The sequence below is a fragment of the Narcine bancroftii genome, chromosome 12 (assembly GCF_036971445.1).
Source record: "Narcine bancroftii isolate sNarBan1 chromosome 12, sNarBan1.hap1, whole genome shotgun sequence".
Taxonomy (NCBI): Eukaryota; Metazoa; Chordata; class Chondrichthyes; order Torpediniformes; family Narcinidae; genus Narcine; species Narcine bancroftii.
This window is the reverse complement of record NC_091480.1, coordinates 27,929,138-28,001,226: the sequence shown is the minus strand read 5'-3', so window position 1 is coordinate 28,001,226 and position 72,089 is coordinate 27,929,138. Positions and strand designations below refer to the sequence as shown.

The following is a 72,089-nucleotide window of genomic DNA, read 5'->3' as shown; positions in this document are numbered from 1 at the left end:
CCCATTTTTGTTTAGTTTTATCATTTGTTTCCTCATTCTCCTTTTCTTGCAGTTTAATATACATATTTGTTATAAATCTTTTGATTAACATTGTATCTGTAATCACATATTCAAGGTTACTTGCCTCTGGTAAACTCAGACTGCTTCCTAATTTGTCCTTCAAGTAGGATCTCAATTGGTAATATGCGAGCACTGTATCTTGAGTTATATTGTATTTATCTTTCATTTGTTCAAAGGATAAGAATCTATTTCCTGAAAAACAATTTTCTATTTTTTTGATCCCTTTTTTCTCCCATTCTCTAAAGGAAAGGTTATCTATTGTAAAAGGGAGTAACTTGTTTTGCGTCAATATTAGTTTTGGTAATTGATAATTTGTTTTATTTCTTTCTACATGAATCTTCTTCCAAATATTGAGTAGATGATGTAATACAGGAGAACTTCTATGTTGTACCAATTTTTCATCCCATTTATATAATATGTGTTCAGGTATCTTTTCCCCTATTTTATCTAATTCTAATCTAGTCCAATCTGGCTTTTCCCTTGTTTGCTCTAAATCGTCCTGTAATTTTTTCATTAGTGGATAATAATTGAGTTTATATAGTTGGCTGAGATTTTTATTTATTTGTATACCTAGGTATCTTATTGCTTGCATTTGCCATCTGAATGGTGATTCCTTCTTAAATATTGAGAAATTCGCATTATTCATAGGCATTGCTTCACTTTTATTTACGTTAATCTTGTAACCCGACACTTCTCCATATTCCTTCAATTTCTTATATAATTCTTTTATTGATAGTTCTGGTTCTGTTAAGTATACTATAACATCATCCGCAAATAAACTGATTTTATATTCCTTGTCTTTTATTTTTATCCCTTTTATATTATTTTCTGTTCTTATCAATTCTGCTAGTGGTTCTATAGCTAACGTGAACAATAAAGGTGATAGTGGGCATCCCTGCTTAAGTTAAATTGTTTTGATACATATCCATTTACTGTCACTTTCGCCAATGGTCCCTTTTATAATGCTTTAATCCAATTAATATACTTCTCTGGTAAACTGAATTTTTGCAATACTTTGAATAAATAATTCCATTCTACTCTGCCAAAGGCCTTCTCTGCGTCTAAAGCAACTGCTACTGTTGGCGCTTTACTCCCTTCTACTGCATGAATTAAGTTAATAAATTTACAAATATTGTCTGTTGTGCGTCTTTTTTTAATAAATCCAGTTTGGTCTAGATTTACCATTTTCGGTACATACTCTGCTAATCTGTTTGCTAATAGTTTAACTATTATCTTATAATCTGTGTTAAGTAAAGATATTGGTCTATATGACGCTGGTGTGAGTGGATCTTTCCCTTGCTTTAGTATTACTGTAATTATTGCTGTTTTACATGAATCTGGTAAGCTTTGTGTTTTATCAATCTGGTTGATTACTTCCAGGAGGGGAGGAATTAATAAATCTTTAAATGTTTTATAGAATTCTATTGGGAATCCATCCTCTCCTGGTGTCTTATTATTTGGTAATTTTTTTTATTATCTCTTGTATTTCTACTATTCCAAATGGTTCTGTTAATTTATTTTGTTCCTCTATTTGTAGTTTTGGTCGTTCAATTTTAGTTAGAAATTCATCTATTTTCCCTTCGTTTTCAGTTCGGTATAATTGTTCATAGAATTCTCTGAAGTTTTCATTAATCTCCGTTGGATTATATGTGATTTGTTTGTCTTTTTTCCTTGATGCCAATACCATTTTCTTAGCTTGTTCTGTCTTAAGCTGCCATGCTAGAATTTTGTGCGTTTTTTCCCCTAGTTCATAATATTTCTGTTTTGTCTTCATTATATTCTTCTCCACCTTATATGTTTGTAGTGTTTCATATTTAATTTTTTTTATCCGCCAATTCTCTTCTTTTAGTTGTATCTTCCTTCATTGCTAATTCTTTTTCTATATTTACTATTTCTCTATGTACTCTTAAGAATAAATTTGAACTTGAACTTCAAAAATGTCCTTTTCAAGAATCAGTCATTAACTAAGTCTTTAGTTACTGAGTGGCACAGTTAACTATATTACAGTGCCCAGTAACCTGGTTTTCAATCCATCACTGTCTGGAAAGAGTTTGGACACTCTATCACATTTGGTTTCCTCCCCTTTTGCAATGACGTATGAGGTTAGTAGGTTATTGGTCACGTAAGTGTATTTGAGTGGTGTGGGCTTATGGACTGGAAGCACATCTAATTTTTTTTAAATCATGGCTCTGAAAAAGCCAAGTTCACCAGAGCCTGAAGGGCAATATTCTGCCAAGCTCCAAAGCAATCACCCTAAAGGAAGAAAGGTGCCTAAAAGTGTGAGTAAAGGAGTATTCCAAGAACATCCTACAGTGTTAAACAAGCACTGTTGTGTGGGAGGTATTATTTCTCTGCTTGAAATATGGCCCCCTCAACCCCATCAGGACAAGGGAGAAGATCCCACTGCATTATTTTAATGAAGAGTTGCCAGTTCGCCCCATTGTTATTTCTGCTGTTTGGCCATCAATCCTTTTCATGTGTGCTTGCTGTATGCATTTTTGGTTGCCTTTTCTTCTGACATTGCAAGAATGACTTCATGTCAAACATTTTAATTGGCTGAAAACTGCTTTGTGGTGCAGAAGTTGATAAATGCATTCTGGAAATATAAGTGCCTTTCATTTATCATGGCAAAACACAAAGATGTCTTTGACTAATTGTAGCACTCACAGTCTCTTCTTAGCAAAAAATCAATATTCGTGAAGACAAATATTTGAGAATGATAGCTTATAAATTCATTGAAAATTGAAGAGGGCAATTTTCAGAACATGACATTCATACACACCTGACATAATTTCTGCCAGATTTGCCCAATGGACAATATGACTTTCATTGAGAGGGAAATTAGATCAAGTTACCTTGTGAGTCGCCATTGTTGGGCATGACTAAGTTTTAGAACCAGAGGACAAGATTGGGGCCTCTCAGAAGTAAGCCTCATACTTAACTTTAATCTTTAACCCTTACCCACCTATCACTATGGACTACTGTTTGTAACTCCTCAAGATGCAGGCCACAATTCTCTGAGACCTCAACCCAACAATTGTCTTATTCCATCAAGTACCTAAGGAATAACACTCCAAAAAAGCCTCAGCCATGATTCCTCATGAAAGATACCCTTCCTTGCTCCCTTCGAAGTATCTACTTGCTGACCCCCCCACCCGCCTCTATCAGATCGTCATTCTTGGCCTTCAGCTACCTATCATTTCCTCCCTTAATCTCCTTCCACTTCACTTCCTCTTCCCCTTCCTCTGGGGAGCCCCTGAATCCAGTCTCTATCCTGGACAACACAGTTCCAACATTGCAGAGTGTAATGTAGCCCTTAGGCCTACATATTTTCAGCAGGAGGGCCATAATTGGAGTACATAAGGGCTCATTTTCAAACTCTATCGCCGAAACATTCACTGCAGCTTCTGCTTTCGGGAAAGAACCCTCTGTGGTTTACTCCTCCTTGCATCCTCCACGTAGAACAGTGAGAAATATGGAAATGTAATGCTAACATTTTTGCCCAATACCTCAAGCATTCACAGTGAAGGTTAGACAGAAATTTGCAGGTTTGATTGCTTGTCTCTAGCTGCCCTAGTGCACAAGAAAGTCTGCAAAGGCTGGAGTGAAACAAGGCACAACTGGGCTAGAGAAACTCCACAGGCCATGCAGCATCCAGAAGAAGTGAAGAGCGACCAATATTTCAGGCCTGGGCCCTTTGCCCAGGTCCAACGTGTTGGTTATTCTTTGTCCAACGTGTTGGTTATTCTTTATTTCCTATGTATGTTGCATGACTTGCGGAGTTTCTTTTGAGCATGTTTATGTATTGCACAATGTCTATCCCTATATGAATTGTATAAGCTGAGTATGCACCACTCATTCTGAACCAGCAACAGACTTATCAGGATACTGTATAACTCAGAAGAAACTTGCTTCATTATTGTCTTCTTAGTGGGAGATTTTGTAGAAATGGGATGAGCCACAAAAATCAACCTGAAAAACATGCTTCAGTGCAGTTTACAGTCACACTGTACTGATAGTGAGTAGAATAGCAAATCCACTGACAAAGAATCTCTTCCAATGAATATCCCTTGGAACGTGTCAAACCTCTTGAATGTGTAATAACTATATCATTTATTGAAATAATGCATATTCTATTACAGACAATAAAGCCAATAAAAGATGGCCAGGCTGAAGGGTTAGAAAATGAGCTATTTATTAGAATATCTGTGTGTCTTAGATTTTTTGAGCCACATAGCACAGAAATCCACTGAGTTCAAGTTCGTTCATTATTTGAATTTGTATTCAGCAAGATACCAGGCTCTTTTAGCCTATGAGCCTGTACTGCCCAATTATACAATTATAATCATGCAATATATCATTATATGATATATAATATATCATACAATTATAAATGTAGAACTGGACGAAACAGCGTTCTCAGTCCTCGGTGTAAAAACAGTCCTCCCTGACCAACACCCATTTTAACTCATCCAACATTATCCCCATTTGTATTTTCCCCCATATTCCCATCAACTTCCCCCAGATTCTACGGTTCACCTGATACACGAGGGACAACTTGGAGCAGCCAATTAACCTACCAAACTGCACATCTTTGGGAGGAAGGAGGAAAGAAGCATGCCAAAGGAACCCCGTGTTGTCACAGAGAGACAAACTCCGCAAAGATGGCATCAGAGCATTCGGGAGTTGTCCTGCGATTCAGCCACGCTTGTCAATAGTTGCTGATTCAATAAAGCTTCATCATGGTAATCCCCAAAATTCTGATGTTGTGAATGGGGTTTAAGGAGAAAACTTCAGTATTTCCTTTTTGGAGATAATGATATGGCCTTGTGCATTCTGACCATTTTTTAATATTTGCTCATCTAACCTTGAAGGCACAATTATATTGGACAACAATTTTTTTCAAAATGTTTACTTTCTGAAAAGAAATTGGGAATTATGGTAGACAACTTCAAGCTGAACACAAAAATAATTTCAGATTTGCTTTGTCACAGAGGAAGTTGGAGGAACATGACAGTAACTTTTATTGAATTTAACATGTTAATCACATAATGATGCTGAGCCAAGCTCTCAGGTTTACTGGACATGTTGCACAATAAATGTGAGGAGCCCAAGATTTGTCTTGGTTACCAATTTTACAACGAAGTAGAGATTATAGGCTTTCTTAATAAATGCAACTTTGAGCCTTAAATGTATGTATCATTGCTGTTGCGGTATTGACGAGACATATCTGCTATATTGAATCTTCCTGAAGACAATAAATGCTATTGTTAAGTCCACTCACCATGCTGCTATTGCCTGAAGAACACGTGCATCAACATGCATTCAATCTATACATATGAGCTGTTTTTATAGCCGTCTGCATCTATCCTGGCCAAGCATAACTCCTGCTCTGAGTGCATTCCCAGGCATTCTTGGACTGACCAAAGCAGCTTATTTTGTAGACAATATATCAGTAGACTTAAAATATGATAGGAAATCACAAAAATAGATTATATCTAAAACAGTATGTGTTAAGAAAAATTTAAAGTGATTTTCATAATCAGTGGCCCAAAATCCATATAATACACCCAAATGTGTTCAGGAAACAAAACCTTAACTGTCCAGTGTTAGTGTGAATGGATATTGTAACGTCCCAATAGTAATCTTCCAGTGACTAATGTCCTACTATAATTATTGGATTCCAACAACCAATGTTTTGCTTCAGTTAAGTATCGAGCCATCACTGGCTCTTTGAAACCTTGGTATTCAAGGGTCTTGGATGTCATTCTGAGTTGAATACTGAGGACGTAGTCTCAATTTTGATATTCTTTTGCATTGATGTCTAGATTAATCCAGTGGCAAGATTTGAAGCTGGAGTGAATTTTTAAAATCTGAACGATTCCCCTTTGAGAAGTGGGAAGTAAGTGCTATTGCATTATTGATGACTTCATTCCTTGCTTGAAAGAGGTTAATGGGGAAGGATACTCAGCTTGATTTAATATATTCAAAGTGAGTGTTGCATTACAGTTTATATTGTGTTTAAGATAAGACCCTCCCTGCTGACTCAGTGGACAAGGAGATCTCAGAAACTACTTGAAGGTACAGTTTTTTGCTCCCAGTGTTTTGCATCAATGTTCATAGATCTTTTAATTGTAAAAGAAACCTAGTTAATTGTCAAAGATCCTTTATTGTTTTGGGTGTTTGTGTGATCTTGATATGCAACCATGTATCACATTTTGCCTGTAAAGCATTAGTTTCACATAAATAATAAACTGACTGTAGAGAACATCGAGCTCCCCTATGGTTGTGAAATGACACTATATAACAACTAAGTTTGTCCTTCAATCGCGCTCAAAAGCGTATTAATCAACTGAGCCATTGGAGGATTAGTGAAGCAAATGAGTGTGAAATGGGATGAATTTCCTGGCATTTCCATGCTCATTTTCCAGAACAGAGGTTCAGGCATAAATTAATCTGCATATTTGCACATGCTTCCACCAAAGTGATGTGGACAGCTTTAAAGAATGATAAACATGCAAGTTGTTCCTGAACTTTACAGGAGAGCTATCAGGTAATTCCCCCTCAAAAATTCAAGAGAACATGTTTTCCCAACTTATACAAGTATACCTGTACACCTTGCTTTAAGCAGGTGCCTATCGTTTGAATTTCAGCCAGATCCCTAAAGCCCCTTTCACATTTGCAAGGGATCCCAGGAATCAAACGCCAATCGGCCTTAGTGGGAAAGCAAATTCTGCTCAATGCTGGCATCAGATAATCTCATCGCACTCCGGGGATTGATGGCCTCAACCCCTAGGACATTCCCAGCGTCTTCAGACACCATGTGATCAAGCAAGTGTGAAATGGGCAATTATGGGATTGAAATGACATCATTGTTTGTGCAAGCACGTCAGGGTCTGGGTGGAAGTGAGCTACAGACATGCTGGAGTGAAGGCAATCCAGACACTCCTCCCTCTCTCCTCTGAAGTTAGTAGGCACATTTCCTGAGCTTGCTAAGTGCTGTGATTCACAAGATCAGAATTTATTTGGGTTAACTTTAAAGAAGTTCAAATCAGTGAAAAAGGTTAAAATAGAACAAAAATAATGGCTTCTGCAAACTGGGGTGATAGAGGGAGGTGCAGCAGCTCCTAAAACTAGATTGGAAGAGGGATCAGGTTATGAGTTAATGGGCACATTAAGGATGCCGATTTTATGAGGGCATTGTAGCAAAGTTCAGGGAATTGGGGTATCACAGGGACAAGAGACAGATTATCAATGAATTAAAAGCACTCAAGAGGAGGCTGCACCAGGTCATGGACCATAATGGGAGGAGGGGCGCAGACCGCTGGGACTGGCCTTATTTTAATCTTGCTTATGACAACTGGAGTTCAAGCAGACAGGAGACTCTATTCGCCCTTGTGGGCAATCTTCCGGCTAGGAGGGGGGGCTGATGCGCAATCCCCTCAACCCAGTTCGCAACCTGAGGCGGAGGAGGAGGGTGAGGTGCACAAACAGGATGCCCCTTGTGCCTCATCTTCAACAGACCCATCAACCACCCCAGGTCCCTCATCTGCTCCTGGTGCCGTCCCCTCTACTGTTGCTTCATCTGTCACAACCTTGGATGGCAACTGACCTGACATCAACTAGCGATAATACAGGGATACCACCTCCTGCTGTTCTGGGAGCTGTTAAGACTCATAATTAATCTATTCAAAGAAAAATCTTGTTTGAATTAAAGGTGAGGGCGTGGCATTTAATTCACCTACTTGTCTCACTGATATGTAGGTGTGAGAAGGAGGCTGAGACATAAAAAGTCCATGAAGCGGCAGGAGGCAGCAAATGATATGTGTGTGCTCTTAGCCAAAATAGACCAGATGGACCATGAAAGAGAACGAGTCAGAAGGGAGAGGCAGGCTGAGACATTGCAGAGGCTAATGCAAGACCAATGGATGGCACTGCAACAGGCGCACCAGGCTGAAAATGAAGGATTGGCACGCCTGATAATGGTGATTCGACAGGTGGTGCAGACACAGACAGCAGTTATAAGCAGACTGGCTAATAACGGAAAGATCAACCTTACCAGCAGTTGGGGTCAACAACAGCTTGCAGAACGATGGAGAGCCATCCATGTGGTAGGATGCTGGATGGGAACATATGTGTCATCTATGGCACCAGCACACATTGGATAATCACTTCTTTCAAATGCCTCCATAGTCTCTTGAAGACGCTCCCCAGTCGGCAGCCCTCTGAAACGTGGCATGAGGTACTTTTTCACTGCTGCAGTTACCTGCCTCACCACCGTGAATACAGTGGAGATACCCACACCAAAAAGCACACTGATGAAACAATACTCTACGGGAGTGGCAGGCCACCACAATGCTGTGCAAGTCTGACCCGAGGTTCCAGAAGTCTTCGGCATTTTGTGTTCTTATGCCTCAGGTGTGACCCCAGTATCCCAACAGTGAAATCAAATGTGGCACAAGACATTCATAGATTCTCATGCCACTGGATATCATTGTATTTTTCAAAAACTTGATCCAAGAATCTAGGACCCTGAGGTCTCTCCCTCTTCCACATCCTTCTGCTATTATGCACTGTTCAGGATACTTCTCTCCTCCTTAAACACTTCACAGGTTCTAGGCAAGAGATTATTGAAATTATGCCAAAAGATCAGGAGTTCCCTGGCCTGTAAGACTAGTTTATCTTGGCACTATCTTGCAGATAAGGAGGCTGATAAGACCTGATAACGTGGTGATGGATGATTCAAATATCTTCAGTAAGTCCGAGGCTTTTATCTTCACATATAACAAAGCTCACCCTCTTAATTCTCCCCCTTTACTTCATTTCTTCCATTTTCTTCCCCTTCTTAGTTCTTACTTATACATTATTGTTCTTCTTTATATGAAGTTTGTCGTCATTCTTGTTCTTGTTACATCTCTTCATCTCTCTGTCTGTTTTACAGGCGTTCTGCAAATTCTCGTGCTTTCTCCGGGTCTGAGAACAGTCTGCTTTGCTGCCCCGGGATAACTATTTTAAGCACCGCTGGATATCTTAACATAAATTTATAGCCTTTCTTCCATAGGATCAATTTTGCTGCGTTAAACTCCTTCCTCTTCTTCAGGAGCTCAAAACTTATGTCTGGGTAGAAAAATTTTTTTTCACCTTTGTATTCCAGTGGCTTTTTGTCTTCTCTCATTTTTTCATTGCCTTCTCCAATATATTTTCTCTTGTCGTATATCTCAGGAATTTTACTAGAATGGATCTTGGTTTTTGTTGTGGCTGTGGTTTTGGGGCTAATATTCTGTGTGCCCTTTCTATTTCCATTTCTTCCTGTATTTCTGGCATTCTCAGGACCCTGGGGATCCATTCTTTTATAAATTTTTTCATATCTTTGCCTTCTTCATCTTCCTTAAGGCCCACTATCTTTATATTGTTTCTCCTATTATAGTTTTCCATTATATCCTTCTTCTGAACTAACAACTCCTGTGTTTCTTTAACTTTTTTATCAGTTTCTTCCAATTTTCTTTTTAAGTCATCCACTTCCATTTCTACGACTGTTTCTCGTTCTTCCACCTTCTCTACTCTTTTCCCTATTTCTGTCATGACCAGCTCTAATCTACTCACTTTTTCTTCTGTACCTTTTATTCTTCTTTTTATTTCACTAAATTCTCGTGTCAGCCATTCTTTTAATGCTTCCAGAAATTCTTGAAAAAAAAATTTCATCCATGTACTGTCCATTCCCTTCATCTTCCATTTCTCTGTGCAGAGCTTGATGTTCTCCCTCCTCTTCCCCTGTGTCCGCTCCAGGGCCTGTGTCCTCTACCTCTCTTCCCCGTATCTGTGTCTCCCCTGACCTTCCTATTGGGCTGTTTGTCTCAATTTGCTGGGTATTTTTTTTTATGTGGTGTCTTGATATTGGTCCTCTTCTTCTGGCTGGTCATCTGCTGTGTGGGAACCCTGCTGTCAGGTCTTTCTCAGCTGTTCAAGCTGTGGAGTTCCACTCCACAACTGGTTCCCCCTCCCGAAAATGTTGTCTTTGTCGTGCGCGGTTGCGCACCTCTGTTTGGCTCCGTGAGCCATCTTTGTAGTCTTGCGTTTGGTGGGTCGCGACCCTGCAGGGTTTCCACTGACTTCAGGGAGTGGGCTCCTCTTTCCACGGCAGGTCCCTGCTTCTTTGTACAGGTAAGGCCTTCACCTTTCTCTTCCGGCGTCTTTCCTTCTTTTCTTCCTGTTGTTTTTGGCTTTTCTTTCTTTGGTGCCATTTCCTCCACACCTTTATTTTTAATTTGTTGTGGTTTGTGTGTCTGGCGCTTTGCTTTTTCTTTACTTTTTTCCTTCTTTTCTGGAGGGGGTTGGGTGGGAGAGAATAACAGTCACTGTGAAATCAGTTAACGCTTGCGAGCGGGTTCGCAATCCAAATGGAGAGCGGAGTTGTGGTTGCCCGGCAAGGGACAAGGGCAATTCAGAGAGGGGGGGGGACATTTGGGGTTAAGGGAATTTTAGATGTGGGAATAGTTGAAATATTTTATGTTTTAGAAGTGTTGTCTGACAGTGCCTTCAAAAAAAGAAAGCAGAAATGGATAAGGGGGAAAGGTGGTGAAAGGAAGTGGAAATGAGAGGTAAACAAAGTATGAAATGGCCATGTTGAACTATATGACTATAAATATTAACGGAATACATAACCAAATTAAAAGGAAGAGGCTGTTAAATTTACTGAAGAAAGAAAAAATTGATATAGCATTCATTCAGGAAACACATCTAACTGAAGTGGAACACAAGAAATTAAGGAGAGACTGGGTAGGGCACGTAACGGCAGCATCATATAATTCAAAAGCCAGAGGAGTAGCTATATTAATCAATAAAAATGTACCAATCAAAATAGAGGAGGAAATAATAGATCCAGCAGGGAGGTATGTAATGATAAAGTGTCAAATATATACAGAATTTTGGAATTTTCTCAATGTATTTGCACCTAATGAAGAGAATCAAAAATATATGCAAGATTTCTTTTTGAAGATTGCAGATACGCAGGGGAATATACTGATAGGAGGGGACTTTAACCTTAATTTGGACGCAAAGATGGACAAAACTGGGCAAAAGACTAGCAGAAAGAACAAAGTAACCAAATTTATGGTTAAATCGATGCAGGAAATGCAACTTTTGGATATATGGAGGAGACAACACCCAAAGGAGAAGGAATACTCATATTATTCGGGTAGACATAAAACATACTTAAGGATAGACCTGTTCCTGTTGTCAGCCCACATCCAAGGGAGAGTTAGAAAAACGGAATATAAAGCTAGATTGTTATCTGATCACTCACCCCTGTTATTAGCAATAGAACTGGAGGACATCCCACCAAGAGCGTATAGATGGAGATTAAATTCCATGCTACTTAAAAGACAGGATTTTAGAGAATTAATTGAGCAACAAATTAAAATGTACTTTGAAATAAATACAGAATCAGTGAAAGATAAATTAAAGCATTTATCAGAGGGCAGATAATAAGTTATGTAACTAAGATGAAGAAGGACTACAATCGGGAAATAGAACAGCTGGAAAGGAAAATAGCAAGTACAGAAAAAGAATTAGCAACAAGGGAAGATACAACAAAAAGAAGAGAATTGGCAGACAAAAAAAACTGAAACACTACAAACATACAAGGTGGAGAAGAATATAATGAAGACAAAACAGAAGTATGAGCTAGGAGAAAAAACGCACAAAATACTAGCTTGGCAGCTTAAGACAGAACAAACTAAAAGAACGGTATTGGCATCAAGGAAAAAGGATAAACAAATTGCATATAACCCAATGGAGATCAATGAAAACTTCAAGGAATTTAACGAGCAATTATATTGAACCAAGAATGAAGGGAAAGAAGACAAAATAGATGAGTTTCTAGCCAAAACTGAACTACCGAAATTGCATGAAAAGGAGCAAAACAAATTAATAAAATAATTTGAAATAGAGGAAATACAGGATATATTTTTTTTCTTTGGCTTGGCTTCGCGGACGAAGATTTATGGAGGGGGTAAAAAGTCCACGTCAGCTGCAGGCTCGTTTGTGGCTGACAAGTCTGATGCGGGACAGGCAGACACGGTTGCAGCGGTTGCAGGGGAAAATTGGTTGGTTGGGGTTGGGTGTTGGGTTTTTCCTCCTTTGCCTTTTGTCAGTGAGGTGGGCTCTGCGGTCTTCTTCAAAGGAGGTTGCTGCCCGCCAAACTGTGAGGCGCCAAGATGCACGGTTTGAGGCGTTATCAGCCCACTGGCGGTGGTCAATGTGGCAGGCACCAAGAGATTTCTTTAGGCAGTCCTTGTACCTTTTCTTTGGTGCACCTCTGTCACGGTGGCCAGTGGAGAGCTCGCCATATAACACGATCTTGGGAAGGCGATGGTCCTCCATTCTGGAGACGTGACCCATCCAGCGCTGCTGGATCTTCAGCAGCGTGGACTCGATGCTGTCGACCTCTGCCACCTCGAGTACTTCGACGTCGAAGTACAGGATATATTAAAGAACAATAAAATACCAGGAGAGGACGGACTCCCAATAGAATTCTATAAAACATTTAAAGACTTATTAATTCCTCCTCTCCTGGAAGTAATGAACCAGATTGAAGAAACACAAAACATGCCAGATTCATGCAAAACAGCAATAATTACAGTAATACCAAAGATAGGGAAAGATCCACTAACACCAGCATCGTATAGACCAATATCTCTACTCAACACAGATTATAAGATAATAGCTAAACTATTAGCAAACAGATTGGCCGACTGTGTACAAAAACTAGATCAAACTGGATTTATTAAGAAAAGACGAACAACAGACAATATCTGTAAGTTCATTAACTTAATCCATGCAGTACAAGGAAACAAGACGCCAACAGTGGCGGTTGCCTTAGATGCAGAGAAAGCCTTTGACAGAGTAGAATGGAATTATTTATTCAAAGTACTACAGAGGTTCAACCTACCAGAGAAATATATTAATTGGATTAAAGCATTATATAAGGGACCATTGGCGAAGGTGACAGTAAATGGATAGATATCAAAGCAATTTAAAGTAAGTCCAAGGTGATCTGTCTGAGGTCGTCCATCGTGTAGAATGATATGAAATTACTTCTTTCCTTTGCGTGCCGCGTCATGCAGGCACTTCCGATTAAAGGTAGAACAGACCAAACGCTGGAGATAAACCCTTGCAAGTGTGAATGTGTTCAGTGTCCTGGTTAGGAATGGTCTAGTGTAAAAAGCCAAACCCCCATTCCTATCTCAGGACACTGAACGGCCTATTTAGTGGGACGCAATATGAAATAATTATGTGGTAATTGATTTTAATTTTCTCTCTCCATTTTACATCCTTCAATTAGAATGTCAGATCATGATATGAATGAATTCCCACAATGGTATAATTTTTATGCTTTTCTCATTGAGCTTATTGCTTCAACCTTGCGCAATCTCCTCAGAACACAATTTAAAACAGAAGAGCATGATCCTCTCACACTCTTGTGGCAAGCTCAATGCTGATAATTTTCAAGTGTGCAGTAGATGGAAATAAGTTAATTGTTCTTTCTTGAACTCTGGAAATAGCATCTAAAAATAAAAAGCAGTGCAGTTGGTTCCAATGAGTGGTACCACTTATATTGCACTTTGTGGTATAATTATCAATAGTTATGGTGTGTGTCAAGGATGCTCCCATTGTTGGAAAAGGGCACATGGGCACACCTTACATTTCCTGAGGATCCTATAGGTAATTACACTGATTGGAACCATTTACGTGAGAGTGAGATAATGATTTGTCAATTTGGATCAATCTTGTCAGCATAACAGATATGGAATTAGGTATTGGTAGTCATTGACAAGATATATTAAAATTTACAAATCCTAGAAGCAGCCAGCATATTTCAAAGGGAAACAGAATTTGCACTTTCAAGAGTTGATTTCTCACTGTTAGTTATTGTAATGGATTTATTATTAGGACAACAAGTGAACAAAGCTGTACTTCCATATTAACACATGAATGTAAGTAGCAATTATCAGCTGACACACTTGGACAATTTCTAGCTATACCATTACTGTAGTTCAGACTTTAATGGTATATTTTGTTTTTTTTTGTAAGTCTTTGTTGATTGCATGGCCTGAAAATGTGACTGTGTAGCACTGTTTAGTTCAGGAGTAGGAAAATGAACATTTCCCCTTTGGGACTTGTTTTGGATGACTCCAGGATCATTCAGAAGGTACAATGGATTAAAGCCACAGTTGTCTTGGATCTCATGCAGTTGAATAGGCCTGATATGAGATACTATCTGTCCTTTGTGTGAGGATCAGCTATCAGAAATCATTGGTTGTAGTGGTGATGAGAGAGAGGTACTGGTGATGGAAGAGGGGTTTGCAATTCTGGATTGGCATTGGAGGACTACAACCTCAGGACTAGAGTGGAAGACAAAGTTAGAAGTGGTGCGTCATCTGAATAATGCCAGAGTGGGAAACCATGTCTTGGGTGCTGTAGCTGGTGGTAGAGATGACCGATCTGGTTGGGATATCAGTGAGTTGGAGGAGATTGTGTCAGGAGAACAAGACGTGGTAGGGGTGGTGGGACTGGTGATAGGGGTCTGTTGTCTGGGGAAAGCATGGTCAAGTTCACAGCCCCAGTGCAGGATATGCTGAGGGAGACCTCTTTTAAGATGCGCAGAAACAATCTTCTCACAGATAATACACATCTGAAAATCCTGCAGTGCACAGTGACATTCAAAGTGACTCAGAGTTCAGTACTTATCAGGCACATGAATACTCTGGAACAAAGAAATACGGGGAAGTTGAGTTCCATTTGGGGGGGGGGGGGGCCTCGCAATTCACTTTTGCATATAGAAATGGGTAGTGGCCTTGTGGAGTTTGAAGTTCAAGGGCTATTTCAGCCCAACACTGGCACCATCATCCATCATCCTCCCAATATGTTTGGTCAGCCCAAACAGTTTTATTATGTGTTTCAGAACAGGAAATGGGAAAAATTTTAACTTTCTCATTCCATTTTCATGTATTCACTGGACATTTTGTGACATTTTGTGATATTAGTAGTTGTGAATATAATGGGAATCTGCTTAACTCACAATACAGTAGCACACTGAAGGGATTAGTAGAAAATAGATCTGCTGCAAGTGACATCACAGATGAAGTTTGGTTCAGAGTAAAGATGACACTGTTGATTTATAATTGTAGCAAGGTCGCTATGGCTACAGCTAGGTTACAGCTCTCGGTTATAGCCCTAAGGCTGTGGCTCGAATCCGCAGGAGAAGAAAGACACACACACACCAGTAGAGTGTATTTGACACTGAGCTTATTCACTGGCAGCCCTGCCTATTATAGTCAGCTCGGCTGCGTCATCATGAGGGTGTGGCTTGAGCGGGCCAGCTGCCGATTGGTTACGTTGGATGCCCGGGCCCCAATTGGGCCCCCTGCGATTCACCAGCAGTGATTTGCCAGTTTCACCGCTCTGCCGGCTACCTATGGAAACGGGCGCTTCAGACCGCACAAAGCTTTGTCGGTCACTGCGTTCGACGGCCATTTCCTGTGTCAGCCCGAGGAGCGAGCCACTACACAGTACACAAAAGAACATGAGAAACTCAGCAGGTCATGCAGCATCTACAGGAAGTAAAGGGTGAGCTCCCCATCCCATTCCATTCAGAGAGTTATCCCCTCCCCCTATTACTTCTCAGCCTTTTTCTTCCTCTTCCACCCTCCCACCGATGACATCTTACCTGTTGGTCTGTACTCCTCTTTCCCCCTTCCTCTACTCTCCCAACCTTTTTATTCAGGTGAATGTCTGCTTTTTGTTCATTGCTTGACGAAGGGCTCAGGCCCGAAATGTTGGTTACCCTTTACTGCGTGGTATGCTGAGTTTCTCCAGCACCTTTGTGTATTGCATGACAATCACAGTTTCTGCGGACTTTCCTGTTTAACACTGTTTTAAAATTGCAACGCACCACCAGGTGGCAAAATTCTTTTATCTTCCTGTTTTGGCCACATTGTGGCTTTCAACCCAAGATTTCCTGCAAGAGTTCCTTTAAAATGAAAATTGTTTTTCTTAAATGTGAAGATTCATAAGAAATGCACACAAAAAAAGCACATTTAGAACCGAACCCTCAAAGAGATTACAGGGATTATTTTAAGAATGATTTTTTGTACTCTGCTTGAAATTTCTTTTTTTTAAGATCATCTGCTTGGAAAAGAGTTCCTTCATGTTGATGTTCCAAGGTTAGCTGGTTCGGACACTTAGGTAAGGTTTTATGTTCAATGGGTTGGGTCAGTGTGACTTCCTTACTTTTCCACACACAAGAAAAGGGGAGCTTGCATTTATATAGGTTCTGATGAGGGGTCTTCAACCAGAAACAGACTGGATTCTCTCTCCGCAGATGCTGCTTGAGCAGCTGAGTTATTTCAGCTTTGATGTTTTTGTTTCAGATTCTGGCGTCTACAGTTTTATTTGTTATAATGGTAGTTTGCACTAGGTTAAATGTTCATTTTAAATCTAAGGCCAACAGATTTTTGTTAACTAAAAATACTACGTCAATGAGACAAACACATGCATGTGAAATCAAGTCACATACTATTCCTTAATGCTGGTAGGCTAAAGGCTAAATGGCAAGTTCTCATTTCTTTAAGTGGTGTCTTCATATTCAAGTTTACTATCATCAGACTGTACAAACACTACTCTGGACCATGATTTACCCAGGTACAGGATATTGTTCATCAATCTCACAGCCTGTGAGAAGAAGCTATTCCTCAGCCTGTAAGTCTTGATTTTGATGCTCCTGTACCTCCTTCATGGTAGTGGGTCAAAGATATAGATGCTGGATGGAAAGGGTCTTCTATAATTCTTTTTGCCCTATTTAAGCAACTCTCCCAGTAAATTAACTCAGTAGAGGAAAGAAACACTATCTTCTCGGCTGTTTTGATGACCCTCTGTTTTGAAATCCAGTTCAGTGCTCTCAATTGGGCTCCTGTGAAAAGTGGCCTTCTACTAACTGAACAATTCACCAGTTAAGTACATTTTTTGTGGATAGTCTCAGCATTACAGAAAAATGCTAATCTTTGCAACTGGAGACATGCTTGAATGTTACAAGGTATCAGTTGTTCCTCCCAAATTGTCCGCATCCTGACAAAGTTGCAACCTGGCAAAGTTAGTCCCTTTCACACTTGCAAGTGGTCACAGGAATTACAGCCAATAGGCCGAAAAAGGCTCTTGTGTGAAAGGAAGATCTTCTCCATGCCGGTGTCAGATGATGTCATTTCACACCCGGGGTAGACTGCCTCGACCCCTAGTAGAATTCCCAGCATCTGCAGATGGCGGCATTGCAATCAGGCAAATGTAGAATGGGCAATTGCATCCTGGGATAGAAAAGTTTTTGCGTGAGTGCAGGAACATGAAGGAAAGATTAAAATGAAGGTATAAACTTTGCCATGGGAAAGTCGTAGCGGGAGAGAGAGAGAGAGAGAGAGAGAGGAAATAAATAGCAATAGCGGACTATTTTTAAGCAGCGTGGGAATGTTGGTAGTGCTATAGCACACGATTTATAAAGACTGGGAAAAAAGCAATGGTGAACCTGACTTCCCAGAATGCCATGCGGCAGAGAAATCCCTCCATGAATGGTCCATGCATGCCGCCATGCATACAGCCCTTTCTCTGCCACATGGCATTCCGGGAGGGCAAGTCCGCCATCGCTTTTTCCCACGGTATTTATAAATTATATGCAATAGTGCTAACAACTTTCCGTTGCTATATAAATTGCACGCTATTGAACTACAAACTTTCCCACGTTGTATAAATTATGCATTAAAGCACTACCAACTTTCCAACCCTGTTTAAAAATTGTCTGCTATTGCTATTTATTGCTAACACCTTCCCACAGTCCCTTATAAAGTTTTTTATAGGTCAGCACAACGGGCTGAAGGCTCATACTGTGCTGTACATAAAGCTTAATTATGTTATCATTAGACATGATTAATTTTGTTAAAATATAAGAGCATAATGCATTTAGGATCAGGATTTAGGGCAGGTCCACCATTGCTTGATGAATCATGACATCAACCAGTAGAAGGTAGAACATTCCTAACCCTGGGAATTGCTCCTTGCAAGTGTGAATGTGTTCAGTGTCCCAGTTAGGAGTGGTCAAATGTGAAAACCCAAATCCCCATTCCTAGCCCAGGACTTTGAACGGCCAATTTAGTGAGACACAATTGTGAAAGGGGCTTAAGATCATAATACATTGATCAGGATTTAGGGCAGGTCCACCATTGCTTGATGCGTCATGACGTCACTGGTAAAAGGTAGAACAGTCCTAACCCCGGGGATGGCTCCCTGCAAGTGTCCCAGTTAAGAGTGGTCAAAGTGAACAGAAAAAACACTATTCCTACCCTTTTACTCTTGCATCCCACTAAATTGGCCGTTCAGTGTCGGAGGATAGGAATGGCATTTGACCACCCTTAACTGGAGGGGGGGGGGTGGTGTAAGCACAGGTGGACATGGATAGGAGAGAAAAGCTGATAATTGATCGGGGGAGGGAGCTAGCTCTGTGAATGCTGATGGATGAAAGGGGGAGGGGGATAAGGAAAGAGAGAGAGACAAGAGGTGGAGGAAAAGAGGCAAAAGGATAGGGTATGTGAGGGTCAGGGATTGGTGGGGGCATAATGGAAATAAGAAAAAGCTACAAAACAAATACCATATAACAAAAGAGGATATGGCATTTGTTTTGAAAATATGCTTCCCAGATCTAATTTTAGTTTTGAATCACTGGTCTGAAGTAATTAAAGGAAAATTTCACACATATCCTGTCCAGCTGCTCAAAAAAAAGTATTGTGTTATGTTTATCTGCTTTGAAAGACACATTTTCATTCAGATTATAGTTCTTCAGTTGAGTTCTTTGTTCTTGTTCCTGTCTTGCTGTAATAGCAACTGATTGCCTATAGATGCCACAATGGAGTTAGTCTAGGAATGTAATCCCTTCACTTAGAACCATCTTGTCCATGTTGGATTAATGCAATGCACAGATATTTTAAAAAATGAGTTATTGTTTCCTTCAGAAATGTTCATAATCTAATAATTCTGGAGAAATCAAATTCATATTAGCCGAGATGTCCAGCAGTACAGGAGCATGCTGCTATCTTTCCTAATGAACACTACGGCATTAAAAGAGCATCAAGGTTGCAAATGCTGGAATCTTGAGCAGACACAGAATTGCTGGAGGAACTCATCAGATCAGTCAGAGTCCATGGTAATTAATGGTCAGTCATTGTTTTGAACTTGGACCCTTTAAAATTACTGCACCATTTTTCTTCTAATTTTCATGGCATTCATGGTCAATGAAAACATCACGTACAAGCTCAAAGCAAAACATGTTTTTGTTGAATTTTAATTCTAAACATGAGGCTCAAAGCACAATTTTAGACTGACATTTGAGCATTTTTAAAAACTTTTTGGAGATAATGGTCTTTGCTGTCAGGTCAGCATCCATTGTCCAACCCTAGTGGCCTTTGAGAAGATGGTGGTGAACCCCTTTAAGGAACTGTTTTCACCCTTTTAGTGAAGATTCTTTCACAGAGCTGTTTGAGAGGGATATTTAGAACTTGGACCCAGTAATAATAAAGTAACAATAAATGTTCCAAGGAAAGGATGGTGTGTGATTAAGAAAGAAACCTGCAGTTGGTGGGAGTCTCATGCACCCACTCTAGGGTGGCCATTCCAAAAGGAGGAGATGGTCAAAGGTTTATAGTGTTTGCATTTGTTTTAGCATACAGTTCAAATTTTATTTAAAAATCTAATTTTTTTTGAAACTATATATATCAGTGATTTTCAACCATTTTCTTTCCACTCCATACCACTTTAAGTAATCCTATGTCATCAGGGTTCTGTGATTAGTAAGGAATTGCTTAAGGTGGTGCTTGAGTGGGAAGGGAAGGTTGAGAATCACTACTCTAGACCCAATTGTTACTGAAATATTTTGCTTGAGAAAAATTGTTATTGGCCTATTTCCTTTGGAGTTATGAAACCGTGCACATAACGAGTCAATTAGGTATGATTAAAACAGCGGTTTTCAAACTTTTTCTTTCCACTCATGTACCACTTTAAGCAATTCCTTACTAATTACAGAGCACCTATTGCATAGGGAATACTTAAAGTGGTATGTGAGTGGCAAGAAGAAGGATGACAACCACTGAGAACACTGCCTGAAAAATTCCTGCAATGATATTCTGGAGCTAAGATGATTAACCTCCAACAACCAATGCAATCTTTCTTTGCGAAATATATAATTTCAAAAATTAAAGTATTTTTCCCCTTTTGTGGTTTGATTTCTGTGTCACCAGGGTTCTTCTTGGCACACCCAGTCATGCTCTGTTTTGATATTGTGAGGGATGAGTAAAACTAATATGAAAATATGAGAGATGAAGAAAGCTAGTATGGATATATGTGTAATGAATAAAGCCAGTATGAATAGGATAAGGGTAGATAAACCTCCTTTGAAGAAGACCGCAGAGCCCACCTCACTGACAAAAGACAAAGGAGGAAAAACCCAACACCCAACCCCAACCAACCAATTTTCCCTTGCAACCGCTGCAACCGTATCTGCCTGTCCCGCATCGGACTAGGCAGCCACAAACAAGCCTGCAGCTGACGTGGACATTAACCCTCCATAAATCTTTGTCCGCGAAGCCAAGCCAAAGAAGAAGAAAGAGATAATAGAATGTAGGAAGTAAAGTTAGTCTGAATAAGGTAAGGGTCTTCTAGCCTTAGAGAGAGAAATCTTCATCCGCGAAGCCAAGCCAAAGATGACAGAATTAGCAAGTTCTGCATATAAGAATTAGTAAGCCCTGAGGGTTGGGAAGGTGTGAATAAGGACAAAGGCAGGTGAATAAGGACAATGACATGATGGGACACAGACAGGATACCCCTGATCCTCCAAGTTCACAGAAACAGCACATAGGCAGACAGGATTTCCTAATGCCAAACTTATCCAGGAGGCAGAAGAATGTTAGGGGGGTGAGAGTACCTCTACACTGAAATGAACTGTATAAAAGTTGGGTGAGCCCCAGTATATGTGTGTATTCCCAGGGTAAGGGGAAAGCACCCGTGAGCAGGAAAGGGCTTTGGCAAATACTAGAGCGCATCGGATGTCCCCCAAAGTTCCTCAACATGATTATCCAACTGCACGAAAACCAACAAGGACGGGTCAGATACAGCAATGAGCTCTCTGAACCCTTCTCCATTAACAATGGCGTGAAGCAAGGCTGTGTTCTCGCACCAACCCTCTTTTCAATCTTCTTCAGCATGATGCTGAACCAAGCCATGAAAGACCCCAACAATGAAGACGCTGTTTACATCCGGTACCGCACGGATGGCAGTCTCTTCAATCTGAGGCGCCTGCAAGCTCACACCAAGACACAAGAGAAACTTGTCCGTGAACTACTCTTTGCAGATGATGCCGCTTTAGTTGCCCATTCAGAGCCAGCTCTTCAGCGCTTGACGTCCTGCTTTGCGGAAACTGCCAAAGTGTTTGGCCTGGAAGTCAGCCTGAAGAAAACTGAGGTCCTCCATCAGCCAGCTCCCCACCATGACTACCAGCCCTCCCACATCTCCATCGGGCACACAAAACTCAAAACGGTCAACCAGTTTACCTATCTCGGCTGCACCATTTCATCAGATGCAAGGATCGACAATGAGATAGACAACAGACTCGCCAAGGCAAATAGCGCCTTTGGAAGACTACACAAAAGAGTCTGGAAAAACAACCAACTGAAAAACCTCACAAAGATAAGAGTATACAGAGCCGTTGTCATACCCACACTCCTGTACGGCTCCGAATCATGGGTCCTCTACCAGCATCACCTACGGCTCCTAGAACGCTTCCACCAGCGTTGTCTCCGCTCTATCCTCAACATCCATTGGAGCGCTTTCATCCCTAACGTCGAAGTACTCGAGATGGCAGAGGTCGACAGCATCGAGTCCACGCTGCTGAAGATCCAGCTGCGCTGGGGGGGGTCACGTCTCCAGAATGGAGGACCATCGCCTTCCCAAGATCGTGTTATATGGCGAGCTCTCCACTGGCCATCGTGTCAGAGGTGCACCAAAGAAAAGGTACAAGGACTGCCTAAAGAAATCTCTTGGTGCCTGCCACATTGACCACCGCCAGTGGGCTGATATCGCCTCAAACCGTGCATCTTGGCGCCTCACAGTTCGGCGGGCAGCAACCTCCTTTGAAGAAGACCGCAGAGCCCACCTCACTGACAAAAGGCAAAGGAGAAGAAACCCAACACCCAACCCCAACCAACCAATTTTCCCCTGCAGCCGCTGCAACCGTGTCTGCCTGTCCCGCATCCGACTTGTCAGCCACAAACGAGCCTGCAGCTGACGTGGACTTTTACCCCCTCCATAAATCTTCGTCCGCGAAGCCAAGCCAAAGAAAAAGAAAGAAGAAAAAGTTGGGTGAGCCCCAGTATATGTGTGTATTCCCAGGGTAAGGGGAAAGCACCCAACTTTGCATTGTTGTATAATAAATGTTTGTTCTCAATTTTTTGTCTCGAGCAAATTCTGTGAAGGTACTTCTGTTTCTCACAATATCAAAGATAGTCATTGTTTTTTTTAAGAGATACAGCATGGTAACAGACCCTTCTGACCCATAAGCCCTTGTTGTCCGATTACACCCATATGACCGATTAACCTACAACCCCATACAGTATGAATATGGAATGTATGAGGAAAGTGGAGCACCCAAATAAAGCCCCCATCTTATTTCTGAAATGTAGCTCTTTGAAGTTAGCTTGGGAACTGTATGATTCTGTTGAAGTTCAAACTGCATTAATGAGCAGGTTTTAAGTGCCAAAAATGCCACCTGACAGCACTGTCAGTAAATACTTTCCATCAATTTTCTTATGGTTGGAGTGGAATGTTTGGTTGCTAATTATCTGGACTGAATTTGCCCTTTTTGAGATCTGAACAAGTCGGCCTTTATTCACATTTTCTAAGTTGTATCTATTTGAAATAGATTGACGAGAGGTGTGGCTAGTTTTGAATGGCAAGACTTCAGTACCTCATTCAGAAAGTCATTTGGTCACAATATCTTTGCTGTATCTGGTGCTCTCTGCCAATTCTTGATGTCATTCAATGTGAGTCAAATTAACAGTTGGCTTTGTGATGGATGGAGATCTCAGCAGAAAGCTATGGTGGGTCATCACTTCTGGCTAAAATTAGTTGGGAATGCTTCACCCTGTCTCTATCAGTCACATGCTGGGTCCCACTATTACAGAAAATGGAGATGTTCTTGGTGCTGCCTGTGATATGGCAGGACTGCAGATCTTTGATTTGATTCATTCCTTGTGGGAACATCTCGCATATACCACTCAGGAAGTGCTCAGTATGGAATGTCCTCAATACCTTCTGAAAACAGCCCGTTGAAGTTATTTGGCAGAATGCCTCATCACTTGAACATTCAGCCAGTGCCAAAACCTTCTGGGTGACGTTGAAAAGGGACCACTCTGGCAGGTATTTCGTGCTCCACTATTTGTTACCTTTGAGGTAACTGCGCTGAAGATGAGACTGTCAAGATTTCCTTCTAGTCTGTGTATTTGCCAGGAAGGTCCAAAAATAGATGCTTTTGTGGAGGTTACATATGACTTTGCATTCAATGGCTATTCTCATTGATACAGTCTGAGCCAACTGCTGCTGGAAGATTATTAAATGGGTAGAAGATGCCTTTGGTCTGTCCAAAATTTGCTGCCCTTGCAGTGTGAGGAGCTGTGCATGTGAATATGGCAACCTGACACTTTCAAGGGAATGAGGGGCACACTGAAGAAGTTATGGGAGAGGTTAATTGGGGAAAGGTCCTGCTACTATTGTACAATGAGGAGCTGGAAGGTAAGTAAAAATCCCCTGGACTCTTTTGTCCTGCAACATTTGTAAGACAGACTTCTAGTTATACCACACGTTTCACTAAATCAGGAAGTGTTAAAGTTCCCTCCAACCAATTAAGTATTCCTATTATAATGTCAGAAACACAGCAGCGGCTGATTTGTACACAGCAAAGTCTCATGAATAGAGAATAATAATGACTAAACAATAGGCTTTCTAATTGTGCAGTTTGAGGCCTTGCAACGAGGGAGAATGGTGTGTGGAATTAAAATGGTTGGGGCCATGGATATTTTTTTTTCACATCCTTCTGAAAGAGCAGATGGAGCTTCTGCTTAATGTTTCATTGGGGGAAAAAAAAGATATGAAGTGCTTTTTCAAGGCCAGACACTGGGTGGGCGTGGAGGGAGGAGGGGAAGATCAAATTACAGGATGCAAGGAGGTAAATTCTAGCTCAATTGTGGCTGGCAGATGCATTCCCCCCCCCCCCCCCCTCCCTTGTATTAATTGTCACCTCTGTGCTTATTTGTTAATTCTATTGGGGAAGCCCTGTGATGGTGAAATTTCCATTGATGAAGACCAGCTGCGTCCACTGAGTTGCTGGGGTTAAATACAGAAAGTATTTTGTTGATTTTCTTTTGGCAACATGATTACAATTTGTTGTATTTTGGCACAACTTGCTTGAAAGTGGTTTTATTTTTCATTTCTTAAGTAATTTCTGAAAGCAGGGTAGTGACTGAGATGCATTGCAAATAGAAATCATTATGAATGCTATGCTAGGAAAGTTGTTAAGCATAAACCATTTTACCTCATTCAAGATCTTTTTCCTTATGATATTCTTTCTCTTCCCTGCTTCGTATTTGTACTTCTGCCAATATGGAGTATGTAGTTTTATTGAAAATAAATCCATTATTGCTCTGTTTGTATGTGTAACATCCAGTCGAGGAGAATCAGGAAGTTCTGAGAGAAGCACAAAAATAGCAGATACTGGAACATTGAGCAAACAATGAGAAGCTGGAGAGCGTTATTGGGCCAGGCAGCATTCTTGGGAGAAATGGTCAGTCAATGTTCAGGGTCGGGACCCTTTATTGAGACCATCTTGACGAAGGATCTCACCTGAACTATCCATTTAGCTCCGTAGATGCTGCCTAATCCACTGAGTCCCTCCAGAGAGGGACTTCCTCTGGAAGTTACTAGCCTGGATTTAGTAAATGGATTCAGTCAGTCCAGGCAACTAATAGGCATGCTCCAATTGTTCTCAAGCCAAGGAAACAAAGCATCTGTAAAATGTGCATGAGTTCATGACCGAGTTTAAATTTGTGGTGGAGGAAGGAGGAACGAAGTCTAATATGGTGTGAAACTTGAGGATATTGCATTACATTTTTTAAATCTAAAAATTCTAAATCATTATAGAAATACATGGAAAAATTAATCTTGGGAGAATTCTTCAGCTGAGGCACCTCACACAATTGATTTTGCTTTTAATATTGAAGTTATGAAGGTTCCCAAACCAGTAAGGGATGCTGTCAGACATGATTATTAATAAATTGCCAATTTGGATCATGAGGGATAATCCTGTCTGTTGTTGTAATGTTGGGAAGAAAATTCAAAGTAGCTTTCATAGGAGAATTTAAATTCTTGTACTTTACTTTTTCCTTCCTTATTTATCTTTAAGTTATTTGTTGCTGCTTGTTATATTCAGACAGTGTAGCTGTGTAGTTATCAGTTAAACCACCACAAGAATGATGGAAAATAAACCAACTTGACATGAGAAAGAAAGAGAAACCAAACAGTTGAGATAGCAGATGCCTGGTGTTAAGGGTCATTCAACTTTTCTGGTTGCAAAGGTGACCAAGGACAGATAAGAGAACCATGGAGCATTTGTGCTGGTTTACCCAACTCTTGGATAAATGATCTCAGAATCATGAGCGTCCTAGACCAGGATTCATTTAAACATTCTAGAAGATAGGAAGAAAACGTATTCTTGATGAAAGGCTTGGGCCGGAAACATTGGTTATATATTTTATGCCTCTTATGGATATTGTAGGTCCTGCCGAGTTTCTCCAGCACTTTTGTGCATTTAGTATAAAATAATAAATATTCCTCAACATGATTATCCAACTGCACGAAAACCAACAAGGTCGGGTCAGATACAGCAATGAGCTCTCTGAACCCTTCTCCATTAACAATGGCGTGAAGCAAGGCTGTGTTCTCACACCAACCCTCTTTTCAATCTTCTTCAGCATGATGCTGAACCAAGCCATGAAAGACCCCAACAATGAAGACGCTGTTTACATCCGGTACCGCACGGATGGCAGTCTCTTCAATCTGAGGCGCCTGCAAGCTCACACCAAGACACAAGAGAAACTTGTCCGTGAACTACTCTTTGCAGACGATGCCACTTTAGTTGCCCATTCAGAGCCAGCCCTTCAGCGCTTGACGTCCTGCTTTGCGGAAACTGCCAAAATGTTTAGCCTGGAAGTCAGCCTGAAGAAAACTGAGGTCCTCCATCAGCCAGCTCCCCACCATGACTACCAGCCCCCCCACATCTCCATCGGGCACACAAAACTCAAAACGGTCAACCAGTTTACCTATCTCGGCTGGACCATTTCATCCGATGCAAGGATCGACAATGAGATAGACAACAGACTCGCCAAGGCAAATAGCGCCTTTGGAAGACTACACAAAAGAGTATGGAAAAACAACCAACTGAAAAACCTCACAAAGATAAGCGTATACAGAGCCGTTGTCATACCCACACTCCTGTTCGGCTCTGAATCTTGGGTCCTCTACCGGCATCACCTACGGCTCCTAGAACGCTTCCACCAGCGTTGTCTCCGCTCCATCCTCAACATCCATTGGAGCGCTTTCATCCCTAACGTCGAAGTACTAGAGATGGCAGAGGTCGACAGCATCGAGTCCACGCTGCTGAAGATCCAGCTGCGCTGGGTGGGTCACGTCTCCAGAATGGAGGACCATCGCCTTCCCAAGATCGTGTTCTATGGTGAGCTCTCCACTGGCCACCGTGACAGAGGTGCACCAAAGAAAAGGTACAAGGACTGCCTAAAGAAATCTCTTGGTGCCTGCCCCATTGACCCCCGCCAGTGGGCTGATCTCGCCTCAAACCGTGCATCTTGGCGCCTCACAGTTCGGCGGGCAGCAACCTCCTTTGAAGAAGACCACAGAGCCCACCTCACTGACAAAAGACAAAGGAGGAAAAACCCAACACCCAACCCCAACCCACCAATTTTCCCCTGCAACCGTGTCTGCCTGTCCCGCATCGGACTTGTCAGCCACAAACGAGCCTGCAGCTGACGTGGACTTTTACCCCCTCCATAAATCTTCGTCCGCGAAGCCAAGCCAAAGAAGAAATATTGAATATAACAACAACAAAAGGAAGATCCAGCATTTGAAACTCCGAGTGAATCCAACCAGTTCAACTCCCAAGAGTAGTATTGAAGTACAAGCCGCAAGCCTTGTGATTCAGTGTTATGAGGAACAAGATAGAAAAATGAGTTGTGAAAAGTCATTAAGAATTAATTAAAAGGCTGCTCACTTTAAATTATTTTCGGATTAATAAAGACTGTGTTGGACTTAATTTAGAGTGGTTCTTTGTCTTCCTCATCAGTGGATATCCCATAGAGACAAGAGGCCAACATTTTGGTGTATCTGGTTGGGTGGGCATGGTTTAGTCTTGTGGTAACACCAAATCTGAATCACTGGTTTGAATTAGATTATTCAATAGGTACTGGAGGGACTGAGCACTGTGATTAACACCAATCAGACAGCACATCCTGATGCCTTCCCAATTGTTGTAGGGGTCTTCAATCAGGCCAACTTGAAGAGTCTCTGACAAACCACCACCAACAAGTCAATGCGAGACCAAGGGAACCAACGCACTCGACCACTGCTATATCACCATGAGCCAGACTGCGACCACACTTTGGCAAATCTGATCACCTGGCTGTACTTCTACTCCCAGTGTTCGAGCAGAGATTAAGGACCACAGCACCAGTGGTGAAGACGGTGCAAGTATGGTCGAGGGAGGTGAAAGAGCATCTGCAGGACTGCTTTGAATCAGTGGACTAGAATGTATTCAAGAAATCATCCATAGACTTGATTGAATATGCAACAGGTGTCGCCGACTTCATCGAGACCTGCACGGATGGGTGTTTGCCCACGCATACATACCGGTTATTCCCTATCCAGAAGCCCTGGAATCATCAGAGAATTCGCAACCTGCTGATGGGAAGAACAAGGGTGTTTAAGGCCGGGGATCGGGATCTATACAAGAAGTCCAGGTATGACTAGCGGAAGGCCATCTTTGAAGCAAAGTGACAATTCTGGAGGAACCTTGAGACAGAGAAAGATACATGTTAGCTTTGACAGGGAATCCAGGCCATTACTGCCTCCAAAGCAAGGGCAAATAGTTGTGATGCTTCATTACTCAATGAGATGAACACCTTTTATGCCCGCTTTGAGAAGAAAAACCAAACAGTGCCTACTAGAATCCCTGAAAAGGCTGAGGATGCTGTGATATTTGTCTTTGAGGGCAATGTCAGAATGCCATTCAAAAGAGTGAACCCTCACAAGGAATCAGGCCCTTATGGCATACCTGGCAGGGTACTGAAAATCTGCGCCAACCAAATGTTTTCGGACATTTTCAACCTCTCATTGCTGCAGTCAGAGGTTCCCACCAGCTTCAAAAGGGCATCAATTATCCCAGTACCCTAGAAGAGTATTGTGAGCTGCCTCAACGACTACTACCCAGTAACTTCTACTGTGATGAAATGCTTTGAGAGGCTGGTCATGGCCAGAATTAACATATATCTAAGTAAAGACCTGGACCCACTGCAATTCATCTATTGTCACAATCACTCCACAGCAGATGAAATATCACTGGCTCTCCATTCAGCTCAAAAACAGCAATTACAGCTGCTCTTCATTGACTACAGCTCAGCCTTCAATACCATTATTCCCTCAGTGCTGGTCAACAAGCTACAAATTCTAGACCTCAGCAACTGGATCCTTGACTTTCTCATTGGAAAACCACAGTCAGTATGAATTAGAAATGACTTCTCCTCACTGATTATCAACACCAGCACATCCCCAAGGATGCTTACTCGACTCGTTATACACCCATAATTGTGTGGCCAAGAACAATTCCAATGTCATCTACAAATTTACCGATGACACCACAGTTGTTAGCAGAATTACAAATGGTAATGAGGAAGTGTACAGGAGGGAGATAGATCAGCTTGTTGGATGGTGTAACAACAACAAATTTGCACTCAAAACCAAGCAAAACCAAGGAGATGATTGTGGACTTCAAGAGGAAGTCAGGGGTATACAACCCAGTCCTCATCAAGGGCTCAATAGTGGAGGGGGTCAAGAACTTTAAATTTCTGGGTGTCAAAATTTCTGAGGATCTGTACTGGAGCCTCCATGTTAATGCAATCACATAGAAGGCCTGCCAGCAGCTATACTTTGTGAGATGTCTGAAGAGATTAGGTATGTCACCAAAGACTCTCATAAACCTTTACAGGTGCACCGTGGAGAGCATTCTGCCTGGTTGCATCACTGCCTGCTATGGAAGTGCCAACTCCCAGGACAAGAATAAACTCCAGAGTTGTTAGGTGTCAGGAGCCCAGGCAAGAGGGCAGCTTTGACATCGGGAAATTAGGCAGGATGTTGGCTGGCCAGGAGGGCAGCCAGGGCATCGGGAGCTCCAGCGATTGGGCAACCACGGTGTAGGCGAGAGTCTACGATCAGGGCGTCTGGAGATTCGGTGGTGAAGGTGGGGGCGTTGTCAGTGCCTGGGTGAGAGACGGCAGTCGGGGAATCGGGTAGGTAGCTGGGGTCAAAAATATGGGGTCAACATTTACATGCAATATATGGAAAATATTGGATTTTTGGGTCAAAATTAGGGAGGTTGACTTTTACACAGTCAACTATTTCACACATATACAATACATATTCAGTTGCACCAAGAATTTCAGTGCATATGTACATTGTACAATGTGTATGACTATTAACTCACCATGGAATAGATTCATCATGGCATACCACTTTGAACGAGGTTAGAAGCACAATGTTTTCTTGGCTCTGAAATGATAAGAGTGTAATCTATCATTTGCTCCATTAAATTAATGAATTTGGCAAATGGACAAGAGTGGAGACTCCAGTGCAAGTCCCCACGAGGCAAATACCATATGCGAAGAATCTGAGCAGTTAGGAAATTCTGCTTAAATCCACAGACATGTCTGATAACCCAGGGGTTTAAGAAATTACTGGTGTGCATTTGTCTGCCTTTACCACTTTTAAACATGACTGTGGCTGGATGCTGGCTGAAGCAATCAAAACTGGCCCTGATCCAAAGGCACAGAAACCACATGGGTTTCCTAAACCAGAAAGATGTGGCCTTTTTCAACAGGGGGTTAAACACTAAAGTCTGCAGACTATGTGGAAGGGGATTCAAGATACTGTATCACTAACCACAAGATGCCTCCCTCCCAGATGAACCGAACAACTTCTACACATGGTTTGAGGTGATAAACGATGTGGCAGTGGAAAAGACCATCCCTCCTCCAAACGAGCAGTGACCGATGTTAAGAGAGAATGAGGTAGAGTCAACCCAAGGAAAGCTACTGGACCGGATAACATTCCCGGCAGGGAGTTCAGTGGTTGTGTGGCTCAGCTAACAAATGTTCTCACCAACATCTTCAACATCTCCCTGAGTAGCACTGTGGTCCCTACATCTTTCAAAGCTGCCACCATTGTCCCTGTGCCAAAGAATTCATCTGTGTCCTTCTTCAACGATTACCGCCCTGTTATGAAGTGGTTCAAGAGGCTCGTCATGGGTAGAGAGCCTGAGAGTACAGGAATGGTACATACGAAATGACCTGATCCAGTGTGTAAAAGTAGATGACACAATTTTCTTGTTTATTTTCATTGTGTGATGACATTGTTTAATGTGTTCATTGTATTGTATATGTTGAACATTTAATGGGTTTGGAGGGGGGTGGGAAGGAAGGAGGGAAAGGAGGGGGAAGAAGGGGAGAAAATGCCACTGTGTATATTCAAGAGGGAAATGTTTGTGTGTATTTTGATTAATATGGTTCATAGTGTGAAAAATAAAAAAATTTAAAAAAAAGAGGCTCGTCATGGGTCACATTAAGCACTTGCTGCCCCTCGCAGCTCGCTTATAGATCCAACGGCTCCACGGACGATGCTATTGCCACTGCCCTCACCCTCCTGGAAAATAAAGACTCATATGTTGGAATGCTGTTTATTGACTTCAGTCCAGCATTCAACCTTAGTACCTGATAAGAACATTGAGCCTTCTGGATCTAAACACCTCCCTCTGCAAATGGATTCTTGACTTCCTGACAGGGGGACCTCAGACAGTCCAGATTGGAGATAGCATCGCTAAGACTGTCACAGTGAGCACGGGGGCCCATCAGGGCTGTGTGCTTAGTCCACTGACGTACACTCTGCTGACCCACGCTTGTGCAGCCAAACACAGCTTGAACCACATCATCAAGTTCGCTGAGGACACGACAGTGGTGGGCCTTATCAGTAAGAACAAGGAGTGCAGACACTAACGAACTGGTGCAGAGCCAACAATCTGTATCTGAACGTTAAAAAAACAAAAGAGATGATTGTCGTCTTCAGGAGGACCTGAGGAGATCACGCTCCCATGACAATTGACAGCTCTACCATTGAGGTCATCAAGAGTATCAAGTTACTCGGAGTGCACCTAGTGGAGAATCTCACCTGGTCCCTTAACACCAGATCCAAGCCCAAAAAAGCCCAGCAGTGCCTCTACTTTCTGCCAAGGCTGAGGGAAGTCCATCTCCCACCCTCTATCCTCACTACCTTCTACAGAGCATGTATTGAGAGCATCCTGTGCAACTGCATCACCGCCTGAGTTTGGAAGCTGCACCACCTCAGACCACAAGACCCTACAGAGGAGAGTGAAGTCAGTGGAAAAGACCATTGGGGAACCTCTTCCTAGCATGAAGGACATCTACTATACTCAATGCAGACAGAAAGCAATAAGCATTGTAAAAGGCTCCACGCATCCCGCATGTAAAATGCTCTCCCTTCTGCTATCTGAATGGAGGACTTGGGGCCTTGTGTCCAGAGGGGGAAATAACTTTTTCCTTCAAGCTATCAGGCTCCTGAACTCCAGGTAGTGTGGATAGTGCACCGTGGACTTTCAGTGTATATGCCTTAATACCTTAATATTTTAATGTGTTAACCGCTTTTCTAACATATCTATGTAAACATGCTCCATGGTCCTGCAGAAATGCTAGATCATGTAACCGTGTGAGCATGGTATGAACGATAAATAAAGTTGTCTTGACTTGATTGTAGTAAAAACACATCGAAATGCTGGAGGAACTCAGCCGGTCTTTTCTAAAGGAGACAAAGATATATTGCCGACATTTTGGGTCTGACTCCCTTCTTAAGGAATAGAGGCTGAAAAGACCACCTGAGTTCCTTCAGCATTTTGGTGTGTTTTTTTTCAACAGGGAGTGCTGCTTCTGGTGGCATCAATAAATACCTCTCCAATTTGGCCAGTTCAGAACCAAACACCCACCCCCACCTCAGCAATTGATTATCAGCTATGGGGATGAATAAATAAAGTCAATCCATAAATTGTGCCCAAGACTATGTTGAGCAAACTCCACAAACCCAGCATTTTACCATTCCAGACAGTGGAATGGACATAGTGATGGACTCGCCAGTAAAGGTAAATAACTCTTCCACACAGTTGTGAGGATATTTTTGTTAGAAAGAGCACAGAAGTTTGAGGCAGCTCGCCACCATTTTCTCAAATTACTGGTGTGCATCCAGGGTACCAGGGTTGTAGGTCAGTGGGTGTAATTGGGCACGACAGGCTTGTGGGCCAGAAGGGTCTGTTACCATGCTGTATGTGTAAATTAAATTTAAAAAACTCTCTCCAGATTCTTACACTCACCTACATTCTAGGGACAGTTCACAACAGCCAGTTAACTTGCACCGAAGCACCCAGTGGAAGCCCACACAGTCATGGGGAGAGTGTGCAAACTCCACATCTACAGCAGCAGAGGTCAGGTTTGAATCCAGTTACAGGAGCTGGGAGACATCAGGTCTATCAGCAAAGCATATCTTCCCTGTTATGTTTGACTGTACCATCACAAAAGATAATACATCATATATACAGGTATTTAATTGAACGTGTCAAAATGATGAAAAAATGTTAATCAGGAAAAATGTGAATCATGAAATTCTAACGAAAATACTGCTAACAATTCCGCAGAATGAGGCAACAAATTACAAGAGTTGAGGATTTGTGAGATGGAAATGAATAATTCTGGTAATTCCATTATCATAGCAAACCTAGGCAAGTTTATCACAGGCTCTGACCTCCCATTAATTGAAGGTGCTACCTCAAGAAAGCAGACAATATCTTAAAGGATTCCTGCCACCTTGGTCATAACCTCTTCTCACTTTTACCTGTGGGTTGAAGGTCTGAACCTCAAGGTTCAAGAACAGTTTCTTTCCAACAGCTCCAAAACACAAAGTCTGCAGACACCGTGGTTGAAATCAAAACACAATACTGGAAAAATTCACCGGGTCAAACAGTGAACTTTATGCAGGAATGATAGCTGGAGTTTCTCCACCATTGTGTTTTTACTCTTGCCAACAGCTATCAGTTGTTCTTTAACCTCTCCTGTTACCCTTATCGTGGACTGTTCGACACCACAATAAGGCCTGCCTGAACAATTGTAGCACTACTTCTTTTCTTGCACAAGGGTAACGGAATATTTATTAGTTACCTTTTGCATTTATCATCTCTTTTTAATTGAATGTAATGTATGTTATTGTAGTTGTTTACACGAAATAACTTTGGTTACAGCAAGTAAGAATTTCAGTTCCTAAGTGCATTATCTATGTCAATAAACTCATTATCATTATTTACTTTTATTTATTATGAATAATTGCAATATGATAAAACTGTAAATCCCACGAAACACATCACGTTGGTGATCTGGTTTTTTATCATTGATATTGTTGCCCACTTTTGCGGGGCTACTTCTTTTCAACTTCCCATTGTTGTAGCTGCAGCAAACAGTCAACATCATCCAAACACCAAACTTCCTGTGCATGGGTACAAAATGATAGTTAATGACTTGAACCAGATTGTATCTGAAATAAGAACTGTACTCTGAGGATTATTCAAATTGTGCAAAACCTGAATGGTTCTGCAGGCCTAGCTGGGAGATTTATATACGCATGGCTTTGGTTTCACATTAGTGATTTTAAGTCTCTGGTTAATGCCACTTTAAAGTAACCAATTACAAATAGAGCATTTCTGCCTCATAAATATGTTAAACAAATAAACAGTTTAACACAACAATAAAATATGCTGATGTGTTCAAAATGTGATTAATCCTACAGTAATATTTTGATATTCTTTTCAAAATGCTACAGCAGGGAAATAATTGCCAGCCATCCTATGAATATTTCAGTATTCACACGACAGGACACAGAAGTGACCTTTCAGCTACCTCAATATAAAAGGATTCAAACCAAATCAAAGAAATTTTTACAATCTACATATTTCAGAGTATTTATCAATATTACGGGATGATCTGTACATCAAAAGATTTAGATCCTGGAGGAGTCACGTGATGGAGTAGTGGCCGGACGGTGAACTCCAGCCCTCTCCAGAAAAGTCGGAAAAAACAAAGGAAAACACAAAGGCACAGAAATAAAAGTTAAAGAAAAGTGAGTATAAAGGTGGAAAGAAGATGGTGACAAAAAAAGAAAAATCAAAATCAACGGTAAGAAGAGAGGAAGAGAAGACAACGGAGGAAGAAGGAGAAGGCCTTACCTGTTTGAAGGGGCCCGCTGTGGAGAGAGAAACCCGCTTCCTCAGGTCGGTAGAAATTGGACTACAAAAATGGCTCGCTGAGCCGAGTAAAAGTGCGCAACCGCGCATGAAAAAAACACACCGACGGGAGGGGGGACCAGCTGGGGAGTCGATCTCCACAGCCGGTAACGACAGCTGCAGAACACCTGCAGCAAGAAGAGACCACAGAAGACAATGGAAACAAGAAAGAAGAGAAGAAAAGGGCAACAAAGAAACAACAGATGGCCAACCCAGAGGAAGAAGAAGAGGAAGAGTACAGTGAAATAGAAGAAGAAGGGAAAGGCAAGGTAAAGAATATACTTTCTCTTGTTAAAGGATACATGGAGTAATTTAAAGAATGGCAGACACAGGAATTTAATGATTTAAGAAGAAGAATAAACAACACAGAAGAGAAAATGAACAAAATAGATATGACCTTAACAGAAATGGGAAAGAAAATGGACAAGATGGAAGAGCGGGCAGTAGCAGCAGAAATAGAGGTAGAAGACTTAAAAAAGAAATTAGAGGAATCTAATAAAAAAGCTATAGAGACACAAGAACTGTTAGCTCAAAAAATAGATATAATGGAAAATTATAACAGAAGAAATAACATAAAGATAGTGGGCCTTAAGGAAGATGAAGAAGGCAAGAATATGAGGGAGTTTATAAAAGATTGGATCCCTAGGATCCTAGGATGTCCAGAACTACAGCAAGAAATGGAAATAGAAAGGGCACATAGAGCATTGGCCTTTAAACCACAACCACAACAAAAACCAAGATCTATTTTAGTAAAATTCCTAAGATATACTACAAGAGAAAAGGTACTGGAGAAGACAATGGAAAAAGTAAGAGAGGGCAACAAGCCACTGGAGTATAAAGGGCAAAAAATCTTCATTTATCCAGATATAAGTTTTGAACTCCTAAAGAAGAGAAAGGAGTTCAATACAGCAAAGGCGATTTTATGGAAGAAAGGGTATAAATTTATACTAAAGCATCCAGCGGTATTGAAAATATTTATTCCAGGACAACAAAACAGACTATTCTCGGATCCAGAAGAAGCACGAAAATTTGCAGAACAACTACAAAATAGACGGAGAGATGAAGACGTGTAATGAGAGTAAAAATGATCACGATTGATATGTATGTGGGTAAAGAGGTATAAGAGTGTATAGGTATAATGTGCATACGTGAATATATCGGTACTTAGAGGAAAATATAGATAGTATAGACAAGAATTAATAAGGGAAGGTAATGGAATAGAGAGAATAAGGAGGGAATTAAAAGAGTGACCTTTGTTACATATGAAAAGTGAAATCTTTTCTGGGGGGGGGCTGGGTGGGGGGGAATAGCGGTCACTGCAAAATCAGTTGACGCTTGCGAGTGAATTCGCAAACCCAAATGAAGAGGGGAGATGTGGTTGTCCGACAAGGGATAAAGGACAACTCAGGAGGGGAAGGAGAGATTGGGGCGAAAGAAGTTATAAATAGGAGAATAAGGAAAATGTTTGATGTTTTAGGAATGTTGTCTTATAAAGGGTTTAAAATATGAAAACAGAAATGGAAAAGGAGGAAAGGCAATGATGGAAAAACGGAAAGGGAAGATAAACAAAGTATAAAATGGCTACGTTGAACTATATGACTTTAAATATTAATGGAATACATAACCAAATTAAAAGGAAGAAACTGCTAAATTTACTGAAAAAAAGAAAAAATTGATATAGCATTTGTCCAAGAAACACACTTAACTGAATTGGAGCACAAGAAATTAAAGAGAGATTGGGTAGGACATGTAACAGCAGCATCGTATAATTCAAAAGCAAGAGGAGTGGCTATATTAATTAGTAAAAATGTGCCATTTAAAATAGAAGAGGAAATAATAGATCCAGCAGGGAGATATGTAATGATAAAATGTCAGATATATTCGGAGTTTTGGAATCTACTTAATGTATATTCACCTAACGAAGAAGATCAAAAGTTTATGCAAGATATCTTTTTGAAGGTAGCTAATACGCAAGGGAACATACTAATAGGAGGGGATTTCAACCTGAATTTGGATTCAAATATGAATAAAACTGGGAAAAAAATTAACAGAAAGAACAAAGTAACCAAATTTATAATTAAATCAATGCAAGAAATGCAACTTTTGGATATATGGAGGAAACAAAACCCAAAAGAAAAGGAATATTCATATTACTCGGCTAGACATAAAACATACTCAAGAATAGACCTATTTTTGTTATCAGCTAGTATGCAAGATAGAGTAAGAAAAACAGAATATAAAGCTAGAATACTATCGGACCATTCACCCTTAATATTGACAGTAAAGCTAGAGGACATCCCTCCAAGAATGTATAGATGGAGATTAAACCCCATGTTACTTAAAAGGCAGGATTTTAGAGAATTTATTGAAAAACAATTAAAAATGTATTTTGAAATAAATACGGAATCAGTGGAAGATAAATTTATACTATGGGATGCAATGAAAGCATTCATTAGAGGGCAAATAATAAGTTATGTAACCAAGATGAAGAAGGACTATAATCAGGAAACAGAGCAGTTGGAAAGGGAAATAGTAAATATAGAAAAAAAATTAGCAATGAAGGAAGATACAACTAAAAGAAGAGAATTGGCGGATAAAAAAATAAAATATGAAACATTACAAACATATAAGGTAGAGAAGAATATAATGAAGACAAAACAGAAATATTATGAACTGGGGTAAAAAACGCACAAAATCCTAGCATGGCAGCTTAAGACAGAACAAGCTAAGAAAATGGTATTGGCATCAAGGAAAAAAGACAAACAAATTCCATATAATCCAAAAGAAATTAAGGAAAACTTTAGAGAATTCTATGAACAATTATACCGAACTGAAAACGAAGGGAAAGAAGGGAAAATAGATGAATTTTTGAGTAAAATTGAACTACCAAAACTACAAATAGAGGAACAAAATAAATTAACAGAACCATTTGGAACAGTAGAAATACAAGAGATAATAAAAAAATTACCAAATAATAAGACACCAGGAGAGGATGGACACCCAATAGAATTCTACAAAACATTTAAAGACTTATTAATTCCGCCCCTCCTGGATGTAATCAACCAGATTGATGAAACACAAAGCTCACCAGATTCATGTAAAACAGCAATAATTACAGTAATACTAAAACAAAGGAAAGATCCACTCTCACCAGCGTCATATAGACCAATATCTTTACTAAACACAGATTATAAGATAATAGCTAAACTATTAGCAAACAGATTAGCAGAGCAGGTACCGAAAATGGTAAATTTAGACCAAACTGGATTTATCAAAAAAAGACGCACAACAGACAATATTTGTAAATTTATTAACTTTATTCATGCAGTAGAAGGAAATAAAGCACCTGCAGTAGCAGTTGCTTTAGACGCAGAGAAGGCCTTCGACAGAGTAGAATGGAATTATTTGTTCAAAGTATTGCAAAAATTCAGTTTACCGGAGAAGTATATTAATTGGATTAAAGCATTATATAAGGGACCGTTAGCGAAAGTGACAGTAAATGGACATGTATCAAAACAATTTAACTTAAGCAGGTCAACGCGGCAGGGATGCCCACTATCACCTTTATTGTTTGTGTTAGCTATAGAACCACTAGCAGAATTGATAAGAATAGATAATAATATAAAAGGAATAAAAATAAAAGACAAGGAATATAAAATCAGTCTATTTGCGGATGATGTTATAGTGTACTTAACAGAACCAGAACTATCAATAAAAGAATTATATAAGAAATTGAAGGAATATGGAGAAGTGTCGGGTTACAAGATAAACATAAATAAAAGTGAAGCAATGCCTATGAATAATGCGGATTTCTCAAAATTTAAGAAGGAATCTCCATTTAGATGGCAAATGCAGGCAATAAGATACCTAAGTGTACAAATAAACAAAAATCTCGGCCAATTATACAAACTCAATTATTATCCACTAATGAAAAAATTACAGGACGATTTAGAGCATTGGAAAGATTACCACTAACACTAATAGGAAGGATAAACTGTATTAAAATGAACATTTTTCCAAGGATATTATACTTATTTCAGGCATTGCCAATACAACTGACAGAAAAATTCTTCAAAGAGTTAAAGAAAATAATAAGGAAATTTTTATGGAGAGGGGGGAAACCGAGGATAGCACTGGATAAATTAACAGAATGGTATAAACAAGGAGGCTTACAATTGCCAAACTTTAAAAATTATTATAGAGCTGCACAATTAAGATACCTATCAGTTTTTTATCAAACAAGGGAAAAACCAGACTGGACGAGATTAGAATTAGATAAAATAGGGGAAAAGATACCTGAACACATATTATATAAATGGGATGAAAAATTGGTACAACATAGAACTTCTCCAGTATTACATCATCTCCTCAATATTTGGAAGAAGATTCATGTAGAAAGAAATAAAACAAATTATCAATTACCAAAACTAATATTGACGCAAAATAAGTTACTCCCTTTTACAATAGATAACCTTTCCTTTAGAGAATGGGAAAAAAAAGGGATTAAAAGAATAGAGAATTGTTTTTCAGGAAGTAGATTCTTATCCTTTGAACAAATGAGAGATAAGTACAATATAACTGGAGATACAGCGCTGGCATATTACTAACTGAGATCCTACTTGAAAGATAAATTAGGAAGCAATTTGAGTTTGCCAGAGGGAAGTAACCTTGAATATGTGATTACAGATACAATGTTAATCAAAAGATTTATAACAAATATGTATATTAAACTGCAAGAAAAAGAGAATGAGGAAACAAATGGTAAAACTAAACAAAAATGGGAACAAGATTTAAATATAAAGATAAAAAAGGAAACATGGGAGAAATTATGTTCTGGAACGATGAGAAATACAATAAATACGAGGCTACGTATGATACAATATAACTGGCTACACAGACTATACATTACACCTCAAAAGTTAAATAAATGGGACCCAACAGTATCTGATAGATGTTTTCGATGGAAAAAAGAAATGGGAACAACAATTCATGCAATCTGGACATGTGAGAAAGTAGAAAAATTTTGGGAAGATCTCAATCAGATATTAAATAAAATAACACAAAACAATATACCAAAGAATCCAGAGATCTTTCTCCTAAGTAACATAAAAAACAAAGAATTTGGAATTGATTTGGAGGATGCACAAAAAAGATTTGTTAAGATAGCCCTAGCTGTAGCAAAAAAATGTATTATGTCAACCTGGAAATTGGAAGATAATCTGAAAATACAACAATGGTATATAGAAATGAATAAATGTATTCCATTAGAAAAAAATTACATATAGTTTAAGAAATAATATTGAAATATTCGAACAAATATGGGAGCCTTACATTAAATACAATAGCGAAAACCTACCGGGGACAATCATTATCTAAGTTGATGGAAGGAGAAGGAAAGAAAAGAATGGACTCAGTAGAATTTCTGGTGTATTTATGTTGAATGACAACATTATCTGTCTGGTTTAATCTAACCTAGATTGTATACCTAAAATGGATGGGGGTGGGTGGGGGGGGTGGCTTGGGAGGAGGGAGGGGGGGAGAAAAAGTCACTGTATATGTGTGAAAAAGAAAAAGTGTGTAGCATGGCTAATGTGATTTATGGTGTGAAAAAAAAAAGATTTAGATCCTGAGGGTTGTAATTATCTTTCTCTATGTAGAAACTTGGCAAAACAAGTAATTAATATGCTAGACTTATCGGATTTTGTGACTCAATCATATATTTGGTTTAAAGGCTCGGTAGGTACCTTGCGAATATTTTAAAAATTGTTATTCTATTATGCAGTTCAAAACTTGGAACAACTTCTGGCAAGTTTTGCACCTTTGGGGCCCTCATAAAAATAAACTGTGCCTGCTGGATTCCCTTCTCCACTATCACAAACAGCTGCCCCACCTGCAAGCATTGTGGTACCAATGCCACATTGAAATGTTTTAAAACATTTAAAGCATCTGCCAACAAAATGTTATTTGGGGGGTGGGGGGTAGGTGGTTAACCAATGATTGAGGGTGGGGGATTTATGGAGTAGAAGTTCTAATCAGACGTGTAGATCATCTTCCCCCTTCACAACAATTAATTAATGTACACTACAGTCTCTATTGCCCATATAACTCATTGGAATGAGGATGTTCTAAGCTTTCATTGCTTCTAATAAAAAAATAGCATTCAAAAGCCTGGTTATAGCTTGGGAACTTAAATTTCCATATTAAAATGAAACTCAAAAATTGTAATGGATAACCAGGTCCTCTCAAAATTTCCAGTGTTTATTAGGGGGTAGAACTGTCAACCTTTCAGTTTGCTTCTGCCCCACCTATACACATTAATGGCAGATACAAAGGCAAACAGAAATGCTCACAATTCCTCCGTCTCTGTCATATCTGCTCGCAAGACAAAGTCTTACATTTAAGATCATCCAAGATATCCACTTTTAAAAAATGCATCTTCCCCTTCTCTGCCATCAACTCAGTCCTCACCCACATATCCTCCATTACCCACACCTCTTCCCTGGCTCCCTCATCCCTAGACACAGTAAGGACAGTATTCTCCTTGTCCTCAACTACTGCCCCACCATCCTCCGCATCCAACATATTATCTTCTGCAATTTCTGCCATCTGCAATGTGATCCCACTAGCAAACACATCTTCCCCTCCTCTCCCGTTTCCACAGGGACCACTCCCTCCATGGCTCTCTTGTCCGTTCATCCCTTCCCACCAATCGCCCCCTTGGTACCTACCCCTGTGACTCCAGAAACTGCTACACTTGCTCCCACAACTCCTCCCACACCACCATTCAGGGCCCCAAGTGAAACCACCTGAAAAAAAATGGAGGAACAACACCGCATATTCTGTCTAGCTACCCTACAACCAGACAGCAGAAACATCGACCCCCCACTTCCGTTAGCACCCCCTTCTCTTTCGTTCCTCACCCCTATGTCTCCTTTCCTCCAGCTCCCCTCCCTTGTTTCTTTCCCTGTATCTCTATCTCCTTTCTTCCAGCTCTGCATTCACAGAGCTACCCTACTCCCCCAATCCGTTCTTAGCTTTTCTCTTCTGCCCTCTTATTCATGTCCACCTCTGGCCTCTTGGCTGTTGGCTTATAATTCTTCCCTCCTCCCCCTGCCCCTTCTTCCCACCTCCTCCTGCCCCTTCTTCCCTCCTCTCCCTGCCTTTTTTATTCCGATGCCTGCCTGCTTTTTGCTCATACTTAGATGAAGGACTCCGACCTGAATCAGTTATATATCTTTGCCTCCTATGGACGCTGCGGGGCCTGCTGAGGTTCTCCAGCAATTTTGTATATTTACTACAATAACAGCATTCTTGTTTCAATAACAAAAGTTGGCTTCCTTTAACCTTGGCTTCCAGACTTTGCCAGCTGCTAACCCATTCAATAAATTATTTCCTCTATTGTGATATTGTGGTGACAAAAACCAGCTGTAAATATTTTATATTCTCAATGATGTTATGCAGTTTTATGCAGGTAATTAAGGGTTAATGGGAAGATGCAGGTTAGTGGAACTGAGTCCAAAACCAGATATTTAAATAAATTTAATTAAATTTAGATATATAGCACAGTAACAGGCCATTTTGGCCCAGGAGTCTGTGCCACCCAATTTACACCCAATTAACCTACACCCTCGGTACGTTTTGAACAGTGGGAGGAAACCAGAGCCCCCCAGGGTAAACCCACGCAGACATGGGAAGAACGTACAAACTCCCTACAGACAGCATGGGATTCGAACCCAAGTCCCAATCGCTGGTGCTCTAAAGACAGTGTGCTAACTGCCACAAGATTTTGAATACTGAAGGGCTGGATAGGCCACGTGGTTTATTGCTGCTCCTATTTCTTATGTTATATTACTTTTCATCGTGATGTACAGAATGGTGGAAGGTTGCTTGATATTAAGCAGAACCACCCATCAATGGCTTCTTTATTTATCCAGTACCTGGGATCTGTTTTATCGCACATAACCTCTTCCATTCCAAAGCAGGAGCTGAATATCATGTTAATGACTGCAATTGTTGCTTTTTGACAGGATATTTATCTCTTTTACACATTTAATAAGTACATAACGTGAAAAAAGCTAAACATTGCCCTGTCAGTGGGAGGGAAAATTCAAGAACCAATGATTACTCAGCATTCATGGGATCATGCACCCTGAAGGAAGCCATTCCGTGCAGTATGCACGTGCTAACACATTGTAGCCACTAGTTTCACGACTTTACTTTCCCAGAAACCAGCAATGTTTTGCTTTCCCAATTTTTCTCCATTTCTTATTTGAAAATTGTTGCTGAATCCCCTTTCCAACAGGTTTTCCCATGTCATATCAAATCATGTCAACTGTTTTGCATTGAACCTCCATTTCTTCTACCAATTCTTCTGCAACTGACCCACCAATCATGAATTGCACTCAATCTACTCTTCATAATGTTGAAAATCTCTATTATATCTCCCTTATTTTAGAGGGTCCTCTCATTGCGTTGTGTGGTAGCTGTAAAGTGTTAGACTAGAAGTCTATACACAGGATCATTAAAACAGCTGAGATGATCACTGTGGTCTCCCTTTCCTCTATAGATGACATTTACGGGGAGTGTTATCTAAATAGGGCTCATACTTTTCATCCAGCACACAGTATCTTTAATCCATTACCATCAAAAATAAAGTGCTGGAGCATCAAAATCAAGTCTGCCAGGCTGGAAAATAACTTGTTCCCACAGGTGGTGAGACTGATCAGTAGTAGCTGTGTATGTCATCCCAAATATTCATATATATATTTGTTTTGATTATGTCATCATTATCTACTGTGTATTGTGTGTTTTTGTAGCGTGCACCATGGTCTGAATAGACAGGATTCATCGGTTGTATATGTACAACCTTGCTCAATGGAGAACAGATCAGTTTCTCTGACTCAGGAAACTCATTCTTGGTACCATTCTGGTATACTATTTAAAGCTTTGTATTGCAGCTGCATAGAGAATGTTGTTGTAGATTACAACAATCAATTAAATTGAACTTTACAGAAGACCAGTCTTTGTTGAGTGTGACAGAATATAGATATGTTTTTGGGAGATAAATTGGGGCAGGGTTTTTAGTGTAGATCACATACAAACACTATAAAACAGATTTTATTTAAAATACTGGAGCTTTGCTCATGCTAGACATATTGGGGCCAACAACTTTTGCAAAAGCTTTGGAGAGTGCCCAAGAGACTTCACTAATGGATTGTTGTTTTCAAAAAGGCAACAGATGAAAGAGCTTGTCGGAGCTGCAGATTGGCTGGAGAGGAACTTGCTGTTCTAAGAGGGCCATGTGATTTTGCAAGCAGAGAGAGTCAAAGAGGCTTTTCTCTCTGTGAGAGAGAGAGAGAGAAATAGACAGACAGACAGACAAAGATCAGTTCTACAGTTTTACAGTCAGCTGCAGCAACTGGGACTGGAACAGGACAAGTTGGCAAGCTTGTGGAAACCTCATTTTGAAGACGGGTTGTGAATGCTTAGTTCAGCCTGGTTCATGCAAGAGGAGAGGACTGGTTGTCTAATGTTTCACTTGAAATAAGAGAAACAAAAAGGCACTCTGTGGTGACCTGAAAGAAAGAAGTTATCATCTGGAAAACCCGGAGGGGGAAAGTTTCATCAGCAAGACACTGGAGTGGCTGATTAAAAAGGTATCAGTTCTGGGTGTCCTGGAACAACAAACCTTCCTGAGCAGTAACCATTTACCTTTCAAGCACCAAAGCCTGGTGAACTTTATACATGTTAAATTCTGTGCACAGTATAAGAATTGCCTGGAGGAATGAGAAGTGAGATTGGACTGTGAATCAAAGAACTTTTCTGAACTTACACCCACATTACATACACATGCGCTTAGAATTAGAAGGGGGTTAAGTTAGGTTAGTTAAGTCAATAGTGATGTTAAAGTATGATTCTGTTTTCATGTTTAAAGATAATTAAAGTTTGAACTATTGTTTTAATCGTACCTAATTGACTCATTATGTGCACAGTTTCATAACTCCAAAGGAAATGGGCCAATGACCATTTTTCTCAAGCGAAATATTTCAGTAACAATTGGATCTAGAGCAGTGATTCTCAACCTTCCCTTACCATTCACATACCACCTTAAGCAATCCCTTACTAATCACAGAGCACCGAGGGCATAGGGATGACTTAAAATGGGATGTGGGTGGAGAGAAAAAGATTGAGAACTCTTGCTTTAAGCTATCCATAAGAAAGAAATAGTGAGACATCCCAATAGAAATTGTTCCATCAGGCAGGTGCTGCATTGATACCAGAAAGGACAGGACATGTTTGATAAATTTACAGTAGCTCCTTGAGGATATAATGAGCGTAATGGATGTTGTGTACTTGACTTTCCAGAAGGCATTTGATAATATTGATCCCTCAGATAAACATACATGAGTTGGAGGTAGTATATTAACATGGATAGAGGATTAGTTAACCAACAGAAGGCAGAGACTTTCGATAAATGAGTGTTTCTCGGGTTGGCAATCAGTGGTTAGCAGAATGCTGTAGTAATCAGTGCTGAGCTAATATACGGTAAAACCCCTGTTATCTGGAATTCAAGCCACTGGCATAAAATCAGCAACTGGCATAAAATATGGAAAATTTAAAAAAATTTAAATAAATAAGAATAAATTTAAAATTAAATAAAAGTTTAAAATTGTAAAAGTAAATGTTCTGTGAAGTAACACATAAACCTTTGGTGAAGATGGGAGCAAATATTCAGACAGCGGAGTGACTTGGTCATGCTTTGCTTGTAAAGCTGTTTGAATAAAGTTTGAAAAAAGTTGCATTTGAATAAAATGGCACATTGCTGGCTGAATGTGCCAGATGGCCGGCTCCTGCTCCTGTTTCTAATGTCCTGGAGCTGATCACTTTTGGTGCTTCTAGGTCACATCCCATTCTGACTTTGGGAGGGATCTCTAATTTGCTGAGACAAAATCTTGCAGCTCTCACGACAGTGGCATTGTGGGAACCTGTACCATAAAACCTCATGGTTTAAGAAGAAGGTATTTCTTAAGGACAACCACTGATTGTCAGTATTGTTCAATGATACCCAAGTCCCTAAAATTAATATTTAAAAATAATTATCCGCCAATCGATGTTCAGAGAACAGACAAAACCCTCATTACTGGTGATGGACTTTCTGCTCAGGATTATTAACCCGTGCCACGAAATCGATCATTTTATCTTCTTTCATTATATTCCATCCCAAGGACATGGTTAATGGGCTTTTCTCTCCAGGGTGTTTTATGGGATATTTTGACAGGAGCAAACTAATTTCCACTGAATGTTACCATTTAGTACTAATTGGCTAAAAGCAGGCAAAGAAAATGTGTGTCAGTTATGAGTTTTCTTCATGTATGTGTTTTTGAGAGCTCCACAAGGAGCATATTCAGCACAAAAAACCATTTGGTTTTACTTACTGTTAAAGATTTAAGACTTCCTGTGGAAGAGAGTGATTCATATCACAGCTATGTTTAGACTCCAGGAAAAATATATTGTCAGAATTTTTTTACTGAAGGCACATTTAAGCTTTACATTAGCCTCCAATATTTTTCCAATATTGGACCAAGGATAGAATTCAGAAAAATAGTTGTGATTATATTTTAGTTAAAGTGAGATTCTTTCACTTTGTTTTTCTTTTGTGTGATTTTGGCTCGTGGTCAACCAACTTAACATGGATATGGAGTTCTGGGAGCCTTCCAGCATCTATCCATTAAGCAATGTTTCAAACTCCCTTCTGGGTGGGTATTTCTAAAGACGGAGAAACAACAGAGCTCAACACAATAACCATATAACAATGAGCCTGCTAGTTGAGTTGCTGCAATCTGGGTTGAGTCCTCGCTCTGATGATGCCTGTGTAGAATATGTATAATTTTCCTGTGACTGCACAGTTTTCCTCCAGGTGACCTGGAGTCACTCGTAAATTGTCCCTCATATGTAGGTGAGTGGTAGAATCTGGGGGAAGGACATCATGGGGGGGGGGGAGGGTGGTGAGTGGGGGATAGGAGTAGATGGGAGTGAATGGGAATGTGGGGAGAATAAAATGGAATCTGGGTCAGAGTGGTGTAAATGAGTGGCCATTGGTCACCATGGACCTTTTTTTTTAAATTTTTTATTTTTCACACCATAAATCACAATAGCCATGATATACACTTTTTCTTTTCCACACATTTACAGTGACTTTTTCTCCATCCCCCCTCCCTCCTCCCAAGCCACCCCCCCACCCCCCCCCCCCCTCTCATCCATTTTAGGTATACAATCTAGGTTGCATTAATTCAGTTAGACAATGTTGTCATTCAACAAAAATACACCAGAAATTCTACTGAGTCCATTCTTTTCTTTTCTTCTCCTTCCATCAACTTAGGTAATGTTTGTTCCCGGTAGGTTTTCGCTATTGTATTTAATGTAAGGCTCCCATACTTGTTCGAATATTTCAATATTATTTCTTAAACTATATGTTATTTTTTCTAATGGAATACATTTATTCATTTCTATATACCATTGTTGTATTTTCAAATTATCTTCCAATTTCCAGGTTGACATAATACATTTTTTTGCTACGGCTAGGGCTATCTTGACAAATCTTTTTTGTGCATCTTCCAAGTCAATTCCAAATTCTTTATTTTTTATGTTACTTAGGAGAAAGATCTCTGGATTCTTTGGTATATTGTTTTCTGTTATTTTATTTAATATCTGATTGAGATCATCCCAAAATTTTTCTACTCTCTCACATGTCCAGATTGCATGAATTGTTGTTCCCCTTTCTTTTTTACATCGAAAACATCTATCAGATACTGTTGGATCCCATTTATTTAACTTTTGCGGTGTAATGTATAGTCTGTGTAACCAATTATATTGTATCATACGCAGCCTCGTATTTATTGTATTTCTCATCGTTCCAGAGCATAACTTCTCCCATGTTTCCTTTTTTATCTTTATATTTAAATCTTGTTCCCATTTTTGTTTAGTTTTACCATTTGTTTCCTCATTTTCCTTTTCTTGCAGTTTAATATACATATTTTTTATAAATCTTTTGATTAACATTGTATCTGTAATCACATATTCGAGGTTACTTCCCTCTGGTAAACTCAAGTTGCTTCCTAATTTATCTTTCAAGTAGGATCTCAGTTGGTAATATGCCAGCGCTGTATCTCCAGTTATATTGTACTTATCTCTCATTTGTTCAAAGGATAAGAATCTACTTCCTGAAAAACAATTTTCTATTCTTTTAATCCCTTTTTTTTCCCATTTTCTAAAGGCAAGGTTGTCTATTGTAAAAGGGAGTAGCTTATTTTGCGTCAATATTAGTTTTGGTATTTGGTAATTTATTTTATTTCTTTCTACATGAATCTTCTTCCATATATTGAGGAGATGGTGTAATACTGGAGAAGTTCTATGTTGTACCAATTTTTCGTCCCATTTATATAATATGTGTTCAGGTATCTTTTCCCCTATTTTATCTAATTCTAGTCTCGTCCAGTCTGGTTTTTCCCTTGTTTGGTAAAAATCTGATAGGTACCTTAATTGTGCGGCTCTATAATAATTTTTGAAGTTTGGCAATTGTAAGCCTCCTTGTTTATACCATTCTGTTAATTTATCTAGTGCTATCCTCGGTTTCCCCCCTCTCCATAAAAATCTCCTTATTATTTTCTTTAACTCTTTGAAGAATTTTTCTGTCAGTTGTATTGGCAATGCCTGAAATAAGTATAGTATCCTTGGAAAAATGTTCATTTTAATACAGTTTATCCTTCCTATCAGTGTTAGTGGTAGCTCTTTCCAATGCTCTAAATCGTCCTGTAATTTTTTCATTAGTGGATTGTAATTGAGTTTATATAATTGGCCTAGATTTTTGTTTATTTGCACACCTAGGTATCTTATTGCCTGCGTTTGCCATCTGAATGGGGATTCCTCCTTAAATTTTGAGAAATCCGCGTTATTCATAGGCATTGCTTCACTTTTATTTACGTTTATCTTGTATCCCGACACTTCTCCATATTCCTTCAATTTCTTATATAGTTCTTTTATTGATAGTTCTGGTTCTGTTAAGTACACTATCACATCATCCGCAAACAGACTGATTTTATATTCCCTGTCTTTTATTTTTATTCCTTTTATATTATTATCTCTTCTTATCGATTCTGCTAGTGGTTCTATAGCTAGCGCAAACAATAATGGTGATAGTGGGCATCCCTGCCGCGTTGACCTGCTTAAGTTAAATTGCTTTGATACATGTCCATTTACTGTCACTTTCGCTAACGGTCCCTTATATAATGCTTTAATCCAATTAATATACTTCTCCGGTAAACTGAATTTTTGCAATACTTTGAACAAGTAATTCCATTCTACTCTGTCGAAGGCCTTCTCTGCGTCTAAAGCAACTGCTACTGCCGGTGCTTTATTTCCTTCTACTGCATGAATTAAGTTAATAAATTTACAAATATTGTCTGTTGTGCGTCTTTTTTTGATAAATCCAGTTTGGTCTAAATTTACCATTTTCGGTACCTGTTCTGCTAATCTGTTCGCTAATAGTTTAGCTATTATCTTATAATCTGTGTTTAGCAGAGATATTGTTCTATATGACGCTGGTGAGAGTGGATCTTTTCCTTGTTTTAGTATCACTGTAATTATTGCTGTTTTACATGAATCTGGTAAGTTTTGTGTCTCATCAATCTGGTTGATTACATCCAGGAGGGGCGGTATTATTAGGTCTTTAAATGTTTTGTAGAATTCTATTGGGAGTCCATCCTCTCCTGGTGTCTTATTATTTGGTAAATTTTTTATTATCTCTTGTATTTCTACTGTTCCAAATGGTTCTGTTAATTTATTTTGTTCCTCTATTTGTAGTTTTGGTAGTTCAATTTTAGTCAAAAATTCATCTATTTTCCCTTCTTTCCCTTCGTTTTCGGTTCGGTATAATTGTTCATAGAATTCTCTGAAGTTTTCCTTAATTTCTTTTGGATTATATGTAATTTGTTTGTCTTTTTTCCTTGTTGCCAATACCATTTTCTTAGTTTGCTCTGTCTTAAGCTGCCATGCTAGGATTTTGTGTGTTTTTTCCCCTAGTTCATAATATTTCTGTTTTGTCTTCATTATATTCTTCTCCACCTTATATGTTTGTAATGTTTCATATTTTATTTTTTTATCCGCCAATTCTCTTCTTTTGGTTGTATCTTCCTTTATTGCTAATTTTTTTTCTATGTTTATTATTTCCCTTTCCAACTGCTCTGTTTCCTGATTATAGTCCTTCTTCATCTTGGTTGCATAACTTATTATTTGCCCTCTAATGAATGCTTTCATTGCGTCCCATAGTATAAACTTATCTTCCACTGATTCCGTATTTACTTCAAAGTACATTTTTAATTGTTTTTCAATAAATTCTCTAAAATCCTATCTTTTAAGTAGCATGGGGTTTAATCTCCATCTATACATTCTTGGAGGGATGTCCTCTAGCTCTATTGCCAATAACAGGGGTGAGTGGTCCGATAATAGTCTAGCTTTATATTCCGTTTTCCTAACTCTCCCTTGAATGTGGGCTGATAACAGGAATAGGTCTATCCTTGAGTATGTTTTATGTCTAGTCGAGTAGTATGAGTATTCCTTTTCTTTTGGGTTTTGTTTCCTCCATATGTCCACAAGTTTCATTTCTTGCATTGATTTAATTATAAATTTGGTTACTTTGTTCTTCCTGTTAATTTTTTTCCCCGTTTTATCCATATTTGGATCCAAATTCAGATTGAAATCCCCTCCTATTAGTATGTTCCCTTGCGTATTAGCTACCTTCAAAAAGATATCTTGCATAAACTTTTGATCTTCTTCGTTAGGTGAATATATATTAAGTAGATTCCAAAGCTCTGAATATATCTGACATTTTATCATAACATATCTCCCTGCTGGATCTATTATTTCCTCTTCTATTTTGAATGGCACATTCTTGCTAATTAATATAGCCACTCCTCTTGCTTTTGAATTATACGATGCTGCTGTTACATGTCCTACCCAATCTCTCTTTAATTTCTTGTGCTCCAATTCAGTTAAGTGTGTTTCTTGGACAAATGCTATATCTATTTTTTCCTTTTTCAGTAAATTTAGTAGTTTCTTCCTTTTAATTTGGTTATGTATTCCATTAATATTTAGAGTCATATAGTTCAGCGTAGCCATTTTATATTTTGTTTATCTTCTCTTTCCGTTTTTCCATCATTACCTTTCCTCCTTTTCCATTTCTGTTTTCTTATTTTCAACTCTTTACCAGACAACATTCCTACAACATCCAACATTTTCCTTATTCTCCTATTTCTATCTTCTTTATCCCCAATCTCCCCTTCCCCTCCTGAGTTGCCCTTTATCCCTTGTCGGACAACCACATCTCCCCTCTCCATTTGGATTTGCGAATCCACTCGCAAGCGTCAACTGATTTTGCAGTGACCGCTCTTTTCCCCCACCCAGCCCCCCCCAGAAAAGATTTCGCTTTTTATATGTCACAAAGGTCACTCTTTTAATTCCCTCCTTATTCTCTCTATTCCATTACCTTCCCTTATTAATTCTTGTCTATACTCTCTATGTTTTCCTCTAATTACAGATACTTTCACATATGCCCATTGTCTCTATTCACTCTTATACCTCTTTACCCGCATACATATCAATCGTGGTCATTTTTACCCTCCTTACCCGTCTTCATCCCTCAGTCTATTTTTGTCTTTACCCACATACATATCAATCGTGATAATTTTTGCTCTCATTACCCGTCTTCATCCCTCAGTCTATTTTTGTAATTGTTCTGCAAATTTTCGTGCTTCTTCTGGATCCGAGAATAGTCTGTTTTGTTGTCCTGGAATAAATATTTTCAATACCGCAGGATGCTTCAGTGTAAATTTATATCCTTTCTTCCATAAAATCGCTTTTGCTGCATTGAACTCTTTTCTCTTCTTTAGGAGTTCAAAGCTTATATCTGGATAAATGAAGATTTTTTGCCCTTTATACTCCAGTGGTTTGTTGCCCTCTCTTACTTTTTCCATTGTCTTCTCCAGTACCTTTTCTCTTGTAGTATATCTTAGGAATTTTACTACAATAGATCTTGGTTTTTGTTGTGGTTGTGGTTTAGGGGCCAATGCTCTATGTGCCCTTTCTATTTCCATTTCTTGCTGTAGTTCTGGACATCCTAGGGCCTTAGGGATCCATTCTTTTATAAACTCCCTCATATTCTTGCCTTCTTCATCTTCCTTAAGGCCCACTATCTTTATGTTATTTCTTCTGTTATAATTTTCCATTATATCTATTTTTTGGGCTAGTAATTCTTGTGTCTCTTTAGTTTTTTTATTAGATTCCTCCAATTTCTTTTTTAAGTCTTCTACCTCCATTTCTGCTGCTATTGCCCGTTCTTCCATCTTGTCCATTTTTTTCCCCATTTCTGTTAAGGTCATATCCATTTTATTTATTTTCTTTTCTGTGTTGTTTATTCTTCTTCTTAAATCATTGAATTCCTGTGTTTGCCATTCTTTAAATGACTCCATGTATCCTCTAACAAGAGCAAGTATATCCTTTACCTTGCCTTTCCCTTTATCTATTTCACTGTATTGTTCCTCTTCTTCTTCCTCTAGGTTGGCCATCTGTTGTTTCTTTGCTGCCCTTTCCTCCTCTTCTTTCTTGTTTCCATTGTCTTCTGTGGTCTCTTCTTGCTGCAGGTGTTCTGCAGCTGTCGTTGCCGGCTGTGGAGATCGACTCCCCAGCTGGTCCCCCCTCCCGTCGGTGTGTTTTTTTTCATGCGCGGTTGCGCACTTTTACTCGGCTCTGTGAGCCATTGTTGTAGTTCCTTTTCTACCGACCTGAGGTAGTGGGGCCCTCTCTCCACAGCGGGCCTCTTCGGACAGGTAAGGCCTTCACCTTTTTCCTCCGTTGTCTTCTCTTCCTCTCTTCTTTCCGTTGATTTTGATTTTTCTCCTTTTGTCTCCATCTTCTTTCCACCTTTATACTCACTTTTCTTTAACTTGTATTTCTGTGCCTTTGTATTTTCTCTTGTTTTTCCCGTCTTTTCTGGAGAGGGCTGGAGTTCACCGTCCGGCCACTACTCCATCACGTGACTGGTCACCATGGACTTGATGGGCCAAATAACCTGCTTCTATGATTTAGAAGAGTGCAGAGAAGATTTACAAGATTGTTGTTAGGATTTGAGGAATTGAGTTACCAGGAAACGTTAAACAGATTAGAACTTTCTTCCCTTGAGGGTAGAAGAATGAGGGGGATTTGATAAAGGTATACAAAATTATGAGGGGTATAGATAGAGTAAATGCAAGTAGGGCTTTTTCCACTGAAGTTGGATGAGATGCAACAGAGGTGAAAGGGAAGAGGTTTAAGGGGCACATTAGAGAGAACCACACAGAGAGTGGTGGGAGTGTGGAACGAGTTGTCAGCTGAAGTGGTGAATGCAGTCTCTAACATTGAAGAAAAATTTTGACAGATGGGAGAGGAGAGGTGTGGAGGGATGTGGACTGGGTGCAGGTCATTGGGACCAGGCGGAATAATAGTTCAGCACAGACTAGAATTGGTAAAGGGTCTGTTCCTGTGCTGCAATGTTCTATGGTTAAAGTCAATTAGTAGAGACAGTTTAATGCAGCTATACAAAAATAAGTTGCAATTAGTAGAAAATACTAGAAAAAGAAATGAGGAAAATGATTTGGAGCTCTTGTAGTTACTTCCTCAAGATATCAGTTTGCCTGTCTGCTGTCCTGAAATGCAGGTTAAATTGGATTTTAAAAATCGAAGGAATTTTTTTGGAGTTCTGTTCCAAGTTTGCATTGCTCACTGGTTGCATTCTTACCCTTCAATGAGGAGGCCTGCTCATTCATATTATCAAGTGTAACAGATGGAAGTGATAAAATTTAATCCCTTGACTAGTATTACTGAAAAACAAATGGCTTTGTTGTTTCTGGAGCTTTGGAAAGCACAAATTAAGCCACACGTTACCTCATTGTTTATACTTCAAGAACACTTCAAAGTGCCTTAGGACATCCAGAGAGTTTAAAGGCATTTTACACATTCATTTCTTTCTCTTTGACTTCCCTTGATCTGACATCTACTGCAATTCTGAAAAAAATTCTAACTCAGGAAAGATACTCATGGATACAAGGAGAAGCTACAGTTGGAATGTGTTGAGTATATAATTGGGATTCTACTGATTGGGATGAATGTGACTGCATCATAAAATGAGTATGACTTAGGGATATGGATGATTAGTTGGTGCTACCACAAAAGTTGCAGAGAAGTGAAGCAGGAAGGATGAAATTCAAGTTGATTTCCCTGAGGAATAATGGTCCCAGAAAATGACTGTTCTGTTCACAGTCCCATTAATATCAGATTTCAGTTTTATTGTCAGAGTAGATACATGACATCACATACAACCCTGAGATTCCTATTTTCCTGCGGGCACGGCAGAATTACCACTAATTGGTAGGGCAAAAAATAAACTGAACACAGCATAAAGCATGTAAGCAAACAAAGAACTGTAAACAGAAAACAAATCTAAACAAAATCTGTGCAATACAGAGAGAACAAAAAGAAAATCAATAAAGTGCACAAGTAAGAGTCCTCAAATGAGTCCCTGATTGAGTTTGTTGTTGAGGAGGCTGATGGTGGAGGGATAGCAGCTGTTCCTGCACCTGGTGGTGCGAGTCTTGAAGCACCTAGACCTCTTTCACGACAGCAGCAGCGAGAACAGAACGTGTGCTGGGTAGTGAGATCTTTGATTGCTTCTGCCCTCCGACAGCAGCATTCCATGTACCCAATGACTGACCTGTTGCAAATTTTAGAATGCCAAATTTTAGTTGCAGGTTTTAGGCTTGTTTTAATGACATTATTGGCACTTAGAAGGTCATTTGTTTGTGGAGGACAGAAGCTGGAGCATACAACAGAAATCTCTGACCAATTTTAACTGTGAGAGACCCAAGAAAAATATTTCCTAGTATAAGCACCTCTATGTTCAAGAACATTTTGTTTCTAACAGCTATCAGATTCTTGAACCTCTCATTAATTCCCCTAGAAGCACCAAAATATCAGTCTTCACTATTGAAACATCACTTTTTTTTTCCTGTACTGACCGCAACTGTGAATACTTATTTATCTATCCTTTAATATTCATTATCTTGTTTTTTTTTTTACTTAGCATATTATGATCATTTCATTTATACTATAATAGTTGGTGTATCTTATGTACCTGTTTGGTTGCAGAAAATAAGGAGTTCAGTACTGTTTTATATTATAATTATATAATGTGAATAAACTCTCACCTCATTTCATCACCCCGCCTCACATAAATCAAGATATCCTGCAGCGAGTGACTCCAAGGCTTTTCCACTACCTGCAAGGCACCTCAGGATTGTGCTGGCATCCTGTCCACTTGCCTTGATTCTTTTTTAATTTATTTTTCTCACTATGAACCGTATTGACCAAAATACACATAAACCTTTCCCTCTTGAATATACACAGTGTCATTTTCTCCCCTTTATCCCCCCTCCCTTCCCTCCCTCCTTCCCACTCCCCTCCCTACCCACTAAACGTTCAACATATACAATATAATAAACCCATTAAACAATGTCATCACACAATGAAAATAAACAAGAAAAATGTGTCATCTACTATTACACACTGGGTCAGTTCATTTCGTCTTCTTCTCATTCTATCATTTTAGGGGGTGGAGGTCCGCGGTAGGCCCTCTCTGTTGTATGGTTGTATGATTCCCAAATTTGTTCGAATACTGTGACTTTATTTTTTAAATTATATGTTATTTTTTTCCAATGGAATACATTTATTCATTTCTATGTACCATTGCTGTACTCTCAGGTTCTCTTCTGATTTCCAGGTTGACATCATACATTTTTTTGCTTCTGCTAAGGCTATCATAATAAATCTTTTTTGTGCTTCATCCAATTTGAGGCCTAATTCTTTACTTCTTATATTACTTAGATCTCTGGATTTTTTGGTATGTTGCTTTTTGTGATTTTATTTAACACTTGATTTAGATCTTCCCAAAACTTTTCCACTTTCTCACATGCCTAAATTGCATGTACTGTTGTTCCCATTTCCTTCTTAAAGCGAAAACATCTATCTGATACTGTTGGGTCCCATTTATTTAACATTTTGGGCATGGAGTATAGCCTGTGTAACCAATTATATTGTATCGTGCGTAACCTCGTGTTTATTGTATTTCTCAATACAATAAACTCACCTGGGCCACAGCAGACACTGAAACATTGTTATCTTGTATAGAATTTCCATGCACAGAAACTTAGTTGGTTTTGCAAGACAAAAATACTGAGCAAGAGATGGAGAATCTTGAAGGAGAGAAAATTAAATGTATGTTCTTCTTCTGTGTTATTCCTCATTCATTCACCATTGCAGAACTAAGTTCCAAACCTATGGACACACATGAAGCTGGAGTGCAGGTTTAAAACAATATCTTTTTCCCATTTTTAATTTATGTTTAGATCTTGTTCCCATTTTTGTTTGGGTTTGCAGCTTATTTCATCGTTCTCTTTCTCTTGCAGTTTGATGTACATGTTTGTTATAAATCTTTTAATTATCAATGTGTCTGTAATCACATATTCAAAGCTGCTTCCTTCTGGTAACCTCAGCCTGCTTCCCAATTTATCCTTTAAGTAGGTTTTCAATTGGTGGTATGCAAACATTGTACCGTGAGTTATACCATATTTGTACTTCATTTGTTCAAATGATGATAAATTATTTTCCAAAAAACAATTTTCTATTCTTTTAATCCCTTTTATCACCCATTCTCTAAAGGAAAGGTTATCTATTGTGAAAGGGATTAGCTGATTTTGCGTCAATAATAATTTTGGTAGTTGGTAATTTGTTTTTTTTCCTTTTCCACTTGCCTTGTTGAATGCAGTTTCCAACAACTCTCGGGTAGATTGAAACCATCAATGACAAAGAAATTCACTTGATTAACATTTCATCCATTATTACATGTAGTTTGTACTGGAAAACCAGAAAAATCTCAGTAGAGGGCAGACACGATTAAAAGCTGAAATAAAACAGTTGTATGTGGACTCTTGGTCAGAAAAGATGACTAAAGGACTTCCATTCAAATAAAACTATTTATTAGGGTGTCCCAATAGCATCTCTGAAATGCATTCATTATTGTAATGTCAGTCTGGATTTTTCCTCTTTGATCTTTTAGCCTTCAGTGTATTTTCATTATTTTCTCATTTGATTTTAAAATGTTATTGTATCTTTCCACAAAAATGGCAAGGTTAATATAATTTCATATCACAGTGAAGTGATGTTCTTGGTCAAGAACATCATTGCCTGTGTGATTTCTGAAATTGTAATTTATCTATGTAAATATATGTTTAACAAAGCTATTAATAATCTGGTTTTGCTTTAATGGCAACAACATTGTGGATGTCAGTATTCCACGACATTTCACGGGAGAATTATCAAACAAAATTTGACGCTGAGTTTCTTTAAGAGTGAAGTGGAAAGACAATGGATTGCCCAGCCAGAGGTGGGTTTTAAACAATATTTTAAAGAATGATAGAAAGCTGAAGCAATGTAATGGGGAAATTCCAGATCTTAAGACAAAGGCAGGTGAAATTATGATGGAGCCAAAAAAAACTGGGAAAATGGCACATTGAAGTAAGACAAATTCTTTCAATACTTGGCACACCACCTCGTCTAGACTTTGATAACATGGAGGATCTCTTGGTCAAACCCATGTGAAATCATTGCAACAGATACAAAAGTTCAATCAGCAACTAAGCCAGAATTAGCTGATGATCCCTTTAAATATCATTTGTATGAATGATATTTGTAGTGCACAGAGCGGGCTTTAATTAGTGTTGAGCTCTGATTTAGCATGACACGCATTAAATTATCAGTGCACACTGGAAGTCTCTACAAAGGATCACGTGGTACAAATGTGCTCAGTTGCTTAAGTCACTATATTGAAGACAATTCAGCACTCAGCAGGTCTAAGCAATAGACACTACAGCCAAATTTTGCAGCCATATTCTTTAGAAGAAACCATTAATTTAAAATGTTAATTGTACTGGTATCAGTAATGGAAAGTTAATCCATGGAAGACAGAAGATAATCCAAAGAAAACCTTTATCATGCTTGGATGTGAAAAATAACCAATATGATTTCCTTGGATGAAAAATTCTACAAAACAAAGATCGTAAATCTGAAAAACAATTAATCTATACTCTTTTGGTCAACTGGTGATAACTGAAATATTAGGTGTCTATTACTTAAATTAGCCCAGAAGTCTGAAATTCTATCCAAAGAAAATGTGTGATCAGATTATCATTTTTGTAGAAAAAGATATATCAAATGCAAAAAAACTTGATTTTCTATCATGCCTTTCACAGTTCTTTCAGGACTTCCCAGTGTTTTACAGCCAGTACCTTTAAAATGTGGTAAATGTTTGAATATGGAAAGTGTGGCAGCCAAGATGTGCACATCAAAGTCCTAAAAATAGCCACGGCTGGAACACCAAGATGAACTCCCATGTAGATTATTGTCCAAATGAGGCCACGAGTTTAATATTTATCCAATGGGTGGCAACTCCAACAATGAGCACTCCTTCATTACTCCATTACAATATCTGCCTAGGTTATTGTGCTCTAGTCTGCAAGAGGAAGATAATTCCATAGCCTAGTAACAACTAAGGTCCTCTCACCTGGGCCACAGCAGACACTGAAACATTGTTATCTTGTATAGAATTTCCATGCACAGAAACTTAGTTAGTTTTGCAAGAGATGGAGAATCTTGAAGGAGAGAAAATTAAATGTATGTTCTTCTTCTGTGTTATTCCTCATTCATTCACCATTGCAGAACTAAGTTCCAAACCTATGGACACACATGAAGCTGCAGTGCAGGTTTAAAACAAACTGCTGGAGGAACTCCATGGGCCAGGCAGCATCTGTGGCAGCAAAGGGCTGCTCGATGTTTTGGGTTAAGTTTTTAAACCTAAGGACTGATGTTTCAATTGTTTGCTCCCAATTACAATATTCACAGTCCCTTGGGTCAGCAAAGTTCAAAGTTCAAATTTATTGTCAGAGTAAATACATGACATCACCTATAACCTTGAAATGCTTTTTCCTGTGGGCCAGGCAGAATTTCTACTTATAACGGTAACTGTAAACTGTACTCAAGAAAAAGATATGTATACAAAAGAGGGAAATGTAAAGAAATTGATGTTGCAAATACAAAAATTATTCGATACTCAATTATATGCAAAGTAAAAGTCCTTAAATGAGTGTCTGGTTGAGTTTCTTGTTTAGGAGTCTGATAGTGGAGGGGTAACAACTGTTACCTGGTGGTGCAAGTCCTGTGGCACCTATACCTCTTTCTTGATGGTAGCTGCGAGAACAGAGTATGTCCTGGGTGGTGTGGATCCTTGATGATTGCTGCTGCTCTCCGACGGTAATATTTTTTTTTACACCATAAATCACATTAGCCATGATATACACCGACGGTAATATTCCATGTAGATTTTCTCGATGACATCGAGAGTTTTGCCTGTGATGTACTGGGCTGTGACCACTGCTTTTACAGGGCTTTCCACATACCAGGCCAGGATGTAAGTGGACAGCACACTTTCGACTACACATCTGTAGAAGTTTGCCAAGGTTTCTGATGTAATACCGAACCTCCGCAAACTCCTGAAGATGTAGAGATGCTAATGTGCTTTCTTCACCATGACATTGGTATGTTGGGTCCAGGAAAAGACCTCTAAGGAATTTTGGCCTCCCAGGAATTTAAACTTGCTCACCCTCTCTACCTCTGGCCTCCCATTGATCACTGGATCATACACCTCTGGTTTTCCCTCCCTAAAGTTAAAACAGCTCCTTGGTTTTAGTGACATTGAGTGAATGGTTGTTAAGTTAACCAATACATAAATTGGCTTATTAGCAAGGATCAAAGTGAATGAATAAGCTCAGAGTTAGGTGTGTGGAAGACTGCTGCTTAACAAGGGCTTGTTGCGAAGGAAAAAAAAACTCAGCTTAGAGTTTTTTGGGAGGGGGACAGGTCTGCTTCGCCAAAAAAATATGAAATAGCAATGAACTTGCCAGGTGGCAGTAATATATTAGGAAGAATTGACTTTGGCCTGTTTTGCAAGTAGACATGCTATTTGGAACTGAAAACTCAATACTTGAGAGATATTGGGCTTCATCAGCATATTTTGTTTCACGCTTTGATTTGTGGGTACAATATTATTCACCTGAATTTTAAGTCATGATATCAATATATATCACTTTAGCACTGCCAATTCCTGGGCCATTTTTCTTATAAATGTGATTTTTAAAGGAAAATACTGAAAGGAAGAGAAGGAATAGATTACATGTGGGTTTTTTAAATATTCTTTCACTTCCTCTCCTGACTCCTTGATCCTGGTTGTTTTCTGAACTACAACCAAGGTGACACATGACAATCCATTCAGTATCTGGTCAGGTACCTTTCTACTGCATTTTCAAACTGAACTGATACTTGGGGTTAAAGGTTTCAATTTATGAGGCAGGTTGCATAAATATAACTTATGCTTCCTTGAGTGGGAAGATGATTTAGTACAAGTGTTAAAAATGGCAAAAGTAATTGATGGAGTAGATCTATGGAAGCCACTTCTGCCTGCACAGCATAAATTTAAAAAGCTCAGGAATGAAATCAAGGAATAATTCTTGCCACAAAAGGTGGGAGAAAGCTCTGGGACCTCGTCTGCTGTGACGACGTGGGTCAATTAATCCTTTTCAGAAGCAATATTGATGGATGCTTGTTAGGAAACCATATTAAGGTTCCAGACACAATGTAGCTGGGCAGATATGTTTTATACATCAGCCAAAATTGAACACATTTTGTTATTCAATTTTTTCCAGAAAAGATCAACATTCATCATCCACCCATTAATTGTCCTTGAACTCAGTGGTTTGTGAGTCCATTCCAGAGTCAAGCATATTTCTGGGTCTGGAGTCATTAGGGACCAGACCAGGTTACATGACAAATCTTCTCCCTTGGAGGATATTAGCGAATCACGTTTATAAATCTGATAGCTTTGTAGTCAAAACTACTAAAAACTACTTTTTAAAATTTCAGATTATTAACTAAATTTAAATTCACAGTTGGCACAGTCGAATTTTAATGTTAGTCCAAACCTCTAACTTACTCATCTTTTTACTGCAACATCTTTGCAAAAACCTGCTCATGTTAATATGTTTCTTGCCATAGAAGCAATATTTGGAATGACATTAAGCATCATGTGCCCAATCATCCAAAGTACATAGATATTCATTAATTGTTCTGTCATGTGATACGTTATGTCATGTGATACGTTATAGCGTGTGATTTTTTTTCCCCTTTTCGATAATGTACTCCTATTCGCTCATGTATTGTTTACTTATGATATGATCAATAAAAAGATCCCATAAAAAAAGCATAAAAACTACATAGAAACCCAGTGACAATGACTGAAGATGTAGGTCAGTTAAACCTTTCAGAAGGAACATTGATAGATGTTTGTTTGGAAACCATGCACTACCTCACAAACCATCTACCGTTCCCCTCCCCCACCCCGCCCCCCCCCCCCCCCCCCACCACACACACTTCTTGGTCCACCTGTGCCAAAATCAGACACAAAATAAAGCTTTCAGGATCCTGAATGATAGTCCTGGATAGGTAACAGAAGTGCATGATAGTTAAATGAACCATGTAAAGATGACAATTTTTGATTATATAATTGTAATGGAGGATTTAGACCGGCTTATGCAAGAAGGGATGCTGTTGCATCAGAAGACATAATCTAAATTCCACCATGGGGCCCAGGGATGCATATGAATCAGTAGACATTACCTAACTTTCACCATGAGGCCCAGAGATGCAGTTGTTTTTTGTTGGTCGCAGATTGTCAGGAGACCTTTGAAGATAATTAAATCATTTGTTCAAAGAGATAAGATCTGAAGTAAACAATTTTTGGGTATATGGTCCCACTGCTGAAGTTTGAGACTCTCCAAGAGATGGCAACATCTCTCAGCAAGAAGAAGAACTTCAAGATTCCAAACCGACGTCCCGGTCCGGGGAGGTGGTGATGCTGCTACCGGCGCCCAGACAACCTACTACAAGTGTGCAGTCGTTGCCTCGCTTCAGTAGTTAGGACCAGTCCAGACGTTGATAAATATAATTGGGAAGGGCTTGCATATTGTAGTGTGAATTCAGCTTTAGATTTAGTAATAAAGCCTTGTATAAACTGAACTGCTCTCGGTGTGTGTGTCTATTTTCTTTCGGTAGCTCAAACACTGTGACCAATCTAAAACGAACAAAATGAGAGGTATAAGTGTACCCAAGACAATAATAAACACTAATTTAATTATAAGATACAGCATTGTAGCAGGCCCTTCCAGCCCACAAGCCCCCATTGCCCAAATTCACCCACGTGACCAAAGACTCATAGGTCTTTGGAATGTGGGAGGAAACCCATGCGGACAAAGGGGGAACATTCAAACTCATTACCGTCAGTGCCAGATTTGAACCCAGGTCACTGATATTGTAATTGCATTGCGCTAACTGCTAAGCTAACCATGCTGCTTTCTACACTAACCATGCTACCAATAAAATCCCAAAATTAGTTCGTGGGGCCTTTGAAATAGTGTAGCCTTTGTTCCTCTAGTTAAAGGTAGGTCCTGAGATTTGCATTCCCCATACCTCAACATCTTTGCCACACCATGTACAGAGGAGGTCTGCACAACTTAGAGAGCATCTCTTGAGCAGCATAAAAGATTGCAGTGGAAGTGAGCGAAAATGCAGTGAGGGTATAGATAGGGGAGAAGAGTGTGTGTGAAACCATCCTGCATGACATACACTGCTTGGATAAAGTCCTGTGCAGCGAATGGCTCCCTTAGCAACATGAGTTGCAGGGTGAACAACAAGGTAGGATTCAAATTATTATGTACTGAGGTGCATAAAATAAAAGAGCCTGCAAGCAATGATGAATGCAAAACTATTCTACAAATACTCTGACCTTTGGAATATATAGCCCCTTTCACACTTGCGTCCCACTAAATTGCCCATTCAGTGTCCTGGGATAGGAATGGGGGTTTGGCTTTTCACACTTGACCACTCCTAACTGGGATACTGAACACTTTCACACTTGCAAGGAGCCATCCCCGGGGTTAGGACTGTCCTACCTTCTACTGGTGACGTTATGACGCGTCGAGCGATGGTGGACCTGCCCTAAATCTTGATCAATGTATTGTGATCTTATATTTGAACAAAATAAATCATAACTAATTATAACATAATTAAGCTTTATGTACAGCACAGTATGAGCCCTTCAGCCCCTTTGTTGTGCCGACCTATATAAACCTTTATGAGGAACTGTGGGAATGTGCTAGTAATAAATAGCAATAGTGGAGAATTTTTAAACAGGGTGGGGAAGTTGGTGGTGCTTTAGCATACAATTTATACAGCGTGGGAAAGTTGGTAGCACTATATGCGCACAATTTATACAGCGTGGGAAAGTTGGTAGCACTATTGCATACAATTTATAAAGACCGTGGGATAAAGCGATGGCAGACCTGCCCTCCCAGAATGCTGTGAGGCAGAGAAAGGGCTGTATGTAGGCTGCATTCATGGAGGGGTTTCTCTACCTCATGGCATTCTGGGAAGTCAGGTCCGCCATTGCTTTGTCCCATGGTCTTTATAAATTGTGCTCTATAGCGCTACCAACTTCTCCACACTGTTTAAAAATTGTCTGCTATTGCTATTTATTTCTTCTCTCTCCCGCTACGACTTTCCCATGGAAAAGTTTATACCTTGAGAGGAGTCACGTGATGGAGTAGTGGCCGGACGGTGAACTCCAGCCCTCTCCAGAAAAGTCGGGAAAAACAAGAGAAAACACAAAGGCACAGAAATAAAAGTTACAGAAAAGTGAGTATAAAGGTGGAAAGAAGATGGCGACAAAAAAAGAAAAGTCGAAAGCAACGGTAAGAAGAGAGGAAGAGAAGACAAAGGAGGAAAAAGGTGAAGGCCTTACCTGTCCGAAGAGGCCCGCTGCGGAGAGAGAAACCCGCTCCCTCAGGTCGGTAAATAATGGACTACAAAAATGGCTCGCAGAGCCGAACAAAAGTGCGCAACCGCGCATGCGCGAAGTTTCGCGCATGCGCGATGCGAATGAAAAAAAACACACCGACGGGAGGGGGGACCAGCTGGGGAGTCGATCTCCACAGCCGGCAACGACAGCTGCAGAACACCTGCAGCAAGAAGAGACCACAGAAGACAATAGAAACAAGATAGAAGAGGAGGAAAGGGCAGCAAAGAAACAACAGATGGCCAACCCAGAGGAAGAAGAAGAGGAAGAGTATGGTGAAATAGAAGAAGAAAAGAGAGGCAAGGTAAAGGATATACTTGCTCTTATTAGAGGATACATGGAATCATTTAGAGAATGGCAAACACAGGAATTTAAGGATTTAAGAAAAAGAATAAACAACACAGAAGAGAAAATAAATAAAATGGAGATGACCTTAACAGAAATGGGAAAGAAAATGGACAAGATGGAAGAGCGGGCAGTAGCAGCAGAAATGGAGGTAGAAGACTTAAAAAAGAAATTGGAGGAATCTAATAAAAAAACTAAAGAGACACAAGAACTACTAGCTCAAAAAATAGATACAATGGAAAACCATAACAGAAGAAATAACATAAAGATAGTGGGCCTTAAGGAAGATGAAGAAGGCAAGAATATGAGGGAGTTTATAAAAGAGTGGATCCCTAAGACCCTAGGATGTCCAGAACTACAGCATGAAATGGAAATAGAAAGGGCACATAGAGTATTGGCCTCTAAACCACAACCACAACAAAAACCAAGATCTATTGTAGTAAAATTCCTAAGATATACTACAAGAGAAAAGGTACTGGAGAAGACAATGGAAAAAGTAAGAGAGGGCAACAAACCACTGGAGTATAAAGGACAAAAAATCTTCATTTATCCAGATATAAGTTTTGAACTCCTAAAGAAGAGAAAAGAGTTCAATACAGCAAAGGCGATTTTATGGAAGAAAGGGTATAAATTTATACTAAAGCATCCAGCGGTATTGAAAATATTTATTCCAGGACAACAAAACAGACTATTCGCGGATCCAGAAGAAGCACGAAAATTTGCAGAACAATTACAAAAATAGACTGAGGGAGGAAGACGGGTAATGAGAGTTAAAATGATCACGACTGATATGTATGTGGGTAAAGACAAAAATAGACTGAGGGATGAAGACGGGTAATGAGAGTAAAAATGATCACGATTGATATGTATGCAGGTAAAGAGGTATAAGAGTGAATAGAGACAATGAGCATACATGAATGTATCTGTACTTAGAGGAAAATATGGATAGTATAGACAAGAATTAATAAGGGAAGGTAATGGAATAGAGAGAATAAGGAGGGAATTAAAAGAGGGACCTTTGTGACATATGAAAAGTGAAATCTTTTCTGGGGGAGGCGGGGTGGGGGGAAATAGCGGTCACTGCAAAATCAGTTGACGCTTGCGAGTGGATTCGCAAATCCAAATGGAGAGGGGAGATGTGGTTGTCCGACAAGGGATAAAGGACAACTCAGGAGGTGAAGGGGAGATTGGGGATAAATAAGATAGAAATAGGAGAATAAGGAAAATGTTAGATGTTGTAGGAATGTTGTCTTATAAAGAGTTGAAAATAAGAAAACAGAAATGGAAAAGGAGGAAAGGTAATGATGGAAAAACGGAAAGAGAAGATAAACAAAATATAAAAGGGCTACGCTGAACTATATGTCTTTAAATATTAATGGAATACATAACCAAATTAAAAGGAAGAAACTACCAAATTTAAATGAATAAATGTATTCCATTAGAAAAAATAACATATTGGTTAAGAAATAACATTGAAATATTCGAACAAGTATAGGAGCCTTACATTAAATACAATAGCGAAAACCTACCGGGGACAAACATTACCTAAGTTGATGGAAGGAGAAGGAAAGAAAAGAATGGACTCAGTAGAATTTCTGGTGTAATTTGGTTGAATGACAACATTGTCTGACTGGCTTAATGCAACCTAGATTGTATACCTAAAATGGATGAGAGGGGGGGGTGGGGGGGTGGTTTGGGAGGAAAGGGGGGGGGGGGAGAAAAAGTCACTGTATATGTGTGAAAAGAAATAGTGTATATCATGGCTAATGTGATTTATGGTGTGAAAAATAAAAAAAATTTAAAAAAAAAAAAAAAAAAGAAAAGTTTATACCTTCATTTTAATCTTTTCTTCCTTCATGTTCCTGTGCTCATGCAAAAACTTGGGTAATTTCAATCTCTCAATGCAATTGCCTGATTGTAATGCCAGGGTCTGCAGACGCCGGGATTGTACTAGCGATTGAGGTCGTCAATTCCTGGAATGAGATGACATCATCTTACACCAGTGTTGAGCTAATTTTGCTTTCACACTAGACAGTTTATAGGCAGATTGATTGTTAATCCCTGGGACCACTTGCAAGTCTGAAAGGGGCTTATGTCAACTAATTGTTGAGACTAAATGTGTGAATATCAAAATTTTATTTAAATTCTCATGGAGGTCTCAGCATGTGGCTTTCCTTGTTTTTTTGTGTGTCTGTCAATAGACATTTTTCTGCTACAGTTTCAGATGAAAAGGGGGAGCACATCAGGCAAATAGGAACAGGGCAAAAGCCATGTGTAATGAGATCAGAGTTATCAGTTTTGATGATGAGATCTGGTGTTTTTCTTGCATCTGTTTTTTTGAATTTGCTTCATTGTATGCAGGCAACAGAATTCCGTCAGACTTTGAGAATTCAGAATAAAACTCATGTTCCCAGACAAGCCAGGATAAAGAATTATCTGTGTAACTGTTAAGGGGATCAGTATTTGAAGCCAAGTATTGAAAATGGAAATTGAAAGCAAACAAAAAATTGATGATATGGAATCTAACAAAAGTAGAATAAACCTTGATCTGAACTGGAGAGCAACAATTTTGGACTCAAAAGTAATTGTGGGATTATAGGGTTGAGGCAATAAAGTGGATTCTGTGTAAATTAGCCATCATTTTATGATATGGCTGTTGGATGCCTAGATTTTTTTTTGATAGATGAACTTCCTTGATTTGAAAGTGAGGTTAGTGAACAGGTGCAATCTCCCGGCTTAATCTTGCTCAAAAATTCTAAGGCGTATTGTGGAATGCAAGTGCCACCTCAGCTAAGATCAATCCCTGCAAGCAGTCGCTGTTATCACTACCATTTGGGATTGTCAGCTGTGATTGCAGAAATGGCTCTCTGTTGCCCTCTAACAAATGCATTCTCAAAATATTTCATTCTGCATTGCTGAGTAAAGCTTGTTGCACTGGACACTCAAATTCTTGATCAAGATGGAAATAAGAAAGAACTATCTTATAAAAACTGACTACAGTGAAGAAGTCAATCTATTTAAAAAGAATAAAATGAACAAAATGCAGTTTAAACAAAATAACTTGCCTCAAAGCATACAGAAGAAATGGTGCAAGGCTAAAGTAGCCAACTCTCTAGGGTTGTTATGGAATCTCTAAAAAATTAAGATTAACTTTCTAAACCAGTGGTTCTTAACCTTTTTCCCACTCCCAATGCCATAAGTGCTCTGTGATTAATAAGGGATTGCTTCAGGTGAGATGTGGGTGGAAAGAAAAAGTTTGAAAACCACTGTTTGAATCGTCCCTCATTGACTCATTATGTGCACGGTTTCATATCTCCAAAGGAAATGGGCCAAGGAGAATTTTTCCTCAAGCAAAATATTTCAGAAACAATTGGGTCTAGAGCAGTGATTCTCAACCTTCCCTTCCCACCCCTTACTGAGATGACATAGGGATTACTTAAAGTGGTGTGTGAGTGGAAAGAAAAAGGTTGAGAACCACTGTTCTAGACATTGCTACAAGCCATAAAGGATCATTTTTAGGGTATTTGTAAAAGATATTTTTGATTTTGATTTTTGTCGATTGCTCATAAAGCTATAAAATGACTATATCAGGATATTAGAGGCTGGAGATTATGTGATTTTTCTCTAAAAGCACAAACGTCTGGGGTTGGCAATCTTTTTCATTCTCATTACTTAAGCATTCAGCGTAAATATTAAACCTGTGTCCAATAACCTCCAAGTTATTTCACAATGAATCAAAAAATGTAAAATATGAAGAAAGTGAGACCACAACAGCAACCACAAACCCTGTTGAAATATAACAGGAATTCGTGGAATTTCTGTAATAAGATGTATGATATCATAAATAGCCTCAAAATGTAAACTATATTTGTAGCTAAATTTGTGCATGTCCTTCCAGTAATAATGGTGATAAATAGTATCTGTCATCTATCTTCTTTCCTCTGTGCTTTAAGATCAAGGCTGATGTTGGTAAAAAAACTAATTTCTTAAAATTTGAAGTAGTCGCTTATAAGAGATCTTGCAATATGGGTGTATCCCGTTTTACGAAATTAGAGGATTCCTATGAAACCTTTCATAAGCCGAAAAAGCGTAAAGCGAAGTCCCATTCACTAATTATTGAAGGATATTTTTATCAAAGCAAAAGCCTATTCAAAACCCATTCAAATCCTTTTGTTAAAGCAAACACTGCTTTCTTTGTAAAAGCAAATTTTTGTAATTCAAGTATTCATAAAGCAGGGTAAACCTGTAATCGTTTTGATGTTAAAAATGAATTCTTAAGTACACTTGTGTCAAAGACATAATGTTCGTTGAGGTTATCTTCAAAATTCATTTAGTGGGCACTGATCAGTTCCATTCTTCTCTTTGTGTTGGAGAAATGAATAAATTATATTAGGCGCCTCAGAGCTTTTGAGAAATATTACCATTGCTGATTCTGTAAACTCCACGAGGTTGTTTGACAGGATTGACAAAGCAAGGTTAGAATCCTCTCCTAGGACAATAAATGTTCCAAAATGTCATCTAAGGCTCCTACAGAACACACACTCACATGCTCATTGGAGTGTATTGAGCAAGACCTGTCAAACTGGCAAAGGAATATCCAGGGAATCATGGAATTATACATCACAGAAACAGGCCCTTCAGCTCATTGAGTCCAGGATGACCATAGAGCACCTATTTACACTAATCCTCACTTTTTTCACTAATTCTCACTTCTTTCCATTCCACCCATTTATGCTAAGGGCAATTTATAATGAACCGGCACTACTTGAGATGTGGGAGGAAACTGGAGCCCCCAGAGGAAATCCTCATGGCATTCAGATGGCAAAGAAAATCGGGACTAAACTTGAGTGTGAGCCTGCAACCTCTGTCTCCAGGGAAACACCAAGCTTTGAGCCTCTTCATCGGGATCATGTGGAGGCCAAGCAAAAGTAATGAAAGGAGTATACATCTGTCTGTCTCAGCAGACTTCAATTTACCCACCCACAGAAGACTCATCAGTAGCCTCAGAAGCCCCAAAACACTCAACCCCAAGGGACAGTCTGAGACGATGATTCAAAGGAAGTTTCCTTAATGTGCTTGAGCTTAAACCCTTTGGAGATAGGAGCCTCAGTTAAAAATCGACAATTATGGGGGGGAAGAAATTCCTCCATTTATAAGGTGACTTTCAAGGTGTGGGCGTGTCAAAGTGTTTCATTAAGTCAGCTCGGTTATAATATGGAAAGCGTGACAGAATTTGCACAGTAAGTTACATAGACAGCAAAGAAATAATGAGCAAATAATTTTTTATTGTGATATTGATTGAGGGATAGATATTGTGCATGGCACAGGGAATTACACCCCTCTTTTTTAAAAGTCCCTGGGGACCTTTTACATTGAGACATCACCTAAAAGATGCTCTGACTGTGAGCCATGTGTTCCGGGAAATTTTTTAGATAGGACGTGCAGTCTGGTTTCATATGAGAAGCACTGGGATTTCAGGTCTTTCCCAAGAACAGTCCTCACAGTAGTGGGCGTGAACACTCAGTGTTATGGTGCATCGGAACCTGGAGATTGAAGTATCTCAATCAGCTAAATAGTGAAGCCTCCATTAAACCCAACCTTACACTGCAGCAATAGGCTGGACATTTCTGCTTAAGTCTTTGGCGTGAATCTTGAACCGACAACCTCCGATATGGGGAAATGTTCTGGCACCTGAGTCAGGGGATTTTTATGTGGATACATTAAACATGCTGCTGGCATCCATTAATTATTAGTGAGTGGCATTAAAAATCATACAGCTTCAAATGTTACAAGCCAGCTCACTCTCTTCTCTTTCTCACATACACAGCTGCAGTCTGGAAAGTACTCTGGGCATAGTTGATGAATTCATCAAGGTCACTAGAGACACAAGAGATGTGAGGTGCTGGAATACGGAGTAAAAAACACGTGGAAGAACTCAGCTGTCACTGGGCCTCCCATCCTCCTATTCAGTAATCTGACTGCAGGCATTGTGAAGGATAATCATGGATTCTTACATTGCACTGCCTTGTTACCATGGGAAATTGCCCCTCCCCCTTTGCTTGATAACCAGCTATGTCTGGGCATTTCTCACTAACAGTTTTGAAACATTTGCGTGCATCAAACCTTTTACTCTTTATATCTAGAACATTCCCTCTCCAAGCTCTCACTCTCTTAGTGTTGATATTATTTATCTTGGTTGCTCACTTGGTGTTTTTCATCTGTCATGGGGGATGGTAGCAATTTAGTGCTGCCTTCATTTTGCTGCATTAACTGGAGCTATGCCAGCTGCAGGTTGAATCCCAGTGAGATGGTACTTAGTTCACGTGATCCTAATTCATGCTGAATGTGATCCCTTCAGGGGCTGTACAATAAATGGATCGAGTGGTAACAATTGAATTGCTTTATGTAATGGCTTAGGACCACATTAATGACATTTAATTGCACCAGAGTTATAATTAAAATGGCTGACATTTTTAGTTTGCTATAAGTAACAGTTTGGTTTGTTATTGTCAAAAAAATAGTCAAATATCTCTCCCTTTTTTAATGTGAATGAAGATGTGCTTTTTGCAGCTGCTACGATAACATCACTGAAGTCCCTTGGACTTTTATTTCTCACTAATTATTTTTCAATGGCAATTAACCATATAACCATATAACCATTTACAGCACGGAAACAGGCCATGTCGGCCTTTCAAGTCCATACCGGTTCACTTGAACAACTCCACTAATTCCTCCGCAAACACCTGAGGAAGTAGAGGCTTTCTTCATGATGCCATTGGTGTGTTGGTTCCAGGAAAGATCTTCCGAGATAGTGACTCCCAAGAACCTACACATTTGCTCATCCTCTCCACCTCTCTGTTCAGAAACCTAGAGGTGTAGCCAAATTAATTAATAAAAATGTACCAATCAAAATTACTTGTATTAACATGATATCTTTAGTAGTGTTCCAAGACACTCCATATGTGTATCATCAAACTACAATTGGCACCAAGCTACATTTCAGAACAAAAGCTATGGGGCACATTTTCTGCAGAGGAGGGAAAAAGAGAGTGAGGTGAAGTCCATCAACCATGCCATTTACTGGAGGGATGAAACTTGATGCACAAGAGGCTGTAAATGGAGGAGTGCTGGCTGGAGAGCTGAATGATGTTGCAGATGGTCTTTGGTGAAGGGCTTCCTAATTGCCAATCGCTAGCTGAAACCTCAGCCAAAGTAGGAAGTGCTATTCAAAAAAATGACTGAGATCTGTTCATTTCACCCTTTGATGTCCTGTCCATTGCTTGAACTGGATACATAATAAATGAAAACTTTCCCTTTTAAGAGCACCTGAAATTTCATGGCTCAGATAAAAGTTTGTGGATTGTCCTTATTCTCTTGCTCATCAACACCTCCATTCACATGGTCCTTCCTTTCTCCTGCTACTGACTTTCTTGTCCATTGTATAGTATAGAGAGCACACCATCCATAATTAATCATACTGATCTGCATAGATCAGTCCAAACAACAGAACTGCTCAAACGTGATTAAATCAACCTAGCCTGGTTGTGTCTACACTTGAACCTAGCACTTGCTACTTCTTGCCTAGATAACAAATAGAAATCAGGAGTGGGATGCTCCCTAGCCAAGGGACCTGAGGCCATTTTTTTGTTCTTGAGTAACTGGATGGATCATAGATTCAACCCTAATCTTTATTGCCTGCTTGTTGTGTAAACCCCGATACTTCACATTACCTGCTGGTTACTGTGGGTTAGATCTTTTCAATTGTATCTGGTACTATAT

At 39.5% G+C, this 72,089-nt stretch overlaps 1 long non-coding RNA gene across 1 annotated transcript; it reads left to right on the top strand.

Moving 5' to 3' along the window:
* Nucleotides 1-15,297: 15,297 nt before the first annotated feature.
* LOC138746528 (uncharacterized) lies at nucleotides 15,298-70,751 on the top strand. The gene is made up of 3 exons (XR_011347007.1): nucleotides 15,298-15,687; nucleotides 16,241-16,305; nucleotides 70,138-70,751. It is a non-coding gene; the product is annotated as an uncharacterized lncRNA (long non-coding RNA).
* Nucleotides 70,752-72,089: the final 1,338 nt, after the last annotated feature.